Raw genomic sequence first — 72,089 nt, 5'->3', positions numbered from 1 at the left:
ATAAGGCCATGCAACTCTCTGATAGTATTTACAGGTAAAGACTGCCATATCTATCTTTTCCTAGCTTCTGTTCTCAAGGTTTATGCATGTCTTGACAGCTGATTTAGGGTTGTCGCAGTAGACCCACAGCCCTCCTCAGGCTTCCTGCTCCTTTTTTATTGCTCACGGCAAGCATTGTTCCCTATGACTGTATTAGATCTCAGATCCTTAGATTTCCACAGGTCAATTCATAATTAAAATCCTCCCCTGGCATCCCCAAAAATGACGCTTCCTCAAGTGCTGTCGATGGCATTTTGATATCTGCAGGGCCAACCTTTGGCAAGTATGCCCACAGGGGTTTGTGTATGAACAGAGGAGAATGTCCCTTGCAGCGGGAATGTCCTTTTCAACTCTCCATCTTCCACTATTTTATGGTGAAAGAAATCTCATCATATTGGGATGATACCTAGGCGATGAATATAAAAATCAAATGTCAAACAGTATCCAAGAATAACCCTACAGTTGCAAATTAACCATCCGGGGATTACTTCACAGTTTGCAAGAGACCTTTAAATGTGCTGTCAAAAACAATTAATCACTTGACTGTTTAGCAGCACCAAATGGCACAATGAGGAATAGGTAATGGTAAATGCAATGTGGACTGTGATTAGATCTCCAAGGTTTAGAATGATGCAAAGTGAGAAATAAAATGAACACCACCTACGAGCCAAATGGTAATAGATATTGGCCCTAGCTGGTGGTCTCTCAATGAACTGAATGCATAAATGTGTCACCCTAGAGTGTTTTAGGAGGTGTCTAAAAAAATGGCATTTACAAAGCACTGTTCTCTGGCAGAGCCAACCAAATTTTTTGACACATGGAGCAAAAGGACAAAATCTAACATTGGTTGTTGGCCATGTGCAATTAAATTGTCCTTTGACTGGTGTAAAATTTAATGGATAGGCACGATGCTGTGAGCTTTTATCCCATCATGGTGCTGGTCATTATGTATTGAAGTCATTAAGCCATCAAAAAAAATATGGGTGCCATATTAGGGTAGATCTCTGTGATCTCAAACAGCTTTAAGCTTTCAGTGTATGCTCGTACACTCTTATTTTGCATATTAACAAATGCCTTTTTAAATTTTTGGACATCTTTGTTAATGCAATGGAAATGTTGCCTATATATATTTCATGCTCTGACATACATGCATGCAATGGGTCCAGAATGAGTGTCTGTTTTAATTCTGCATATGAGCTGTTGTACTTGAGACCTATTAAACTCTGTTCCACTCGGATGCTAAACCAAATTAGCTGAGGTCTTGAACTTCACTCCATGTAATGTGTTACCATTTACTTGCTCGATTAGTATTCTGGTAGAATGTAGATGCAATAATCGGAAAGAGCAGGAGCATTAAGGGGGAGAATGAGCAAGAGATTCCATGAACGGGCAACAACTCAGTGTGTACAGAGAAAACTTGGAGGCAGTGTAATAGAGGCGAGAGACAAATCTCAGCAGAGGATCCTCTCCAATAATGCTTGCCCTCTCTCTGCCTTCCTTCTATAATGGAGCAATTCAATGAAATCCCACTGAGACATGGGATAAATCAATTTTCTAACACTGTATCCAACATATCTCTGCTCTTTTCTGTCACTTGCTTTTTATTGCTTTTAAGATTTTATTCTATTTTTTGTGTCTATATTGAGATTGAATTGACCTCATAATTAAAAGATGGCGGGGACATTTTCTAATAGTCTATAAATGAACATTTTCTGAGAAAATAGAGTTGCAGACTGAGTGGAAGTGTGAAATCAGTTGAGGACACAAAGTGTCTGCTGTTCCTGAATGTCCCCTTCCTTGTAGAAAACAACTTTTATCACTGTACTATTTTCCTGTCTGACTTTATTCCAAGAATACTTGCAGAATGTGATACAACAAAGGAAATGTATAGGAGGAAAATTATCACAAGAAACTGAAAAAAGCACAATCAGCCTTTTTGTGCCGTTTGATGTAATTTGGTTCTTATCATCAAACGGCAATACAGCAATTTTGTTTCCCAGGCTGTTGGTAGTCTGAGAACTACTGTGAATGGGTGAGTGGACCTGCCAAAAAGTCTTTGGTACCCTGTCAGTTACAGTGGCTGAGGCTGCCCAAAAAGCACACAGCCTGCCCAGTGCTTTTGATTAGACCTCCACATCCGGCCAGCAATTCACATGCTTGACAAAAGAGAACCACACAGGTTCTAATCAAATTGTCGGTTGGGGATAAACTTTAAAGAAAGGAAAATGTCATTTAAAAAAATTGCTTTGGCTATACGTCTTCAGCTCTTTTGAAATTAATTTATAATTAAAAACCTGACTTGCCAAAAGTTGATAATAGCAACCAGCAGGAGCTTCCATTTAAGTGCGGGAGAAGTCCTTTTTGAAGTCTCCATGGCAGACGGTTGAGTCAGGCTCCAGAAGCTGTACTTTCGATTGCAGGTTTGGGTTTCCTTGAACTCAGCGCGAAGGGTTCCTATTTTAAGACTGTGAGGTTGGGTTTTTTTTTTTTTTTTTTAAAGAGTTGAGTCAAAGTCAATGAAACAAGAAAAGTCAATGAAATGAAACAGCAATACTGATCTTTATAGATTACCGTCTCTTCATTGCATATCTGTAATTATAATGTAATATTCATACCTCAACTCTCTCCCTTGAGATCTATCAACAATCTTGTTTCATTTTCAGCAGTCAGACTTTACTGCAAGAATGAGTGTGCATTCCTTCTGATGACCTTAAATCTCATTTTCCAACCTCTGCTTGCTCACCTGTAAAATAATCCGCCGATGCCGAGGCCAAGACCTTAAAAATAACATTGATGAGGTATTGAATGAACATTTGCCTCCTTATATGGCACCATATTCGGATAACCTCTCCCACACTCAAGATCCCATAAAAGAAAATGGAGCATATTGTTGTTTTCTTTGTCCTTATCCTCACATTCTCCATCTCTGTAAGATGACACTCCCTTTTTTTAAATGTGTTCTCTCATCTGTTTGCCCTCAGTCAAGGCCCCCTTCTTCTCTTTCTCTCATACTCTCTCTCCTCTTTCACCCTTGTACACTCTTTCCCCCTGCCTTCTTTTCTCCGACTTCCCTAACATGTTGTCATCACCTTGCTGAGCCCTGCTGCCTCTTGCATGGCTTACATGAACAGGAAGGACAATACATGGCGCCGACTTGATGAAACGTATTGATCGTACCATTAAGGCCAGTCTATTGAACTGCTTTGATGACAGACTGAACAGTTGCATTCTTCCATCCTCCAACATGAGAGCGACAAGATGAAAATTGCATTCCAGATTTGATCGTGTGGGGGGAAAAAAAGAAAAACCTTTATTTTGAAGTATTGACAAAAAATCATTTTCCTTCTTTTGCAATGATTCCATTGCATGTTGCGTGAAAGTTTCTTTTGACATAAGTGCAGCAACATAAAGGGAGCAATTTCCTGTTGAAACTGAACAGCTCATGTGCTGTCCCTTGCCCTTGCCAAAGTCAGATTTATCTTAATTATCAATGATATGAAGGCTGCTACATCACCCTCTGTTACTCAGTGTGAGTCACTTGGCAAGAACACAGCATTATCACCACTAGACATCAGACTTCAATACCTGGTGAGGGTGAATATTGTGAATGTCCCATACAAGATCACACATGTGGCTGTGCAGGAACTAACACTGCATTTTCCATTTAGTAGTAGAAACTCAACTAAACAGTGTTTCAAGTAAAATATACCCCTTGGTAATTACCATTGATTAGAAAATCATTAACAATGTTGGAAACTCACATTTACACGTTTGAATTAAAAGCAACAAAAAGTAGAGTAAAACAATAATTGTTGCCCTTCAGCAAAAAGAAAAAATGAAATTGAGTTGAGAATTTAATTGTGTTTACACAGGGAACCTTTAAATTTTTTAACTAAACATATTCTTTGTAGGTGAAGTGGATCCTTCTGCAAAGACCGTTTTGTCTATATAGAGTATATACAGTTAACAGCTAAGTTTTTTTTAAAACAAATGCTTAATGATTCAAAATTTTACCATTTTACAATAATTTATTATTTTGTTGAAGTGTAGGGGATTAAATCTTATGTATAATTATCAAGACTAGGTCAAAACCTAGTGGCTGGAATGGCTGGACCACTTATGGTCAAACCCTTTATTTATCTTAACTCCAGAATGTAAAAGATTTTTATTCAAAGCAGTTCTTCAGATCTACTGGTTTCTTTAGCAGTTACTGATGACGTCCCTCTCTCACTCCCATTTTCCTGCTCTCTGTATAATGTAGGCGAGGTTCAGTGAACTGGAACTGTTCCTCTGCTTTCCTGCGGGTCGCAGCAACCAGAGCGGCTCGGTAGACTACCTGTAATAAGAGGTGTAGTCATGTACCAGGTTTATACCCAGTCTTGTTTGGAAAAAAAGTCTCCAAATCTAACAACAATGTGCTAAGCTAGGCCATCAGTAATTAAACACTGCAGGCTGTAAACGCCACCTCATGTCATTCAGTCAGTGAGCCGGGGACATTCCAGATGATAGGGCTGGCCCCGCTGTTGCAGTCCAGCCAAAAACAAACAGGGGCCTGTAATTTCAATGTAGTCTATCTGACCTAAGTGCAACTTCAATGCACTTAGGGGCCTGTAATTTCCTGCAATTACCTGTGACCACTGCAACTAAAATAAAGGTGCATAAACAAAATATTTAAAAAAGAAATAATAATTATTATAATAATAAAAGAATAGAATTCCACTGATGAAGGGTGGACTGACTTTTGTTGCAGCTTTCATTCTAGCTGAATTAGTCAAACATTTCTGTTTTTGAATTAATGGGTTTCATTCTTTGGAAGATTTATCTAATACACAAATACAATTCAGTTAAACGGACACTGTAAATCAGAGACTTCTATTTAACAAATCAGTATTCAGTAAAAGGGATATGAATTAAAAAAAAACTGTCAACACAATATGCTTTGGGCCTTTGCAGAAAGAATGGAATCAAATGCATGGATTGTAAAATGTCAAGGTGGCACTTGACATTGCTGTATGGACAATATAAATATCACACATCATGATACAGTAGTTTGCTCACTAAGTAGTTTGTTCAGACTGAGCTCTGACCTCTGTTAATATCATCTCCATGGTATTATCAAGACCTTTGCAGTATCAAACTGGCTTTTACTAGGCCAAAACAGCAACACTTCAGGACCTAGTTCAAGCGCTGAGTATAGTAGAATAGTTTGCTGCCTGAAAGTTTTAATGGGACAATTATCAGGTGCACAATCAGCAGAACAGAGAGGCAGAAAAGAGCAGCTCGTTGCTTAAATGTTGCTGGTTCTAATCACCTGATGAAAAGATTTGCATACAAAAAAGTATGATAAAGTGCACATCAGCAAGGCTGTTAACCTCTGTTTGGCTTTGTGAAACTCCTCATTGGCTAACAGTACATAGTCATTATGACTGAGAAACCCCTTGGTTTGGATTTGAGGAAAATTATGGGCGTATATAAGGCAGGGTGGTATGAAAAGGTGCATCGTGTCTCCAGGGAACGAAAGGTCAGAACACATGACTGGCAGCTGTCAGATGTGAGCTCTTCAAGTTATTTTGTCTTGTTTGCGGGTAATAAATAAGAATAAATTGAACCTAACTTCTGACATATTTGCAGTAGTTTATGTAAATTACAGCCAAACTATTACTGTTTTTATTCTGTGCCCCTGATGTTGCAGTTTATTTCCAATTTCAAAGTTGTGTCATTTACTGAGGCAAATGACAACATTCACGATGATGAAAGATCTTCCCAACATATAATTTCACTTGACAGTCTTTCCCCTGGCTACAGGAACTTATAAAGTATTAGTCACTTTGGAGTCGGCGCTGTCGTAGAGACAGTGTGTGGGAGAGAAATGAAAAAGAGGGGGCTGCATGGGTTTGCATGTGTGTTTCCACAACACCCAGGCATGATAACACCAAAGGAACATACCCTAATGTACACAGTATTTATTAAAATCACCCACACACAGATAAGATTTTAAAATCCTTGCCTGGCAGCCGGTGTATACAAATATTTATTCATTTTATCTTCCTTTTTTTTGATGCTGCCCTCTGTGGGCACAACTGATTTGATTCACATTCAGAAAATCACGCCACCACTAGACTAGAGTCACTGTCACTCAGTAAACTGGCAAGGTTTCTTTTGTTTTGACCTTCCCACTAATAATCCTGGATTTACTTCAGTGTGGCGGAAAATGTATCACCACACTTTACACCAACAAGCTGGCAGGGCTTTTTAGAAATGTGGCCACTTATGCTGAGTGGCAATCCTAGAGTCTGGGGGGCCTCAGGCAAAGAAGCCCATCAGGGGGGTTAGTGTAGCAGCAGTGCACTGTGCATTCTGTTTTTACAGGAGGTTTAAGTGGGTTAAATGTGGCACTATGAGGGGCCATCAGGGGTCAACTTTCCCAATGAAGGCCCCAAACATTTGCCTGGTTTGCCTCCGTTGACTTAACTCCTTCTGTTCCATCTCTTTACTGTTCCTTCTAGACCTGAATGTTGTATTGTAGGGATGTCAGTGTTGGTCTGTCTGTTGGTTGGTCCACCGCTTTGGATCAGACTGAAGTATCTCAACAGCTTCTGGATGAATTACCATGAAACTGTATACATACTATCAACCTTTCCAGGGGATAAACTGTACTGACTTTGGTGATCTATCTACTTTTCATTTTGTGGCACTAGGAGGTTGGATTTTTGGTTTATAACATCAGACTCATAGTAAACGCATAGTACAATTGAAACTGATATGTCTCAATTGTACTATGAATTTGATTCTAGTAGCAAATGCTGCTTGCATGTTAACATGTTAAACTAATTTGCTGAACATGGTAAACATTATACCTGTTTACATTGTCATTGTGAGCCCATTAGCTTCGTGATGTTAGCATTACCTTTAACCACTACTGTCTGTGTTGCGTCTGTAGTGCACGTCAAACCCTGCAGCAATTATCCTCCTAACGGTTATTACATTTGATTTGAAAGTCTGCTTTCTGAAGTCACTGAGAATAAACGTTATCTGAGCTTAGAAGCAGAGAAGCAAAATGACACCTCTCATCTGGAGAATTAGTTTGACGTATGTTGAGGTCTGTTTTGGACACTCAGGCTCTGTAATGCTTCCTGTGTTTGGGGCACACACAAAGTACACTATCTCCCCTCCCTTTAGAAAGCATGGCTCAATCGCCCTCCTGACAACTGCTGCCATCTCTCATTTGGACACCCGTGCTATCCAATTGGCACTGCTCACATTACTGGCCGGCCTCCGCCTTTTCTGGCTGCTTGATGCAAATCTGCTGACGCTGCACAATAGCAACTTTCTATGGGCTGCTGGACTCGTCTGCAGGGGGATTGTAGCTGAGGTCCCCTCTAATCGGGCTAATTCTGAATCGGCCGGGACCATTCCAAAGGGTGTGTTCATCGTGCCATATTAATCTTTTGGTGAACTGATGCTGAACTCTTTATCAGCAACAGGGAGGGTGTATAATTGCCTGTGAGAGAGGCTGGGGAGGAAAGAAGAGGCAAGGCGATCCCACCTCCCTCTTTCACTATCCCACTCATGCTCAACAAATATCCTGCTGCTGTTTGCCAGCATCTTTTTTACTTGGTGTGAAAAAAGAAAAGACAGCCACTTGTTATATTCATCAGCAGACGTCACCTGTCCTCGTTATGATTATCGTCATTACCACTGATATATCGACCTTTATGAAAGGCTCACCTCCAAATTTCTCGCTTTATTTTCCTTTTGGAAATCTCAGTACATTCTTGATGAACAGGATATCACACAATTCAAATATTTCTGAGGAATAGTGGTACAAAAAACGAACATCTCTTGCTTAAAACAGACATTTAGGGCAGATTTTATCACCTCCTGTGTCACTGTGAACATACTGCGCATTTAAGCTCTTTCAAATTTGTCTGCACCGCAGCCATGCATTTGTCCTTCAAACGAAACAGGGCTCAGCAAAATACTTTTGTCATCAGCTGCCGTGTTTGGTTTAGTTATGTGTCTCCTAAAAGCCTCACTTCGATGTAGAGTGAAGGGGGGAGTGAGGTGGGGGAGGTTCGGAGAGTTCTGTGGTAACCTAAATAATTACACGCCCTGTTCTCCCAGAGTGATTAATTATATCTGCGGAAAGGGATTTCTTATTTTAGAGCCCTCCACAGACAAGAGCTGGTGGGGAGAAAGACAAGAAAATAAAAGAAGACAAAATACAAGGGGCCCCTTATCAAACCTTTCTTGACAGATTTAGGCTGTATGCAAGACTTGCAGAGTAATATCTTTTGCTTGCTGGTCAGCTAGCAAAAGCTGTACTGAGGACATGAAGGATTTAAAGTGAATCAATGTTTCACAGTGGGCATAATTAACTGCATTTGAGGATCTTGACAGGATATTGGGAGAAAATTTATAGCGTTGCATATAGCATTTGGGAAGGATTAGTACTTCTAGCGCCCATTACTTCACATAATTTCTTCATTTTCCTTATCTGTGTGTACCAGAGTGGCCTATCAGGAAGGTTTGTGAACATACATGTCTCACTTGGCTGAGAGGGTATTCCCCTCTGGCTGACTGCATGCAGTCTGGTTTGCTATATTGGGAACCTGCATTTAAATTTGTTATGATGCAGCTTAACATGGAGTTGGGAGGGTGGGGTGGGAGGTCAAAGCAGGATGAGAGGCCCGGTGGAAATCTCTTAAGACTGAATCTCCATTGGCTTATTATGTTTCCCATATGGTAAACACAGATTTGGATTCAGCAAATGTCCAATATAACATCCTCTTATAGAGAGGAAGTGAATGTGAATGTAAAGGAAAAATGTTTTCCATAATGCAAAAGGGAAAATAAGATGTTTTAAAGCTCCCATATTGTATGAAGTGAGATTTCCATGTCTTTTTGGATTATAAAGCAGGTTAAGGTTCTAATTTAATACTGTGACAATATAAAAGCACCCACTCTATTGAGAAATGCACACAACCTGTATTTAGAAAGTGTGCCTTAAAATGCACCATCGGGACTTCTGTAAGTATGTGATGTCACAATTAAATCACCTGTGGTTGACTTGGTCATGCATCAGTCCTGTTGTTGCTAGGACTCCAAATAAAAGCCAGAGACAGGAGACGTAAAACAACATTGAGATTGTCTTTGGTATGTAAAACCACAAATAATAAAAATAAAAATAAATATGAATATAAATATATATATATATATATATATATATATATATATATATATATATATATATATATATATATATATATATATATATATATATATATATAAAAACCATGATGTCTGTCCAGGAGGGACAAAAATGAAGAGAATGACTCTGAGTTCTTTAATGGTGTTTTTTAGTCATGGTTAGAAGGTGAAAAGCAAAAACATTGTTGATCCAGATGGGAGTAACATTAATGAGAAAAATAAATAAATCACCTGACCCCCCCCCCTCCCCTTAGAGAATCTAATCCCTTCCAGAAATACACAAATCCAAGAAGCAACTGCTCACACTGGTTTTACTCATACTGCACAAAGCATACTGATTAATTATGTTTGCATAAATCAGTCTTTTATTTTGGACACTGTACATCTTGTTTTACCCCTTACTTTTAATCTATAGAATAGTGCAGTAATATAATCCAATACATTATGGAGAACTTTAATTCTCATTTATCAAGGCGAGGGGACCGGAGGTTAGGCCAGTGAGTGCAGATCACTGCTCAGTGCCACCGAGCATAGATCTCCACCCTCTGTCTCTGCACCGATCTGCCCGGCAAAGTCAAATTTGGCACCAGCCGTCAGCTTTCCGAAATGGCACATAATCTATGTGCTATGTGCTATGATATGCTCTTAACCTTTTCATGGCTGTGGGAGAGCTGGTGACACAGTCAACCTGCCCATTATGTTGTGAATCTGTCAGTGGGTCTATAACTTCCTCCACTCACCCACTCAGGTCTTATCCAGCATTGCAGCGTCTCTTCAGTATGCCAAACTGGCTCACAGTACAGAAACAATAGAAAGCTCCTCCTCCTGCCCAATGGGCCATTCTGGCTCACAGAAGGCTTACTTGACTCTTTTATGCATCTGCGCTGAGAGGGTGAAGGGGCTGCCCATGCTGAGTATGCAGCGAAACCCATAGGCCAATGTCTAGCTTAAAGTATCAAAGCATTAGAAAATGTTCAGCCCCTTTTACTTGACTGGAGTTATATCGATTTATAGCATGCTCTTCAAGGGAATACACATCTGCACCAGAAACCTGTGAAAATTGCCACCTCTGATAAAATGTCACACTAACTTCTGGAGGTGTCGTCTTTGTCCTTAAAGGCTAAATTATGGCACTTCCAAGCAGTTGCTCAATTGTGCCATAATTCCGACTCCAAGGAAGACACTTCCTCCTGTGCTGCTTTTTTTTTGAGGCACACAAAGTACCTCGGCAGAATCCTGACACCTCAGAGGTTGAAATGACATTTATATCAAATCTAGCAATTACTGTGGGGCTGAGGGGTTATTCATGTATATGTCAGAGAAATAGAAAAGAAGAATAAAATGTCTTCTCAATACATTTACCCACGTGATGTAACTGTTGCACAGGGGTGAGAAGTTGGATATCGGAGAGGGGAGGTGTGACTTAAAGCACCCATAGCATTGGGGATGAGTCAAGTGTGCACCTGCCACCACTTGTTTTTAGTCAATTGAAGATGAGTGCTATTCACTATTAAGAGTATCAGGTCATATAGAGTCGACATGTTGTTTATGCCAGTCATTTTTAGCAAAGCACCATCTTTTCTGCTTTTGATGGGAGAGAATATTTGTATATTCAGCTGTACTTTCAAATAAATGAAAAGTGCCTTTGATTATCTTGCCCTGGCCAAGAATGCTCCATCTGGTCTTTGTGTGAAAATTAGACAGTGAAGATGCAAAGTTGTATTAGGCCCTCTTATCTGCCAAGCAGCTCATGGCCTTTGCTAATAAAAAGCTGTCATGCTCGAACTTACTGCTGACAATTATATAGGCCTAGTACGAGCCAAATTTGAGATTGAGACGTTGTGAATACTTCCAATATTTGTTGCACTTTCAACTCGTTTCTTATTAAATTATAATGCAAAGCAATCAAGAATACAGTCAAAGCAATCTATTAAATCCAGAGTCCCATTCAAACTAAATCTTGTGAACAAGCTTTAGCATTCCCATTAAAAATGTCTGATCCAAACTCATGAGTTCATCTGCCTTTAACACAGTCGACCTGATAGTCTGAAGGCATGAAGAAAAACCAGATTTTTCAATGTATGTAATTTCTATGTGATAAATTTAAAATACCTGGATGACTAATCCAACGCCTGCAACCATTTGAATGATTAAAGAATAGTGAGTGAGAAACCCTCCCAGTCTATTTTCTATGCATGAGCACAGACCAGATAACGCTAATTATCTATGTGCTGGCCAGCAATTTGGGAAAAAAGTTCTCCCAGAAATAACTTCAACCAATCACTGAATGATGTCTTGTAATCTCATGAAAATATCTTCTTGCGATTTATATGTCAGAAGATTGGACATTCGTTCCATTTCATGGTGTCTATGATACCAAAAAAAAAAAAAAAAAAAGTAACATTTTGGGTAAATTATGCACTTTCATTTACTTTAATATAAGTGAACATTGCTCATCCTGGAAATGATAGACTAGTTACTCAGCAGGAAAGTGAAGGTAGAATGATATGAGACAGTTTCACAAAGATATCCAATCCCCTTTTTTTTAGAATGAAGGGTGATGGGGTTCAAGCAAAAGAGAAAAAGACTGAGATGGAGAGCGTATAAGAGAGATGGAAAGAAAGGCTTAGGGCTTGGCCAGGGCAATGGAAAGATAAGGAAATATGATAGAACATTTCAATGAAATGGAGCTTAACCAGCTGAGAATTCAGACTGAAGAAAAGCATTATGGGATAGCTTCTGAAGAGGTTCCAAAGTGCTTTAAGATCTGGCTGAAACTGGGCCTGGAAAAAAAAAAATAAAATAAATAAATAAATAAATAAATAAATAAATAAATAAAAAAAATATATATATATATATATATATATATATATATATATATCTATAAATTGACCTATCTCACAGTTTAAAACTAGTTTGAGAGTCAGTCCTGTAGGGCCTTACTTCTTACTCCACACTCCATGTCTTTGTGATGCAACACCTCAGTCAGCTCAATGGAAAACTCGGAGTGAGTCAGACATGTGTGCACACCGTGAACCAGACCCTGGAGAGTGTTGTGAAATAAGTGCGCCAGATAAAACACAGAATTGAAATTTTACAATAACCGAGGGTCAAGCAGGGCATGCTTTGTTGGCAGCACTGAAAAAGAAAGAATATCTGAATTTAAAAAAGAACTTCCTTTCATTTTGTCTCCCTCCTCCTCAGCTGATATGACTAAATGAAAACTGTCAGCAGCTCTTGGAACAAAACATGAAGCCATGCAGCTTTATCCATGACATGAATGCTTAATAATTTTAACTTATTTATTTATTTATTTATTTGCCCCATTTAAGCTCTCAAAGTGCATTTTACCCATAAACACTGGTGGCCTTGAGATGCCATTGCCGTTAACGTTTTGTTAATATCGTTCATCACTTCTGGCAAAAAAAAAAAAAAAAAAGAAAAAAAGAAAAAAACTGAATCTCAGCTTAGCTTGACAAGTGCACTCCATGGACTCTTCCTCTCTCACTTTCTCAAAGAAAAGGTTTTTTTATTTGCCTCCTGCCTTTGAATCCTCCACCAAGGCCTCAAATGCCAAAGGAACACTTTTAATTCATCAGCGAGGGGACACTGAAGGCTGTTCTGGATCATTGGACAGACAGCGTCTGAAGTCTGAAAGACACAGAGAGAGAGAGAGAGAGAGAGAGAGAGGGAGAGGAGTGAGAGGCGGAGAAAGGGAGTGACTGGGTAATTTAAAAAGTCTCCCTCATAGAATGAATAAAGGACTTTGCAAACAGTTGAGTAGAAAGACCTCCACCATTTAATTATCAAGTCCACAACAACAGAGACCTGAAAGCAGGAGACAAGGGAAGAGGGACGTCTCCATGAAAATGTAATTAGCTGAATATCATTTCTCCTCACTCTCAGCCACTGTAGGATTTAAGGGGACAAAGAAAGAAAAACACAGACCAGTTCCTTTTAAGATAAAACTAAACGTAGTGTCACAGTTTAGATGTTCAGTGACTTGGATCAATATGTAATTACCTCTGGGAGGGAGAAACACCTTCTCTCCTCATCTCCTTACTCTCTCTTTAACCCCTCTTTATTTCCAGAGAAAGAAACAGCCCGGCAGTGATAGAGACAGTCAGCATGTCCAAACCAGGCAACAATATCTTTCTGTTTTTTTTTTTTTTTTCTATTTCAATTAAGAATTCAAACAATTCATTCAGCATTTTTTTTCTGGTACTTAGCCCTGCCTGTGATAACTCTGGTGTATACCAGCAATTGCATGGGGGAAGGTTGAAAAATGTAGCTTGAGGATGGAGGATGGAGAGTGAGCTGAGGGGGTCACTAGTCATAGTTCAAACTGTTGGAACAGATAAAGGTGGAGGTGGACGGACATGAACCTTACTCACCTTCAGTAACAACAGTCGCTGCCCTGCAGCACATCATTTATCCTCAGACTGTGACCAACAGATCCCTTCCAAGGAAAACAACTGGTATGAGTGCAGGGGTAGAATCACTGCTGCAAGAAAAAGTAAACATTTTAAAAAGTGCATAATCAAAGTGAACTGCACATTAACTGTGCAAGAAAATCTACACGTTTTACAGGGCAATGCTTTATGATGCTGATTTATACATTAATAGTTTGCAGCAGCAAATATGCTCTGAGAAAAATGCAATGTTCATATTATGACAAAATAAGGAAACATTTTAATTAACATCTGCAGAGTCACATCCTGTATATAAATGCTCAGCGTTGACAAATTTAATTAGTTTGCTCTACAATGTCTGCTCATGGCAACCAAAGCAAATCAAAGCTGTTTCACTGCCCTGTCCAGCTGAAAGTTTCAAGTGTGAACCACACCCAACTGTGATGTCACAGTGAACTGAGACACCCTGCAGCAACATCAGAATCTAAAGCCGCTGGAGACAAAATCAGATTTTCAGATGGTGTTAAGTTGTCTTATTTTGAAAATACAGATAAAAAAATTAGAAGAATATATTGAATGATATTGAAAAAGTCAAACTTTAACACAACACAATGTGTTGACTTGTTCAAAACTGAACCAAATCCATGATTATCTCCAAACCTTGAAATTTCAGGCCTCTTTGCTCATTGTGTTTCAGCAAGAACCACAAAACATTTACCAGGGACGTTTTTAGTTCTGCTTGGTGGTAGCTCTCTTCTTCACTTGGCATGAATTTATGCTTCATTTTATATTAACAAGGCAAAAATTTGTACGTGAATCTTGAGTGTTTTGAGGCGTGGAGGGTAGAAGCATCATTCTAACCACTCACAATTGTTTAGTTTTGTACTGAATCAGTATTTCAGTTTCTGTTGGACACATTACATTGGTACTTTCTTCACTGTTCATTGAAGACAGGTTTACTGTCATATTATCAAACTCTTCATATGTTCAGGTTATTTTTGACTTTGCATCTCATCCTTTAGTTTCTGGTCTTTTGCACATTGGTCTGCCATAGCTTCCAGAGTCTGATCCAATACTAAACCCCCAGCGATCTGACCATACTCTCCACTCGGAAGTGCTTTTTGCATGATTTGCATGATCCTTTTTGCTGCCAAACAGCAGTCCAGGGGTCACTCTATTTTGCTGTCTCTTTGTCTGAACACACATTGTGTGCGACAGCAAATAGTCAAACCAGCTACTGGTCTTGGAACGTCATGACAGCCCCGTCCTCCACCTAGCTTCCAGAATAAACAGCTGCTCTGGCCTGATTGTGTCCTGTCATCGGGGACTGAAAGCTACATACTTCCTCTATAGTGTGTCCAAGATGACGCTGTCCCCAGTGGACATCCACTGTGTACTGACTACTACATTTCATTGTTGCTTTCTCTGAGAGAGCACAAAGAGAGAAGCTCTACCAGCTCAGTGATGTAAGAATGGATTTTGGGAGATCCGAAATAAACAATGAGAAAGACACTTCAGGAATTATCAAATTTGGCCCTGGAGGGAGGATGATGTTTGATGAATTGTGCAGATTGTAAACCATTAGATACTGTTGCAGCCACTCAAAAGTGTCTGTGAAAGATTGTGGACAGTTTCCTTCAGACCTAATACATTTGGGGCTCAACATATCCATTTTGCAACAGTAGTTATACTGATATAACTACTGGATATTTCAGAAATCATTCCTAAACCATTGGTGTCAATCTGCTGCTATGATGGTGTAACTCTATGTAACTGAACAAAACAAAAGTATGTCCAAAGGGCTGTCCACAGACTTTTGGCTATATAGTGTAAATGTCGCGCTTTTGTTTTTACTTCCATTTTCTTTTTTTAAGCACACACACACGTGCACACACACGCGCACACACTCACACACACTCACACACACTCACACACACACACTCACACACACACACACATATATATACTGTTGTCATGCCATTCATTGCAGCAGGATGTACATAATTCCTGGAAGCTTAAAACATCCCACTTCTTGCATGGCCTGTGTTGTCACTAGATATGTCACCCATGTTTAGGATGCTCTCCCGATATCCAGCAACTTTGCACAGTGAAGAGACGCAGTCCGAAAATTCCGCGGGCCACAATCAACAACCTGATCAATTCTGTATATATATCTGTATATATATAGCCCAAGTTATGTGAAGTAAATGGTGTTTTTTTTTCAAAATAAAACTGCACATTTTAATGTGGCCTTTCATTGTGACCAGCCCAGGTCACACCTGTGCAGTAATCGCGCTGTGTAATCAGCATCTTCATATGCCACACCTGTCGTGGCTTTTCTTGGCAATGGAGAGGTGCTCACTATCACAGATTTAAACACTTTGTGAACAACATTTGAGAGAAAGAAGCTCTTTTGTGCTTAGAAAACCCTCACAGAAAATCATAGCAAACACAAAAATATTGCATTTATATTGTTGTTCGGTATATTATGATACAGAACTTCTGCATCTTCATTCTCCACACAACTGATGTTCCTGTTTCCATTCTCTTCATTGAGGGAACATTATATTCTATTAAATGATAGCAATGAGCAATTTGTTTTTATCTTTCCAATGACTTGATATTATTTTTTGCTGGTGACCTTAACCCAGGGAACCTTTTAATATTTTACACACTTGCAAAAGAGGGGGGGAAAAAAAAAAAAAAAAAAAGCTTCCTTTGTAACACATTTCCGTTTGCATCAAATAAGGTTCCTGCTGCCTCACTGCTATAAATAATGCACAGGTTTTGTCAGCATTGTTTGGAAGTATCAGAGGGATCTCCCCCCAGTTTTCTCCCTCTCTCACACACGCTTGCTCCGTTTCCCCTCCCCATTGTCAAATAACATGACTTTCAAATGCTCAACATGAACCACAATCTCTCTTTAGATCTCCTGAGTGATTGAAGTTGACGTTGACTCATGAGGCGCGTTACTCACTTCTTTATATGACGAGTCACTCTGGAGAAGTGAGAGTGTGGAGGCATGAAAGGGAAGGAAAGTGTAATTTTATGCTAATGGACTCTCAGGGGGGGAAAACAGGTTTACGGTGACCTCACAATCACTTGGGAGGGAAAGGCAAAAGCATGACTCACGAAAAAACAAAGACACAACACTGTCTTCAACCACCCCTGCCACTGACAGTCTCAATATAAGACATTGTGTGCAGATCTGTATATATGGTGGGATTTTGACAAAGCTGCATTAATTATTCATCATATTTGTCAAATAAACTCTTGTTGCAGAACGAAGAAGCCAAATGATCAGGTTTTAAGATTCCTTTTTTTTTTTTTTTTTCCCAAAACGTTTTTATTTCTATATTTATATACAACTCTTATTATTCAGTGCCTTGTTTTTCAGAAAAATGCAGTGTAAAGTAAGAGTTCAACATTTTGGAAAAATCTCAAATTTGCGTTTGTGCTGAGAGGTCGTTAGGAAGTTCGATACCATTCTGTTCTCCTTATGCAAAAAATGAAGCTTCAGTTAGGAGGTGATTAGCTTAGCATAAGGATTGGAAACAGGGGGAAATGGCTAGCCTGGCTCTGTCCAAAGTTTTTAAAAAAATTTTAAATATATAAAATTACAACATTGTGGTTTGTGATATGCTGGAACTATTTCTGGAGGAGTCACAGTGACAACAACACTCCAGGAAGTCATTGTGCCATTAAAAACGGCCTCCAAAATAAAACAAAAACAAAGAAACAGCTGTGGCTCAGGACGTAGAGCTGGTGTTCTACTAATCACAGGGTTGGCAGTTTGATCACCAGCTCCTCCTATCCACATGTCAGTGTATCCTTTGTTTACTTTTTACGGCCAGGGGAGAAATTGTAAATGCATTTAAAGCTGAATGGATGTGACCAATTAAGGACCAATAATCAAAATAACTCTGCAGCAGTGATAGTAAGGATATCCAGATTCCAGGAAGCAGGATTTATCCACACAGCAAAACACTATGTGAAGTGCAAGGTGGGCAGATTTTTGACAGGGAGAAGAAAAACAGGTGATGCTCACTGAGCAAAAATGTTGGTCAGAAATAAAAAGTAGCCTATGTTGTTCTCAGGTTTACTGTCAATATAGCAGGGAAGACACGTGTCCTCTGTTCTACAGGACAGAATTACTTGTATTAATTTAATCTTGTCACTGTAGCACTGATTCTGTAAAATCTGTTTTTCTGGGCCATATTCGTCTTCAGCTTGTTCAGGCTCTCCATCTAGGCCATCAGGGAGTCCACCAGGGGCTAGACAAATCCTGATTCCAGATACATAGAGACACACACACACACACACACCCACACACGCACGCACGCACACACACACACACACACACACACACACACACACACACACACACACACACACACACACACACACACACACACACACACACACACACACACACACACACAAGCTTGGTTCCAGTATGAATCAAGTTGCTCTGTCAGTGCACCTAGGGGATAGCTTTAGCCACCAGCCACCAGCCCCCAAATCCACTGACTGATCCAGTGCCCAGACTGTCGCACCCTGTCCAGCCGCCACACAATCTTTCAACCTTCACTTGCTGCTGTAAAGCCTCCAGTACTTCACACTGTGTCTCTAAAAGCAGAGAAAGGTTGAATAAAAAAAGGGAGGAGGAAGGAGGATCATGCACACAGAACCTTTTAACCCTTATGTGATTTCTGTATCCTGAGGGATACAGTCATTTTTTCATGTTTATTATATTCATTCATTTTAGAAAATTGCCCTTTAAGCTTGATCTCACATGTTTTTGTTGAAAAATAATGAATTATATTTTCATAGTCTAGACAATCAGGCACTGAATGTCTGTATCCTGCTGTATCCTAATGGATACATTGCCTAGATAAGGGTATAAAACAGGGATAATCACTCTGAGATATACTCATGTATTATTGATTAATTCACCAGTGTACATATGTTCTCAGGGAATTTCTCTCAGCACTTTCTACAGCTAAAGAAAGGAAGAAGTAAAGTCAACTAGTTTTACTGCCCGATGATTCATCGGATTCACAGGAGGGAACTGGTGATGATGACGACTAAAATGCGCTCGCTGTATAAAGAGGGATAGCGTGAGGATGGCAAAAGCAACAGTGGCAATTTGAATGGTAGGAGGGAGCAAACCAGAATAAACAAGGGACGATTTATCCTGGAAGCTCCACTATCAAGATAACATGAGCTCTGACTCCAGTGAACATCGCCTGATGAAAATAAGGCTGCACCTGAGTAAGTGTGTGGAAAATGAGAGTAAGAACCAATTCTCACTTGATGAGATGATGGCTCCTTAAAAAATAGGCCAAAAGAAAAAAAGCTGGAAGTCTGTGGCTGTATCTACTTTGTGAGAGTTGGTGTGTCTGGCTTTGTGTATTACTTCATGGTTTTACACAAGGAAATCCACATTTGATGGTACAACTCAAACTCTTGACAAAGAGTTTGGGTTGGGCACAAGCCATCAGAAACCCCTCTGACTGCATTGTCTACTTTGACTTAAATGTTTTCACATCATTGAGTTTGAAAGGCGTTTATGGACATTAGAGGTCTGGGTACTGTTTGAAAGAACTGTGGATGGGTTGTAGATTGGAAGAGGATCAAGACCTCCCACTAAGAGGAAGAGGAAGCTTTGACTTTTGGGAAGTTTGCTGTGGTCAAATGAGCAAAACAGTCACCTTGGTGAGCTCCTGTGTTTCTATTAGCCCTGTTGACCAAGTGAGGAAGATAAGTTTGCCCTGTTCTGAGACTGTGTCTGAGTACAACACTCACATGGGAGGAGTGGATTAGGCTGATACAATCACTGCCCTCCATCACCGGTTGTACCTTTGCATGTTTTGGCAGATGGTTGACATTGCTGTCAGTAAGACATGGCTTCTCTGGCAGCACTGGGTCAGAATCAACAACGTTTGAAAGATTTTATGTTGGATGCTGCCAAAGGACTCATCTGCCCCGTAAAAGGAACTGAACACAATACAACACTAACAGAAATCAGGATTTGCCACCTTTAGCTCAAGAGATCTAAGCCAAAGGGAGAATAAGTGACAAAGCCAACTTTTGATAAAGTATCAAGCTGTTTAATCATCAAAGCGTGAGTAAACTCTTTCTGGCACTTGAAGCTTCTTCGGATTTGAACACAGAAATGTGCTTTTGTTGTTAGAGACTAGCTTTTTCATTAAAATACAGGAGCAACAAAACATTGCTAATTGTTAGGAGATACTGTTTTTTCATTGGTGTCAGAAGGATGCAGCCAACAGCTTCCTTTCCAATGTCTGCCTGTTAAAGGGACATGTCTGAAGTGTCAAGGGTGCTGACATGTTGAGGCAGACAGAGCTGGAAACCAAAAGATGTCTCTGTCTCATCTGACTTCTGATTCAAGACATATCAAAGAAGCCGGCTAGCTGAATTGATTTGTACATGCTGATATTCTCATCTGTATTTTTTGAATATACTGTAATTATCTTGACTATTTAAATAGAGGGCAAATGGCTCCTCTAGTGACTTGCAAATCTATTACTGCCTGCCTAATTGGCTTGGCAAGCCTCGCCCCCTCTTTCCCGTGCTTGTTCACTCAAAGATCAAAATCTTGCAGTGATTTTTAATTTTGAAATGGAGGAAAGTGCAGTCATAATGACTATCTTTATATATGTTTATATAAAAACTCTGAAATTCAAAAATAAACCTGACAAACAGAGGTCAAAAAAAGTCCTGGTCAGTGCATATTTAGATAAGTGGGAGGGAGAAAGAAAAAAGAGCTTGTCTGCTTGTATAGATTTGCATGTGACCTGACATCCACTTCTCTCACCTGCTGTTGTTTTCTCTCCTGAAGGGCTTCCATGAAGTGGCAGTGAGTGGAGCTGGTTTTAGATTTCGTGGAAGCTCTTTAGAATGGTGCGACACAAACCAAAAGTAGGGCTTTATACTTTGTGACTTTATTTATCCAATAGTGTGTGTGTGTGTGTGTGTGTGTGTGTGTGTGTGTGTGTGTGTGTGTGTTCCGTTTTGTTATGTTTTGCTTTCCTGGCAGGTTTACTGACAAGATTTTGAATGGATAAACCTTGATGCCGGTGTTTTAGTTTTTTGGTGTTTTTTTTTTGTTTGTTTGTTTGTTTTTTAAAGAAAGTGATATTTTGCATCTTTTGTGTTGTGTTGTTTTGTGTCTTACTCACTGCTCAAATCATTTATTTCCAGGCTTCTTGGACTTCCTGGACCAAGAAATAATTTCATTATGACACATGGGATTTCTTTGTTCTTGATCAGTTGCACCTTTCTGTAAGACTCTCTGGTGTGCATGACCTTTTGAAGATTTTGTTACCTGCTGATATCCTACCACGGATTAAAGCAGCCTCTTCTCCGACCATGTTACATAATGTCCCATATGAGAAAAGGAAAAGAAAATGTATGCAGAAGGGTTTAAACTTTGCAGGTAGGCACATTCAAAGAGATGTACCTATGTGCTGGAAACTAGTTTTCCAACAACTTTACAGAAGTAGTTTGAAAAGATAGATTCCCAGCCCTTTTTGAGTTTATGCACATGGATGATGCGGAACCCCCTGTCGAGCCACAATCTGAAAATATTTTCTACCCACATCAGAATTTCATTGCCATGTTGCCTTCCTAGCTTTATAGAGACTATTTCCTCTGCACGCCGTGATGTCCTTGCTTTGCTCTGATTCAAATTTCAGCTATATCGATGTACTTTGTGGCGATATTGTCCAGCTTGCTTTGTTTGTCACTGCAACTTACAAATGACCTGGTCCCAAGTAGTTTTTTTTAGACAGACCAGCAATGTATTGTCAGTGTTTTTAAGTGTTTAAAATGTATTTGGTAGACTGGAAATCCAAGCTAATTTATACACATCATGTTTTCCTTGTGTCCATCCTCTGATAGTGGATCTAAATAATCTTAAAAGCACTGACATAGCTTGAGCTTGCTCATGATTGATTTCTTGACAAAATGATTAACTGACAGACTGGTTAGTTAAACTTACAAAGGCATACTTTGTTGCCAGTGCATTTACGCCCTAAAGTGCACTCATAACCTTAAAAGCCTTCATGCTCACTGACTACAGTCAAATGAATGGGCTTGACTTGGTTATGGTTCGCTGCTTTTGTTCCCCTGTGCAGGCAGCTAATAAGTCAATCCTGATACTGTGAGGATGCACTTATCGCATTGTCAGCAGCTCGTTTCATTAAAGCCCCTGGTTAAGTTCACATGTTACCGATTCGACATTTTTAAATTACCTCGCTTGTGCCAGCTCGAGCCAAGTCACGGGGAAAAACAAAGGGAAGGGCTACCCCCCTCACCCTCCCAGCTTGCTTTGACCATCAATCATGGCTGTCAGAGCAGCTGTGCTCCCGTTCTTTTGTGGGAACTCACACCAGAGCTCTACATCATCTGGAGCTGTGATGAATGCACAGGCTTTAGCTCCGGTGCTTTTGATTAGAGGCCGTGCCATCAACAGGTAGCATCATGTCAAAAGTAAATGGCATGGATATCAATTGTCATGATGGCATTAATGCAAAAAAACTAAATAAAGTCATATGCAATCATATTGCTTTCTTATACAAGTAAATATATTTGACCAGAATAAAAAGGTCCTATAGGAAATGGTGTCTTCATCATTATTGGTTCAGGTTAGAGGTTTGCAAGGTTTAAGATTAACTATATCTGTGCAGAATCAGATATAAGACCAACAATATTATGTTTTATCTTTTGTTTTTCTGAATTTGGATTAGTCCTATTTTCTAAAATAAAAACATCTGTTAACAAAATGAATGTAACTGATGTGTCCAGATAATACAGATTCAATAACAGAACTTTGGCATTTAATTATTGTGAAGCTCAAAACAATTACAAAATATCTAACCCTTACTCTCTAATTATGGCTGATGTCTCAGTGAAGGAAACTTGTGGCTGGACTATTGATGTCCTGAATTCCTTTATTTCAAGCAGTGAAGGAGTCCGAGGTGAACAGCATCCTTACATTAAATTATGTATGTGTGTATATATATATATATATATATATATATATATATATATATATATATATATATATATATATATATATATATATATATATGAAAGGAATGCATTAAATATTAGGGTCAAAGGGGAACTCCAATGATTTTACACATCAAGGTCTTGGAGAATATTGCATATGTTAAAAAAGTTTCATAAAATGTGGAAAGAAGTATATGATATCTTTAGTTCTGCTGCATAGATTTTGATTCTTTTTTGTTAAACTGTCCATCGTAAGCCTGACAATGTAATAGAAGTGCAATGCTAAATCACTTTTAAGGAATAAACATAATATATATGACATTTTAATACCCTATGATCTACCACAGAACATCAGTTAAACCAAATTTAATGGTGATGTAGTAAAAGTTGGACAGATTAGGCTAATAAATAGCATTTTATTCTGCAGGGATCTGATAAATGTTCTTGTAACTTGCTGTATACACTTAGAGGGCTGCTGGAAACTGACCTGCTTGACTGCAGCTTGGTCATTTACAGTTTAAGGTAAGTGAAGCAAAATTAATATTAAACCAGTCCAGTTTTTCCAGAATTGTATTTTCATAAACAACCTTTCTATTGTCTGTTTTGCTGGAGTAACCTGACTTTCTAGTGGCGATACTCTTTGTTCACACATGGTGAGAGTTGGTGATGATGATATCTACTCACTTCCACTTCTATTTATCCCAGACAAACTGCTGTTTGGGATGTCTCACCTCCTATAAAACCAGAGCATGCAGCTTTCAAGAACTGCCGAAAGTTTGAGTAGGTTCAGTCACCATTATGTATTACTCTGCAGGGAGGCATTCTGCGGGTAAGTCACAGATTATTAGCGTTAATATTTATGTGTACATGCTAAATTTAGTTGTCAAAATGAAATACAGCTCATTAGTGTGTATTATATTTGCTTTTATGATAGTTGTATTAAATGTGGCACTGCAAGGACCGACTCAATTTAGAGGCGTGATTGGTGGAGTGACACCAGCACAGAGCAATAGAACGCTTTCACTTTCCCTTTGCGATCCATCCTTGGTTGTCTCATTAGCCTTCAGTCCATTACAGGGCCAAATAGGGCTTCCAGGGTTTAGTCATTGTTTATGTAGAGCAATTTCTCCCTGAGAAATTTCCTATAATTCTTCACTGCATCTTGTTATCAACACAGAAGAGGTGTCAGTTGGATTGTACTGTCAAGCTAAAATTGTTTTCTAATTCCATATTATAATCATTTTGAATGGATCCTGGCCCTGAAGACCTGTTGTAGACCTACTGGGTTATGACGGAAATTGCTAGCAGCACCAATTGGCCTCTGGACACACAAGCCAGATGAGACCTCACAAGTTAATCGTAGCACAATGCATGTCAAGCTCTCTGCTGACAAAAGAATTTGCCTTCTAATAAGGCAGTCAGAATTTTCAGCACACCTCCTGCATGGTGATAGGCTCAAGTTTTAAGATTTAGAAACAATATTAGGTAAAAATAAAAAAAGTAGAGGTAACTCAAGCCTTAAATTGTAGCTTTACTTAGTATTGTTATCATATACAGTGGCAAGAAAAGGTAAATGAATCTTTTGGAATTATTTCCATTTATATATTGATTATTTCTAAAATATAATCAAGTAACAATTATGGACAAATACAATCTATATTTTAACTAATAACATATGTTACAAAAAACTGTGGTTCAACCATCTAAGAAAGAGAGTCTTGTTGGCCAGAGGCTTGTAACTGCTCAGCCCCTACCCCTACACCAACCAATAACTGATTGAATCAATTATCTTGTATTTCACACAGTCTGCAACTCTAATGCCATTTGGGATTAAACAAACATAACTCATTAAAGACAGCACAGTTTCCCAGTTAAATAACTTAAATAAATCCCAAAACCTCACCACAATTTCATTTATTGGGTAACATAACCCATGACCCAGTTAAACATGGTATCGCCTGCCATCAGCACACCTGTGCAGGTTGTTGCTGCCTCTATATATGACAGCATTATGCAGCAGCTCTGTTTGAGACCCAGGGACGGTGAAGGAGAGGAACACCAGATTATGGTCACATGAGATGAGAATAGACTGACCTGAATTGACTGAACTGTGATGTAGTGTGATTTTTTTTTTTTTTTTTTTTTTTTTTTGCCTTCATACATATTACTGCAGTGGATGTCTGTAAAAACTTGTGTCTTCCTTACCATGTTCCGTCCATCAGTGAAGGCTCTTAATTAAAACATGCAGCCTGTACTGTTCTTTTACATATTGAAAATATCATTCAAACATTCAGTGTAGGCTAGGAAAAAGTGTGTGAATGCCTCAGCTACTAGCATTAGCAAAAGCACAATGGACAAAGCACATTTTGAATTTGTTATTCACAAGAACCCTCTGCTGACGTGAACCATGCCTCGCGAGTGAGCTTTCACCATCGAGAATAGTTGATTTGCATGAAGCTGGAAGGGTCACAAAGTCATCTCAAAGAGTTTCGATATTCATCTGTTCACAGTTACTATCTCCTTTTACTATCTGTAAAAGGAGATGATTTAGTTCTCTGGCTGCTCTCCCTAGAAGCGGGCACCCAGCTAAGATGACTGCCAAATGCAGAATGCTCAGTAACAACCCTACCGGGAAAATGTTTTGTTGACTGATGAAACTAAAGTGGAATTGTTTGAAAAGTATGTTGTTAAAAGGACATGAAAACATAATTTCAAAGGTGGCATGAGCATCATGATTTGGGGCTTTGCTGCCTTTGGGTCTGGACATCTCAACATCTTTAAGGGAAAAATGAATTCCCAACTTTAATGAGGTATCTTATAGTTTAATATCAGGGTGGCTGTCCACCTATGGAAGTTCAGTATAAGCTGGGTGATACAGCAGAGCAATAACCCCAAACTACAAAATGACCTTCTGGCGGGGCCCAGTCAGAGCTCAAACCTTAACCCAGTAGAGGTGCTATGAAATCACCTAAAGAAAGCAGCTCACACCAGATATCCTAAGAATGTGGCTGAGCTGAAACAGTTCTTAAGGGAGAATTGATAAAATTCCTCTTCATTGTGCAACTTCCGGAAGAGCTTGTTTGAGGTTATTGGTGCCAAAGGAGGTTCGATCAGTTATTAAATCCAAGGGTTCACTTACCTTTCCCACCACTGCTATGAATGTTTAATGGTTGTGTTCAATAAAGACACGAGAGATTGCAGTTGTTTGCATGATATTAGCTTAGGGACACTGTTTTTCTACATCATGTTCACATTTTATGACCAATCAATACAGGAAACCAGGTAATTCCAAAGGGCTCTTCTTACCAGATATTTTTCTTACCAGATATATTGTATATTGAAATGAATGAGAAAGTGGTCTCAGATTTACCCACATGATGGCAGTACCTATTGCTAAATCTTTGATAATCTGGCTCCAAATATAATAAGATTATATTGGTTTTGACTGGTTTGCTAGCTCATCAAGCTGATTTCATACATGGATAAAGGTCCAGCTTATTGAGTGCACATTTATCCACCTGGACTTACCGCAAGTTAGCACACTAACCCCCTCACTGAACTCCATTCATCAAGCAGAGCTATAAAATTAAACATATTTTCTGGAAGATTAATTCTAAATATACCATTGTCAAAAAAAAAATTACAGAAACAACCAATGGTGCAGTGTTGTTATTATATATCCCCACTGAGATGTTTTCCTTTAGACACTTTAATTATTTCCACTTCCCACTGCTTTTGGCTCATGGCCTGTCTACCAGAAGGCTTTTTCTTTGATATCACAGACAACTGAGTCTAAAAATCCCAATTTGGATAAGAACACCATCATAACTAATTTCACATCAGCATATTAAGACTGAAGTGCGCGAATTGTTGAAAAAAGTTCATGATCGTTGTGTGCTACTCTGCTTTGAGTGACTTTTCACATGGACTTGTCAGTGTCAAACAGGAACAAAAAGTTCATTCTTGATTCCTGGAAAGCATATTATGTGAAGATGGAGCTTACTTTAATTGCAGTACCTGGACAAAACCTTTGTTCTGATTCATAGTGCTTGTCTGGCACAGTCACATCAGCAGTTGCTGTGCCAACAGTACCAAACCAAGCCAATATGCCAGCAAACGTAAGCCAAATTAAACATAGAAATTAAAAAATAAGTGAATGGATTTCTACTTTTTGATCCTAGCTTAGGTACTTGTGGTAAACATTACCTTAATATCTATTATGTTCATGGTAAGGTTAAAAAATATTAAGTAGGATTCATGGAAACGATACATGTTAAACTCACCATAGCGTGAACTTTCATTTACATCTAATTACTTAAACATTTGTCCCAGACATGATTATAATATAATGTCTTTTATGCAGCTGATATATGATAATAGCTTTCATGTTTGAATGAACCTATTAGCCTTTGTGAAGGAGAGCTTCATGCTCGGGCACACACAGTCAAACATGCATTTGTGTGTACATGCAAGTATGTGGCGTCACATGGGAACATTCCCAGACACACACCAGTGTGAAGCAGAACTTAGAGACAACAAAGTTAGATCTGCTGAAACTTGCCCAAACACACCCCACCGTCATCATCATCCAGGCGCTGCTTTATCAAGGGTATCTACCTCTCCCATCAGCAATGTACAAAGTCATTTAAGGTAAAGAATGATTTAGGACAGCTACTCTCCTCTCTTTGATGCCACGATGCCTCTCAGGGGAACCAGCCACAGTTCCCTCCAGAGGGAGGGAGCAAACACCCTGCTACATTAGTTTCTCCATTGCTGTATTCCAGCCGGGGTGCCATAGATACTGATTTGTCCATCCCCACAGGATAGCCCACTGTTAATGCGATTACAGAGCTACAGACTTTAAGATAATTCAATGCAACTCCATGGCTAATTTCGGAAAGGCGGCACAGATGCCACATCCGCTTATTGTCGCTTCCTGCATGCTAAAGAGAGCATAAGAGTTGACTTATTACCACACAATACTGACTAAGTGGGAAATCTCTTTGGACATGGCGGCCCACCATATGCTAGATTTAATTCGATTTTCTGTTCAGGCTTTAGTTAAGTGCTTCTAAAGTTTCTTGTCCCACAGCAAGAGGGTAAGAGGGCAGCTGTGGCTTTGACTTGATTTGCTTTTTCAACAAGGGGCAAATAAGCCACGATCTGGTAAAATACAGAGCGCTTACAGCAACATGGCAGCATTAGTAGGCTAGAGTATTTGGTGCAAAACTGGATTAAGCCTAATCCTAGAGTAAATTCATTTCTTTCAAAGCAGATCTCTTGTAAATTTCTGTTTTCTGGGACTATAGGCTTAATCCATGCACTCAAGAGATATAAGGTGAAGGAATGAATGTTTGCTTGACCTTATCTGTCCTAATGCAACTTTAATACCCACTCTGCTAAGTTAGAAATAGGTTAAAGGTAATTCATATGAGTTATGATGATAAATGGATGATTGTTTTGAAAAGCACATTGTGAAAGATGGTATTCAAACAGCCAAGCATCACCCCACTGAGAGAGGGGATGTGAACAATGTGCTGCTAATAAGTAAATGTATTCCAGCAGTGCCTGGCTTTCTGCAATCATCTGAAGGCTGTCTGGAGGAATATCTTTCCAGAATGAATAATGAAGAGACATGATGAATCCAGGACGAGTGTCAGGCCAATACACATCTGCTTCCTACGTCTCTTCAAGGGAATCAAAGGCTCCTTGAGAAGAGCTGAAAGAATTATATCATCATTATAATAATAATAATAAAGGAAAAAGCTTGACGTGTCCAGTTGTGACTTTGAAAAGCGTGGAAATAAGATGGCCCATGCCTGGTGACAAATCAAATGGCTGCTGCTGCTGCGGCTGCTGAATTAAAAACACTGATTTACAAAGTGCAGCCTGAGAATGCAAGCCGGCCAAGATGCCTTTTTCATCATTGTGCTGCCCTCTGCGGGTCTTCTTCCAGCCTCCCTCCTCTCTCCCAGCCCCCCCTCCCTCCTCCTCTATCACTCTCTCCTCCCCACCCCACCTCCTCCACATTACCATACCCCCTTAAAGAGTATTGCACGCATTAAATTGCTTTTCATTCCCGCGTTGTGACAGTCCTGAGATTGAGGGATTTATGCGTTTTTACGAGTGATTCCGGGCTGTCATACCATGGTAATTGTTTCATAATACGTCCGTCGCTGTAGGGGGATGCACTGGTTTGCACCAACCAAGATCAAGTTCCACTAGTTGAAACGTTGGTGGGAAGATAAAGCTTGTGTACATAGGATATCTCATGACCTATGCGGGACTGGAGGAAAGGGGGGATCGGGTTCCTGCATCCCTACGCTGGAGGAACACATCCACTGATCTCCGGTCGATTTGAACGGTCTGCCAACTGAAATAAAGAGACCTTGGGCAGATCTATACATAAACTGGTACCAGCCGCACCACTGGCAGCAGACAAGGGGATTCGTGCCTCTCTCCTCCGCTTCCTCAGTGCGCATGGATGAAAGTCACAGTTAAAATGCATGCGGCAAGTCTCGCCTGATGTGGGATTACCGCGTTTTCATTCGCACCAATTTCTTTGCCATGTTCGAACTTTGGTTTTGGCTCTTTTTCCGAGATGACACTGCTAATTTCAGTCGCCGCTGGAAGAATACAGGAGCCCGTTTTGCCGCGCTGGCTGTCACGTTGTTGGCGTGAATGAGACTGTATGTGCTCTTCCATGCCTGGTTTATGGAGCTAAACACCGTGGAGACTTGACTCTAAGGATTCTTTTTTTTTTTTTTTTTTTTTTTTTTTTATTTATTTACAGCCGACCGAAAAGCGGACGGTGAAATCACGAAACCCATGTTTTCACAGAGGTTGGAGAAAAAAGAAGGGGCACAGCCGTGATTGTCGGGATGCTTTGGCGTTTACCGGGATCAGCACGGTAAGCGGACAATCATTTTTCCCTCTCTCTTTCTCTGTTGCTCGTCTGCGCTGAGGCGGTGCACGCTTTAACATTTTGGGGATCTGTCCATGGTGCTGAAATCTCCGCTTCCACCCCAGTTGCACTGGCGAAGTTGATCCGGATTTTAAGATGCTGTTAAGCAAGGTGTCTGCGGCTGCTATGGCAATAACAAGCATAGAGCCTGCATTTTTATGCTCACAGACATCATCACACTTTTATTCGTTCCAAATAACAGCCTGCTGCCTCTGCACAGGCACAGGCTTTCAAGTTATCCATATTACCACCAGAGGCTTCTTCTTGAGGTTATGATCATAAAGTCAAATGTGAGGAATATGAGGGATGAGATGGAAGTGGATGCACCACTCATACACAGCGAGCACACAGGGCGAGAATCTCCCCTGTATGTTGAAATGCGCATATTTGGGGAGACTTACTGGGTCGATGTGTAGGCTTTTTGTGTTCTTTTTGAAGAGGAGCGCACACAGACCAAATGTGTGTGTGTGTGCGTGTACGCGCGCTCACGCGTCTTTCACGGAGAGAGAGAGAGAGAGAGAGAGAGAGAGAGAGAGAGAGGGAGAGAAGGAGAGAAAGGGAGAGGGGGAGAGAGATCTGTAACCTTCTATATAGCAGATGCCATACAGTATACTTGATTATAGAATTATTTACTCCCAGTCAAAATGCAATTTCGATCAGAGATCCGCGATGAGATCAGCCGCACTTGCTCATTTGCCTTTGATCAACTCCTCTCGTTTCTTTTTTTCGCCCGTGGGCAGAAGAAGGGCTGCGACTGTCGCCTTGTAGGCTGATACTCACATTTTCTATCACAGGCCGGATTTAAAGATGGACATTGACTGCTTCTCGCAGCCGATTCGTTTATGAGAGTCGAATTCCTTTTTTTTTTTTTTTTTATTCTTTTTTCTTTTTTATATATTTTGCCCAGGATCGTTTTAATCATAGCAGGCGAATAAATCCCCCGTCCTCATGTTGTTTGGACGGAGCTGGAGAGAAGGGATCCGACAGTTTCCCCACTGTTGCCAAGTCGTCGGGTATGCGGGGTGAGTGGGAAATCTGTGTGGGTAGGAGTTAGGAGTTCATCTTCGAGATTTTAATGTTAGTTTGGGGGAAAGATTGAATCGTGAAGAAAAAAACAACAACAACAAAAAAAAAAAAAAAAACAAGATGCCACACGATCCATTAGACAAAGCGATGTGGGTTGAGATATCGTGACAGAAAGGTTTTTTGTGTGTGTGTGTGTCTAAATTCTCAGGGGATTGAATTAGTAAATGACCAGATCTATCAGTCTGGACGCGGTGGATGGCGAAGCCTTTTTTTCCCCCTCCCAAGATGGATTGGAATTCAGGCGAGCTATCAAAAATGCGCAGTGGCCATCCACCGCGGGTAGTTGTGTTATCAACTGGATTACATACATTTAAGTGTGCGGTTATTAAAGATTTATCTGGGTCGCTTGTTTTCTGACACCCTCAAAAAAAAAAAAAAAAAAAAAAAACCAAACAAAAAAAAAATACTGCCGACCTGACACATCTGCATAATGAACAAACATTAATAGGCCTACTTGTTTTTGCTTGTGAGTGTGTGTGTGTGTGTGTGTGTGTGTGTGTGTGTGTGTTTGTTATGATTGCCTAATATCTGTGCTTCAGGGAGTCGGCTCTTCTAGGGGTCCTTTACCATATATACAATTATATATTAACACATTTTTGTAAATACTTTACATGTTTTCACATATGTAATTTCCATGCCATGTAAAACAGAACCCGTCCTTTTCTTTTCCTCCTTAGATGACACCTCATACTGGTACCGCACTTGAGTGAGCTGGGGCATCCTCTCCCAGGAAAAATGCATATCTGGATCCTAAAAATAATCCTTCTGATTGCATCATCTCTGAGGCTGGTCGAGATGTATGACAATTATGGGGAGATCTGTCGAAATCTGTGCACATGCGAGGAGAAGGAAGGGATCCTGACGGTGAGCTGCGAGAACCGGGGGATCATCAGACTGACAGAGATCAGCCCCGTCCATTTCTCCATGTACCACCTCCTCTTGACAGGGAATCTCCTGAAGAAGCTGTCAGTCAATGATTTCATCAATTACACTGGGGTGACCATCCTGCACTTGGGGAACAATGATATCTCGGAGATAGAGTCTGGTGCCTTCAACGGACTCCAGGGATTAAAAAGGTTGCACCTGAATAACAACAAGATTGAAGTTCTGAGGGATGACACCTTTGCAGGACTGGAGAGTTTGGAATACCTACAGATTGATTATAATTACATCACCAATATAGAATCCAATGCCTTGAGCAAACTACACCAACTAACAGTGATGATTTTGAATGACAACCTACTCTCTGCCCTGCCTCCGAATATCTTCCGGAATGTTCCCCTTACGCACTTGGACCTGAGGGGGAACCGGTTAAAAATGTTCCCCTACATCGGCCTCCTGGAGCACATGGACAAAGTTGTGGAATTACAACTGGAGGAAAACCCGTGGAATTGCTCCTGTGAGCTCATTGCTCTGAAGGCTTGGCTGGAGAGTATAGCTTACACAGCTCTGGTGGGAGAAGTGGTGTGCGAGACACCGTTCAGGCTCCATGGAAGGGACCTGGATGAGGTGTCCAAGCAGGAACTCTGCCCAAGAAGACCCCCAGATGATACGGTCAGGCCTGCACCCCCTAGCAGCACCAATGGATATTACCAGACCACACCTGCTGCTGTCACAGCCTCTGCCACCTCCTCCGCTGTTTTTAGGTCCTCTTCTAGGCCTACCAAGGGCACACGGCAATTTAACAGAACTAGGTTAAAGCCCACCTCCCGAATACCAGGCGGTAACCCTTACAACTATGGCCCCATTATTGCTTTTCAGACCAAATCTCCCGTGCCTTTGGACTGCCCCACTGCCTGCACATGTAATCTGCAGATATCTGAAATTGGGCTAAATGTCAACTGCCAAGAGAGAAAGATTGAAAGCATTTCTGATCTAAAACCCAAGCCATACAACCCTAAAAAAATGTATCTCACTGGAAATTACATCCCTGTGGTACGGAGATCAGATTTTGTGGATGCCACTGGATTGGATTTGCTTCACCTGGGAAACAACAGGATAACGCTGATCCACGACCGGGCTTTTGGGGATTTAACCAACCTGCGTAGGCTGTATTTAAATGGTAATCTCATGGACAGGCTTACAGGAGAAATGTTTTTTGGTTTGCAGAACTTGCAGTATCTTTATTTAGAGTACAACAAAATCAAGGAGGTCGATGCGGGCACTTTCCGCTACCTCCCTAATCTCCAGCTGCTTTTCCTCAACAATAACCTGCTGAAAACTTTACCCGTGGGCATCTTTTCCAGCCTCTCCCTGTCTAGGCTTAATCTGCGCAACAACTATTTCCAAAACCTGCCTGTGAGTGGTGTTTTAGATCAGCTTAAGCTGCTGTTGCAGATAGATCTGTTTGAAAACCCCTGGGACTGCTCCTGTGACATAGTGGGGATGAAGATATGGCTGGAGCAACTAAGCGCAGGCACTGTAGTTAACGAGGTCGTATGTGAGACACCCAAACGCCACACAGGGATGGACGTACGCTCGATCCAGTCTGAGCAGCTTTGCCCAGATTACTCTGATGCTTATGTCTCTCCAACTCCCCCTACGGACGAGCCCATGGATGACCGGGTCGTCACTACAGCCGCTCCACAGAAGTTCAACACCCAAAGCAGCACTGTCCCCCTCTCTGTCCTCATCCTCAGCCTCCTGCTCGTTTTCATCATGTCTGTCTTTGTGGCCGCAGGGCTGTTTGTTGTAGTGATGAAAAAGCGCAAAAAGTCACAGAGTGACCGCACTAGCACCAACAATTCAGACGTCAGCTCTTTTAACTTGCAGTACAGCCTCTACAGCAACCGCTCTGGCCCTAAAGTTAAAGCCCCAGCTGGTCACGTCTATGAGTATATTCCCCATCCCATGGGTCATATGTGCAAAAACCCCATTTACAGGTCACGGGAAGGAAACACAGTGGAGGATTACCGTGACCTCCATGAGCTCAAGGTCACATACAGGAGTACCCCGGATGAGGAGAGGGATAGCAGTACGATGAGGAGCCCTACGTACAGTGTTAGCACCATCGAGCCACGTGAAAACCCCTCCCCTGTCCAGGATGCAGACCATTTCTTCCGAGGCATCCTTGAGCCTGATAAGCAGTCTCCCCATCAGTCCATCCCATCAATCCCAGCAGGTGCCAATTTAGAGTACAAGTACACAGGGCCTGTGTCGTATACATACAACCCAAATTTTGATGTCAGACGTCAGTTCTTGCACCCGGAGAGGATAAGAGAAACAGTGCTCTATGGCACAGCACCCAGTACTGTTTATGTTGAGCCCAACAGAAATGAGTATTTGGAGCTAAAAGCTAAACTGCAGTCTGAGCCCGATTACCTCGAAGTTCTTGAGAAACAGACCACCTTTAGCCAGTTCTGAGCAACAGAATCATTAATGTAATGAAGCATTTTCTCTCTTGACCCTCCTTGAAACAGTGGCTCAGTTCATAGGGTGCCTTGGCACGATACAAACAAGCAAAAGCGAAGGAGTTGAAATGGGGTGTGCCGAACAATCTTATTCTTATTTCTGAAACATGACATTACAGGAATGGATACAGCTTTCTGAAACATGGATGAACAAAATTGCTCTACTTAACTGATGATGCAAAATCTATTTTTCTATGGTGAAGATCGAATAACACACAAAATGTAAGTGTACAGGTAAATCTTACCCAACTTCATTTTCAGGAATATAACCATACATAAGGTATATTGTGAATCAGAAAAGAAATGTTTATAAAATCACTCCTGGACAAAAACACTGTACAGCAGATCATCAAAACTGTGTAGGACTATTTTCTGCTGTAGTCTGTAAGTAAGTATTTATTGATATAATCTGCCATGTCTTTTCAAAACTTTTGATTCTACATCAATATTACCTGTGTCATCATACTCCATGATCCTCTGGAAAGGCTTATGTTTGTAGTTTCATTTACTGTAGCTCTGCATTGTAAAAGTGGCTTTTTTTGAAAGTGGCACACCCCCAATGTTCAAAAAAGACTGCGTCATTTGAAGAAGATGAGAAAAAAAAAAAAAAGTGTCTTTGTATGCTTTCTGCACTTTTTGGAAATGGAAGGCGAGTTAGCCTTCAATGAGCTCTCATAAAGGAGATTATTATATTAAAAATGAATATGGGTATTCATTCTTAATATGTAGAATTGATATGTTATCAAAAACAAAATTCATAAATGATATTTGAAGTATTAATTATGTTGTGTAATACTGATATTTTAATCAATGTAACACCTATTTTTATACAAGCATTCGCAGATTCTCTATCCCTTATCAATTTTATTTGTTTTGATTGCTTTGCACTTATTGCACTATATTGACCAAACTATGTTATTGTCATCAAATAAACATGATGTCAGGTTCATATAATGTGCTTATGAGGAAACTAAGGCTGTTGGTGGTGATGTGAAGGAGGCAGTTTGGGTTTGGTCCAATATCTGAGTTTCACATTCAGACAGTGAATGAAATCATTCATCAAAACAGTGTGGAAAAGAGTGTTTTTCTGGGGTTGAAAATTATTTCATTTTGCAATTGAATGACAACACAGTGGCTGATCAGAATTGACAATGTTTTGGACTCAGTCAAAGCAAATCAAGATACAGTAAATATGCTTCTCTCAGAGGGGCAACTAATGTCTAACTGAGAATTAGAATCAATGGGTTTCAATCAATGAGCATTATCTGAGGCTGTCCCTTTGCAATTATACCATGACAACAGCATTCATGTTGCCGCCTGGCAAGTAATAAGTTGGTCATTTATATTAACATCATTGGAGCTGACTCGAAATGAAATGCTATTTTAGCATTCTGACAAAGCCAATGGGTGTAAACCTTGACACTGATTAAGACATACAGCTACTGGATTAAGAGCCTGTTGTCACAACCATTTCTTATTCTGTCTTTTCCTTTAATTGGTTTGTTTCATGTATGAACATCTCTTAGACATATTTCCTCATTTAGAAAATAGATATTAAGAAAATATGTTGAAAAAAAGCAGTTTGGTCTTTTGTTTTGATTTCTTTTTTTTAATATTTTTTTGGTCCTTTTTTGTTAACTTGCACTTCATTTGACCCACTTAACATCCAATATGCAAAGCAGGCCTATAAAAATGCAAAGGATGCACTGTGCCACCATTTTCAGTGTGCAGCGAGCATCACCGTTTAGGAATTCAATGTTCTTTTACAGAGACAGGCAGGGATCTCTCAGGAGAGGAGGCACAAAAGTCCATGTCAGAGACCTTAATCTATCCCTTTATTGTTTATTATGAATAATCATTACTGTGGGTTTCCTTTGTCAGCAAAAATCTGCCGTATAACTGCATTTTATTAATTCTCACTTCATTTTAGCGAACTGCCAGCCGCTTTTTCTCAATGACAAAAAAAGTGGAAAATCAAAATCATCCTGATCAGCGTCCTTCTTTTGTCGGTTCTTTTCATAGACGCCCAGAATGAGAACAGAAGGCACCATTTGGGAGATGAGGAGTTCTGGAACCGAGTGTAGCTGTGGATGTGTCATACATGTAGCAGGGGATGTGAATCATAGCCAAGAAGTGTGTGCAGTCGCCCAGCATTGGTGGCCTATGGGACTGCACACTGTTGACAGTCTCTGACATGGATTTTTTATTTATTTTTCCCATGCCAACATGGAAAAATCATTCATGGAGGTGCTGGAAGAAAGCATTTGAAACCTGTTCAGTGCAAAGACACGATGTTTCAAATGTGGCCCAGATGGTGATCTGTTCTTTTATTTAATTTCCTAGAATATTATATTTTTCAGGATGATTTGGCTAAGTTCACAGAACTCCAGAGGAAAAAAAACTGCTTGAGCACAATTACATAATCACTGAATCATGCATTCCAAATGCGCTTGTTATTACTGTGTGTGTGCGTGCGTGTGTGTGTGTGCATGTGTGCATCCCTCCCACCCAACTCCCAGTGTGGAGGTTTATCACTGTTTTGACCCAGCACCCTGTCCCAGAGTAATGAGTGCATGAAGCATTCTACTGCAGGAAGTGTGTGTGTGTGTGTGTGTGTGTGTGTGTGCGCGTGCAGAGAGAGAGAGGGAGGGGGAGACTCTTGCCAGTTGAAATAATGCTTTTAATCAGCCAATGGGTTCTTTAGATCGTAACACAAATGGAAGCAGCAAGGAAGGGCAAAGAGTTTATTATGACTTCCTGGATTTTTCCATTTATAGCTTTTCATATGGTTTGTGTTACCATGCAGCTTTCTTTCAGTACAGTCCCTCCCCAAAAAAGCAAACAGTGAGACTTCTGCAGTGGTCAACATCTGTATTCGGAGAGGGGAGAAGGTTTTAAGGTGAAATATCTCAGATTGTGTTGCCTCATGCTCCACAAGAGCACCCCTGATTTATAGCTAAATCTATTGTGCAGAATATGATGTGGGGCTGATGCAACATCAGGCGTGATGTAGGTGCAGATGTAGCTGTCACAGAAGTCTCACTCTTTGCTCTGCACATTGCAAGGAAAGTTCAGAAGACAGTGGTGATTTTTTTTTTTTTTTTTTTTTTTTTTTTTTCTTAACTCCGAGCTCAGAAAAAGCACAACACACATTCCAACATCTTTCAGATAAGGAGGTTGGGAGACAGTGGTGGGCAGAATTTCTTCCAATATTCTTTCACTTTCTGCTTTCACACCATTTGAGAGTTAATCAATGTGGAATGGTGAAGCGCATGAAACCCGCCCAAGCTGCATGGAGTGTTGGCTCAACACTCAGCTATTTTCAGTACACGGAGTTTTACTTGGAGGCAATTATTTTCTAACAGTGGACTGAAACTACCAGGCTAATTAAACATTTTCTGGGTTTGATTTAGCAGACTTTTGCTAAAAATTGTTCTTCATCACATATCAGATGGTGCTGGCAGACTTTTGTGTTTATGGTAAATAAAATCAGCTTGATGCGACACACGCATACTTTCAGTTTACACTGTGCTTTGGTGTTGCACATTACTGAAACAACTAATTTATGCTGTCAGTTAAGTAATTTCAAAACAATCTTCCAGGTTTTCACATACATCCAGTTTGACAAGAAAGTATGTACAGTTTTATTTTCAAGAAAAAGGGTTTGGTATGGAAAATGTACTAAATATAATATTTTAATTTTGTTTTTTGTTTTTTGTTTTTTTAATCACATTGCTACCAAGATGATGGATATGTACAGTAAATGGAATAGAATGACATTGGTGTAATGGACTGCTTTAACATTACAGTATAACATTTGATTGTCAAAAGAACTGAAACCGTTCGCTGATTTATCAGTTGGTCAATCAAAAGAAAATAAATTGTCAACCATTTTGATAATCAATTAAAAAAATTTCAGTTTCAGTTTCAATGTCAGTTGTATTTGTTGTTGACAGGAAACTGAGTCTTGTTTGAGATTTGGCAAAACAATAAAATAAAAAATAAAAAAATCATGATTGATCAAGAAAACAATCAGCATTTTAATCAATAATGTTAACAAGTTAGTTTAACACATTAAGCCACAATGGGCTGAATTCACATCCAAAGCTGCAACTGATGCTACCTGGACTCTCCTGACATTACAAATCTCAACTATCTGCTGCAAGTCTTGTTGTTTAACCTGTACACTTGCATTTGGGGGACACACCAACAATATGTGTAAATGATAATGAGGCTAATATGTGGCCTCCCTCTGTAGATTGAGACAGATAGAGGGGGTGGACATTTTCCATATGCTTGAATGTTGCCTCACCTGCCCCCCTGCCAGTGATGCCTCGTCCTCGGTGCAGCCTCGCTGCCTGCCTGCCACCCAGTCGCCATGATGATGTGAGCAATTGAGTTCAAGGAGATCTGGGTAATTGAGAGGGCAGGGATGGCATCTGACAGGCACCGATGGCTCCAATGATTACTTTAATCAGAGTGGTTAATGGAATTCCTTCAGGCATGTAGAAATGCTCAAATGTTCATCAGCACTCAACCGATTTTTACCACCAACACCTCTCCAACACCTCCCTCTCCTACCCGCCGTATCTGTAATAACTGATCAGTTTTATGCTCTGAGTCTCTGTGTGACACTCAGCATCTGGTAATGTGTTTGTGTGAATCATTATGTGAGGCCACTGGATTGTTTCATGCATTTCGTTTGAAGTGTTTTTATCATGAAATGTCATGGCAAACCTGTTGTGATGTAAAGGGACAGTCAAGGACTATATCATCCATAAAGTAAAGCATGTGCTCACAAACAGAAACACAGCTTTATATGTAATGCAGGTATTTTCAATCAAGAGCGAGACACAAAAAAAAAAAAAAAAAAAAAAAAAGATGTTTAGCTTCTATTCATCCAGGAGAAAGATTAATTATCATCTTCACGGTTATTAGCTTCTGCAGCCGTAATATCTCTTCCATCCAACTTTACTATCCATTATCAACTGTGCACTTTCTGGTCTAATCAGCCTCTCAGTTAACACTCCCACTGTCCAGCCTGTGCCGAATTAACTTCAAGAAATAATCCATTGCATTTAAAAGCGCAGCCTGGATCCAGACACGAATGCCATCTGCTGAATAAACACAGCCGACTGGCTGTTTTAAATTCTTTTTATTTAATTGGTCTGAGGACCCCCCCCTCCTCCTCTTGTGATGCACATGTTGACTGAATGTGAACACTGAAAATGATTTTGAATTGATTTGTGGCTTCTTCTTCGAATCTGGTAGTTGTGTGGTATAAACTGGGTGTTTGTGTGGATGTGTTCTGGTTGATGAAACACTGGTATCTTTGACTTTTTTTTTTTCATCATTTTGTTCATATTTCTCATTTTGCTTGGGTTGTTTTAATTTACAAATTGTGCATTTTCTTTGCTTGAAAGACACTGGTAACATATGAAAATTACCAAATTATCAGAAAGATAAAAATGTGTATTTAAAAATTTCATCTTTTTTAGCATTTTTATCTAAAGTACTCATACAAGAATCTTCTGTATTCAAATATGATCCCATTCATACCCCAATGTGTAACTACATGTAATTATGTGACAGAAGGAAGATTTCCCTTGATTTCCTCTTTAATTTAGCATCATAGATGGAACTAATGGAAATTTCAAGTACCTGTCATCTTAACTGAGATTTTTTTTTTCCTCTCCTGTTCCATCATGACTGAGAGATAATGAAGTTAATATGGAGATGGGAAGCCTTAATACAAACTGGATACCAATTACTCTGTAAGCAATGGATGTCATGTATACAATAACCTATTTACAGCGGCATGTGTTGTTTCCGTGCTGTGTAAGCTGACATGTGTGCATGTGGCTGGATATGTATGTGATCAAAGCTTTTAAAGAGGTGTCTATATGTCAGACTCGGTGGAGGAGGAGAGATAAGGAGATGCTACAGTACGGTGTTTGTTTTTATTTTTGTCAGGGTTTTGCTTCCACCTTCTTTGCCTCCTTTTCCGTTCCCACTGGGCAGCCTGGTTGTATTCATCAGGCCTCCCGTTTTGTTTGTTTGTTTATGGCGGCTGCACCCGTTGATCCAGAGCCGCGGTAACCCTGTTGTTTGATAAATGGCAACCATAGCATCACTGACTCCCCAGCCGAGCCTGGTGACGCCCAGCCAAAAAACACAACAGGTTGATGTATGGCTTCCTTCAGACTGTCAAGTCATTAAACTAGAGAGGCACAGCGCTCCTATGTACGTCTGTGTGTGCATGGAATCCTGCCCTGTCCTGGCTCGCCTCATGTGTGTCATGAGATTGCACACTGAGCCACACAAAATTATTAAATCAATGGTGGACAATGCATGAAAAATGCATGTTTTGCAGGTTAGTGTTAGGATTTTTTTTTTTTTTTTTTAATGCAAGTGCATGTGGCAGATGTGAGGCAAGGTCGAGTCACGACATATTTTTCCTCCACGTTTTTTCGTTTCAAGATGTTTCCGATATTAAAGGACCATTGCTACAGATTTAGCTTAGCATTTCCACAACACAGCGGTACTTGCAAAGCACAGATTTACACAAGAACGCTCAAAACTGAAGCAGAGATATCACAAATTTTGGCCCCTAGTTTTGGTCAGACTCCAAAAACACTGGAGCTTACACTTCCCATAATGCAATTTAAAAGGCATCTTTCCTTACAGAAGATAAGAAGATTGATCTGAGACTGATAGCATCTTTCCTTACAGAAGATCAGACAACAGGAAAGATGCTGTTAAATTGCATTATGGGAAGTGTAGGATGTGTAAAATCGGTAAGGTCAATTCAATTTTATTTATATATATATATTTATGTAACAAATCACAGCAGAAGTTATCTCAAGGCACTTTCCAAAAAGGAGGTTCAAACTTTCTCTTTATAGTATTTTTTACAGAGACTCAACAATTCCTACCGAGTGCAAGCACACTATGTCTTCTGTCATTTCTGCCATGTAGCCACCTTCCTTAAAGCTTTTTTGTTTTTTTCACAGTATACATGTTTCCCACCTGGGCAACTTGTTTACAAGAGGCTGTGTGAAAGGCTTCATGCTGTCCAATACTGTTTTAATGCACTGTATAGCATATTGTTTGGCCCACAGGTTCGCTCAATTCTCATCAAAAGGAAAATTAGTTTACTTAGTGCGAGTTTGCTTCGCAATTAGATGCTCTATTGTTATTGGCGAAATTGTTCTCTCTGGAGGTGCGTGCATATTTCTAAGACTGATGGTTTGAACGGGCGAGATAAGGCTTATACGTGGGTGGCATGCGTGCATCTTTGTGGGTCCGTCCCTGTGCATACGCCTGTGCATACACTGTAACAGGTTTCTGATTTACTGTAAAATTCCACTCGTTAGCTCCCTGTCTTTCCCCTCTCTCTCTCTCTCTCTCTCTCGCTCTCTCTCTCTGTACCTCCTGCTCTCTTTCTCTCCTGTCCCCATTTTGTTTCTATCTCTGTGCCTTTCAGCGTGCGACGAGGAGTCTGCAGAAACCGGGGCCTTGCTAAAGGAATTAGACTGTGCACTGGGAGATCGCTCAGATAATGAAATGGTGGGAGGTAGAAAAACTCATTTTCTCACTCGTGAGAGAGAGAGCGAGCCATACTAATGTGGCTGTTGAAAATAGCAATGACAAGGAAAGGAAAAAAAAAAAAAAAAAAAAGACAATTCCAAAATCCAACAGTGTGATTTGATTTGAGCTCATAAGATATGGGCTTGCTAAAAGAATGCAGTTTGGCACTGGGTTTAAACATCCAAAATGGACTCGTCATGATGGGAAAACCATTGTTTTCCAACTGTGCCCTCCTCCCAGAGCACAGTGAGTGACAGTTTGCTTGTGTTTGGACAATAGCAAGGCTGAAGTTGGCAGAGTGTGGGTGTGCTTGTTAAAAAATGGCTCCTGTGGAGGGGCTCTCAGAGCTCTTACAGCAGCACTGACGTCAACTACTTGTGATGTTCTCTGTGCTGTACCCGAGAGTCTCTCTGTGCTCGTTCGCGTGTGCATGTGTGTGTGTGTGTGTGTAGGCTACATGTACAAAGAGTAAAGAGTTAGAGTAGTGTAATAAAATTCACAGGGGTTGAATGGTGAGATTCAGACACAAACAGAGAATGAGGGATGATGCAATGCGCAGCCATTATTCATTTACAAGCACAAGCCAACTTCCATTTCAGTTATGAAAATTTGACAGCTGCTACGCAGGAAATGCTGTTCCTTTTAGACACATGCCTGCTTGTACATCAGGTTCATCCACCTTACATCACCACTGATCCACACCCTGCTGCAAGAGAGACCGTCATGAAGAGGACTACAAACACACGATGACTACACTCAGGCATTTTCTTTTTCTTCCTTGCGTGACCATTCAATGTTGAGACCTTCATTTTATATAACTTTGCTGACGCATCATAGCTTTTGATGTGCACTGCAAGAATGGAGTTTGTTAAGCTGAAAAACCACTTTGTGTAGAGATGATGGCATTTTGATTTGTCCCAATCCACTTGTCCTTGTCAGTTAAAAATTGTATTACACATTTCTTTTTCTGATGAATGAGTGATTTTTAACTCCACAGATTGATTTACTCAAATTTATTCAAACATATTTATTTCAAGGCTTTTATCAACAGGCACACTCTTTCAGCACTTCTCTGCTTCCTTTTCACACTTTTCAAACCATTCTCTACAATTACAGCGGTTAACTTTCTAGCTTTCAAAGCAAATCCAGATATTAAAACCAACAACTTCACTTTAACAAACGTGCCCTCACCTGTAATCCCATGTGCCCCCCTCCCCCACCCAATCTTTACACATCTGGTCCAAAGCAAGGCATGACACAAACCGTAGGAACAACCCAGCACTGTGTATTAGATCTCATTTGCCATGTTAAAGTGTGTTAACAGGAGAAATTAGCACCAAATTAAACCACCAGAGATTCCCAACTCATCTAACTGTCAAGACGTTATTATAGACTCCACATAAATGTGTAAGGTATCTTGGGAGAATGTGGTTATTGAATTATGCCAAAATTAAACCATTAGCAGCAAGGAATCAATCTAACCAAGTGGAAACAGCAACGTGACTCCGCTCAGTGAGTATGGTTTTATTTTGTCACAGGCACTTTCAAGGGCACTGTAAAGTCCATGCCTTTTTATGGTGCGTGACACTTTGCAACAGTATTATATGAAAAATGACCAGAAAAGCAATAGAAATTGGTTTACACAGTGACCTGTGGTAAAAATGCATTGCATGGGTGCAAACAATTCCCCCCTCTGTAGCTATAACCTCAGCAAGGACTTCTCCCACATAAAAAAAAAAAATCCTCTGTAGAAAATAAAGAGGGATTTAATTGGCCAGTGGTAAAAGGTCTGTCCATTCTTGCACTTGAGGCTGACATTCTCATTTTTATACTGCCTCTGCAGCTAGCAAATGTTAAAGGCTAAGAATCTGACTCTGTCAGCACCAGTGGCGTGGACACTTAAAACCAGAGATAAAGCCCACCATATGCATCCTGCATGATATGAGAGTGTCTGCTGGTTTTCCTGCTGTGTAAAACTGTCTTTAATTTCACAAATTAGCAGCTGCAGAGATCATTTAAACTTAAAAAAAAAAAAAAAAATCACAACATGACCTGCATGACTAAAGTAAACACAAATTACTCTCCTCCTTCCTGCTGACTGGGAGTTAAATGCTAATGGCTCCACAATCGGCCAGTTTACAGTTGGCCACTTTCTAATGTGATGATTAGAGCATGTGACCTTTGTGCTCTGAAAAGGATCCAACTTAAAATGCAGCGTGGGCGATATTTCAGTCAAAGTATACTTGAGCAAAAATAAAAACTGGGCAAATGTCAAACAGTCCATAAAAACATTAGCATCTGTCATGAAAGATTAGAAATGAATCATGAATCAGTTCCATATATTTTTACCAGGTGAAAATGGACACAGCTGTTCAAATACTTAAATGGATACTATTTTGAAACAATACAAATGTCAAACCATCCTCCTCCCACTGCAACAACATTAAATGTTTAATCTCCACTGTTGATATCAAAGTCTTGAACTGAAGTGACTGTATTTATTCAGTCACAGTGTGATGAAATTAATAATTCATTCAAGATAATTACATACTACCGCGCCTTAAACATCCATTTGTGTGTTTCAGAACCTGTTAATAGCTTTTAAATGAAAACTTGATTTCAAAAGAGGATAATGTTCAAATACTGTGGAAATTGGGGTCCCTGTAGGTTCCAACTTAATGTGAAAATTCAAATAATCAATTTGTGCCTCTGAGATTACTTATGTGGTAATAATTAAAGCCAGGAAGGCTATTATAAACACAAGACCCACGATTGCTGCAGTGTTATCTCGGAGACCTAGTTTTTGATTTCAGGTCTCAATACGTAGCACATTCTTTTTTTTCCCCCACCCTTATTATTATGAGATTTTCTTTCAGGTTGTTTTGAAGCCACAGCTCATCAATGAAACTCATCACTCTGTATCTCCTGGCGAAAAATGTTGATGATGAAAAAGGCTTTTCATTTGGAACAACAAAAGGGCTACTCGATGTCTGGACTGTCGGCTGGTGAGACTCAGCAGGATTGAAAAGAAGCATTCACATGTCTGTGGTGTTTGCAGCAGCTGATCATCTTCTCTTAGCTGGGAGTGAAACATTTACTCTTTATTTCATATGTTCGCCCAAATGAAAATGCATTTGGTTTTTGTGCAAAAACCTGCTCTGCATTCTTTAGTTTCCCACTTTAGCCACACTGCCAGTGCTGGGAACTGTCTTGCTCAAGGGCATCGCAGCAGTTGTTCGCATTCACTGCCAAGTATTGTCATGCCAGAGCCAATGAATCTATAACTGCCTCCTCCTCTCCAGTTTGTTTGCTGTACCTCTGCCCTTTTTGCAATTCTGCCCTGAATGTTTTGCAAAAGATGTGTCTTCTGACTCAAGTTACATTATCTAAGATCGACAACTCAATAACAAAACAAACACAGTACAAGATTTTCAGCTTTTGGTGAAATCCTTGTACTGAGGTTACCAGTAGGTGATATTTCATGCTGGTGCAGTGCTTTTATCATGTTGACATCTGACCAATTTCATGCACAAAATTACAAGCATTCATAGTTACCCCATGTTGCCAAGTCTTTTCTCCCAGCTGGTGTGAAAAAGCTTCTAAAACTGCATGCTTACTAAACCTCATGAATCCCACTCCAGAACTATTTCTAAGGTTTCCAGCTGCTTAAATCTTAGATACAGAGACCTACACTCCTGCATAAGTGGGTCAAAAAATGACCTGTGTTAATGATAAATCTATACGCTATCATCGTAAAATCATTTTGCATCATATTTTTAATGTTTGTCAAAACATTTCAACGATAAACAAACATCTTCAATAATAACTACACATACATAAAGTGTACTGCATTTTACACATTTATTTATTTTATTTTTTAACTATAAAATATTTAAATATAAAGTACCATGCTACTTCAGCTGCTAAGCTAAGTAGCTAAGCTACAAAGCTACTTTTTTATGTAAATACATATGTTACTTAGCTCTAATTGGGTCAATGTGACAAATAGCTGATACAATCTAATATCTAATATAATTACATTCAGTGTGTAGGCAGCGTGTGAAACTGTTAATAATATAGTTTTGTTTTTTACTCTAATGAAAAATATATATGGAGAGACAACATCATTTTGCCATATCAAATCACGTAGCTGAGTGACAATGTTGTATATACTTGATGAGCAATTATAAGGATGAAAGGGTCCTATAAATTGTTCCTATAAATGACCATAGAAAATGCATATGGCTCATTTTATGATCTACTTGTGGAAAATTTGATATAATATAAAAACTGAAAAGTAAAAGCAGTAAATAAAACATTTCTACTCAGGGATATTTTCAGGACTGCCCAGAATATGACACGCTAAAATATTTCAGTCACAAAAATAAAAACATTTTCGACCCATCAATATATCTGAAGTAAAGGTTGGGACAGGAAGTGTCACTAAAAACGGTCATTTATAAATTCACAAAATATTTGCTGTGGAATGCCATAAATGGAAAAAATCAAATGAGCAAAGCAGAATGGATCTCAGTGCATTATGGGCACTATTTTTAAACATAGTGGTGAAGACATAGGCTCATAACAACTGTAGATGAATTAACTGATCATTATCGGATTCTTACTCAAAGGTCAGTCTCGGCCAGATACTCCATATCAACTGTATAATCCTCGCAGGCCAACGCATTTACCACAGATACATGAACGTGCTCTGTGGATTTCATGACAATCTGCCTATTAACTTTGATCGATTTATCGCACAGTATATGTGGGCATTGTCGACAGAAAAAGTCAAGGGGGTCACAAAAGAGGATTAAACCTCAGAACAAATTCAGTGAACGACCAGTATCGCCAACTTATCACCACTTAGACATTTTAACTCTGGATGACTGGAAAAGCATTTACTAAATCATTAACCCTGCAACAAACCACAGTTTGCACATGTCATCATTTATTTATTTTGTTGCTGTTTTTTTTTTTTCTGGTGCCATCAAGCTTGTCATATCCCCATAATCAGCACAGCCCCCTCCCCATGCAACCATAAGATGCGTGTAACAAACAACATCCCAAATATGAATTAGTGACTAGAAAAATTAAGCCTGTCACCCAATAACATCTGGAAAAAACATTTGTAAAAAACACTCCCAACAAGATTTTTTTTTTTATTCTAGGAAGAAGTTAGTTACAGTAGGATAGTCAGACCTGGGTGAAAGAGTGTGTTTAAATCATTCATGGCAGTTGTTTTAACCTGCATACAGTACCAGATGGCTGGGATTTACCTCGTCAAGACAATTTAGATCATGTCAGGTACAGTGTCAATCAGGTAACATATATAAGAAGTTACTGCCAAATGCTTTCCTCTGACTTAAATATAGGACAGTCTGTGTGGCCATGTCTACACCTGGTTCTCTAAAACTGCTTTGTCACAGTGAAATGTAGATTTAATAAGGGGAATGGAAAGAAAAAATGACTTTTACCTTATTTAAATTCACCACTGTACTCAAACATGTCTGGAACGTTTTATACCTTCAGTTTATGATTTCATAAGTTTAATAGCACAGATTATAGAAAACTTTAAACACACTTTTCCTTCATTTGTGCTGCATCCTCAAGAAACTTTTCTTGAGGATGCAGCACAAATGAAGGAAAAGTGTGTTTAAAGTTAAAGCTAAAATGAAGAGAACAAAGGTCCTGGACTTCCATGATGGTATATCCATTCTTTTAGTCTAACCTGGTAGAAGAGTCTCCCTGGTCTTTGTGTCAACCATACAAGCTGATGGTCCTGCACTGGATGCCTCAACCTGTTTTTCCCATGAACAAACACTTGCTTGGCAAAGGGGATATTGATCCATTGTTCCTTTTTAAGGCTAATTATCCACTCCACCGCCAGTTCCTGTTATCGATGTCCTGCTCTTCATCCCTGCTCATCCCACTCTTAAAAAAAACACTTCTGATGGTCATCTGCCCAGAGGGAGGAGGGAAGCACTTTGGCCATCTTTGCACTGCAGCCACTGCTACTCCTTACTACTTAAATATAAAAAAATGTAATGCTAAAGATAGTGATGTGAAAATACAAACCAACAAATCTGGTGACTAATGAGCAGCCAGGCTTGCAGTTATCAAGTCTCTCTCTCAAAATGGGGGTTCTGACCTGCAATTAATGAAAAGAGAGCCTGTGGCTGTCACATTCATCATGATGTGAGCTTTCACATAATTCTTAAATGTATTCATATCCTGCAAAAATTAAAATAGGCCGCACATAATGCATCGTCATTGAGGAAAGACAAAGACATGATTGACTCTGGATGTTAAATATCCTCATAGCTATAAAGCCACATATGGTCAAAATGTCCTTGACACAACCTTTTAGCAATAAATTGGCAGGGCCTTTCATAACAAACAGCTGCATTATTTGCAGAAAAGGTGTGCTGTGCATTCCAACGTCACCCTGGCACCAGAAAGGACCGGACCCTGTTTATTGAAACGGTCCAGCCGTGATAATGAAGGAACATTCATCTATTCCAATGGTTTGATAAAGCATTGCCAGAGCTCGCCAGCCACGCTAATGGATTAGAATTTAATATGGGGCCTGTTTTTATTAAAACAAGTGTCCCTCAGGAAAATCCTTGGCAGAGGGCTGTTGTGGTAAACAACACCCGCGGACTGACGGGCTTTCTCTCATGTCACATCTCTACTTCCCTCTTGTCTCTCTCTTCTTGCCCCGTTCCCCTCCGCCCATCACTATGCAAGGGAAGTGATTGATTTGCTTTCTCTTGTGAGTGATGATAAGCTGCAAACTCATTAAGATGGCTGCCACTGCATCCTAAGAGCGTGTTGCGCAAGATCAAAATCATATAGACTCCAGCCTCTTTATGTGCAACTTCCTGAATTATTGAGGCGGTTTATTTACATGAACTGCTGGCCTAAAGATTGAATAGCACCCTCAAAGTGGAGGATTAGAAGTTTCATTCAAAGAGGATTCTGGCTGTTTTGTTACTTTTTCTACTCGAGAGACTATAGAGGATAGATTTAATCCTCAGGGGGAAATGATGAGCTGTATCTCTAGAGACTGAGGGAAAATAGATAGGGGAGGGATACAGACACTAGCATAATTACTGTTGTGAGTTTAACTGCTGAAGGTGCTGCAGTTGCAAAACTGAGGGACTTTTGTCAGTACTTTTGTTAGTATTATGCCTTTATGTCCAGATAAAATACACTCGGTTGCCAGTTTATTAGGTAGTCCTAGCTAACACTAACCCCACCTTCATGAAGGTGATAATTTCCTGAAGACACAATCTCAAATTGAAATTAGAGAGGATGTGCTGTGAGTACCATTATATAAAGCTTTCTGCATACAGCAGCATTATAGAGCATCTAATGGTTTTTGTTGGTGACCTATAAAGCTGTTCCAGCTTGCTTTTGTTTGCCAAAGCCAGGTTTGAACAGAACATTTCGATTAATCAAAACAAAGAATTATGGCATCAACACTTCTTTCATTTTAAACCTGATTGTGGGTGGGGACATCAGGAGAATCGGGACTTTTCCCGATGGGCCGCTTCACAAATTGGACTAAAGGCTGAATGTGAGAAAAAAACATCAGAGAGACAGAGAGGGGGTACGAAGGAGAGATCAGCCCTGCCCACTCTGGTTCTATGTGGCCGTCATCTCCCTCACGTCTGTCTCCCTCTCCAGTTAACTACATTCTGTTTAGTCACTCAGCTCCACCCACATGCTTACCATTTATGTGTTGGTGTCTTCATCATGGTTTAAACACTGAGCCACTACTGAATCGTTGTAAAAGTCAGGCTGAAAAGCTCAGAAAAAAGGCAGTTAAAACCAAGAAGATCCACAAAGTTTCAAATAGTTGTTTATGAAGCAGCAGTATCTCTGCAGACAACAGATTGGAGGAGCAGAGCAGCAGAGTGGGTTCAGGACCACAGCTCCCAGTACAGCTCCCAGTAAATCTAGTATAAACAACTAATAGACTGTGAGTGACATGCAATGACAAAATGCCCTCCAGACTACCATACCTGTTCTTTTTGGACAAATAAGGACACGGCAGAGTGATGTTTGGCAGAACTGTAAGTCTATCATACTTTCCATTAACATATGCAAATGTGATTAAGTCACATTTAATCACACAAGGTGTCACTCAACTCAGAACTCACTGCATCCACCGCCCAGTTGGCGTCAGACTACACAGGCAGAATCCCAAAGTCCAAGTGATTGAACAGAGATTTTCATTTGAGATGACAGGAATGTCAAAGGACTCGAGGCCCGCCCCCCTCCTGTTCCCCTGCCAACAGCACCTCTGCAGGTATATCTGGGGACCTCATGTCACCTCTTTTATGGAACAGACTATGACTCCTGGAGAGCTAGTTGAGAGAAATGGCTACAGGCAAAATACATCGAGTCAATTCTAACTTTCTTTGCCCATTTGCGAACAAGTCAAGCATGATCATTGAAATGGCATGGCAACTCACCAGAAAATGCTCTGTTTGGGCACGAAGATGCCAATATAGTCCACTTCTACAACTACCCTGTAGTATAAACTGTGTTTCAAAAGTACAGATCCATCTCAACTACATCTATCTCCTTTTTTAGTTACCAACGAATGAACAATAGCAAAGTTGAATGGCACGTTTGAGCAAAGATCAGTGTTTTTCTACCGATGCAACTAAATCTGTCACAGCCACTAATGTTAGCAAAATTGCCCGGCTGTGTAAGGGTTAATCATCCTTACACGTGTTTTGAGAAATTCATCCTCTCTTTTCCTTCTATCTCTGAATATAGCTTCCAGTAAAGTCTTGGCCCCAGCTAAGTGGGAGACAATGGATGGGTTCACTCACTCTTATATTTCCTTGGTGATGTACCCAGCAAAGATAACCAGTGCCAGATTATCAAATATCTTCTTAGAAGCATTGGTTGAATAGCCTCTATTGTCAGAGACAATCCTGTAGCCGTCAGTTGAGTAATTTCATGCAAATCCTTTGAGTTCAGGACGTCTGAATTCATGGCATTGAGGTAATTTACTGGGCGACACTCGACAATGACCTCATATTCAGTGTTATTAGCAAACAAGCTGAATACTGATCAAAACATGTAGTAGCTTCGGAGTGCTGTGCCGCTGAAGTGGCAAATGCATAGTAATTGTATATGCTGCAGGAAAATCTTGAGAATATATTGAGCCTGCTTTGAGTATTCTTGCTTCTTAATAGTGAACAGGAGAAGAATATTTTCACTAACACAACAGGAATAAGATATCTCCTGATATGCAGGTGGGTCATTTTGTTTGAGACCAGTCTTTTGACAATCTTTTCTCTAAATTGATGAAAGTTTTTGCAACCCTGTTGCTCTTCTGACTGATCCAGAATTCAAGTTTCACTTCAGGAGGCTTCTTATGATGTTTACTGGTTCTTAAAGGCTCACCCCCCCCCCAGAGTTAAACTGCCCATTGCATTGCATGTGTTCAAATCCAACCACACGCAGTATTTTGAATGAACTGCTTATTGCAAAAATAAATTGTCTACTCAACCTTCTCCATTGAAGTGTGTCGTATTACCAACGCAACATGACTGAGCCCTGTCGGTGCAGCTCAGCTTTACTGCAAACTGTTGAATTTGATTTTAAAAGTCCCTCAAAGGCAGGGAGAACAGTATTCTATAGAAATGCAATGATTGCTTTGAATTTCTGCTTTTCTGTGGTGCAATGCTAGTGATTAGCTAACAAATGTAGTTACATCTATAATGAGTGTGCACAGACTGTGTACTCTAAAACAAAAGTTTAGAGAAGCAAAGTCAAGCGGATATGTGGTCCAGTACACCAGATGAAACTGAGTCTGTAGTCAGTTTTCTCATGGCTGGAAATAGAGCTGTCTCTTGCGTCAACAAAGTGAAGCCCTAACTTCACCAAAAGCACCGCTCCTGTCTGAATCCCTCTCCCAAGCTTGTGCAAAGACACAAATCTCTTATCACACTTTGTGTAATTTAGGTAATTCAGAGCTCAAAGTCCCTTAAATACCCAGTGATTATGATTAAGTGTGATAGTTTCATGAATTTCCTCACCTACGTGTATCTTCTGGTGTGTCATGTGGGCTACACGTTGGGGGAAATAAGGTGGAGAGACAGGCAGGAAGATAGAGAGAGGCCTGCTTCTATGCATGTGAACACACTCCTGCAGTGTTGCTCACAGGATAACAAATTGATAACGAGTGACCTTTACCCTTTACATCTACCTCCCCTCTCCCTCACAGATTGTCTACGGATCAGTGCATACATGGGTGTGCGGTTCCAGATCATCTTATAAGTGCTGAGCTTTAGAAGTGAGAGGGTTGGCCAGTTTAATCTCACTCTAGTGGCCAGTGAACATTCGGCTAGGTTAATACGGTCATAGGTGTACATATGGCTTGACGCCCATGTAGCGCTGCACACCAATGAAGCACAGCTCTGCAGGGAAATCAGGCAGCCAGGGTTGCATAGAACGATTAGCATGACAACAAAACAAGGTTATTGTTATTCTCAGTGGACAACGGGGTCTCTCAGGAGGAAGAAAAACAAATGAACAATAAACACCACTGAAGCATAGTTTTTAAGGAAGGTTGTAACTTTATAAATGGTCAAAAAAATAATTCACTAATGTTTGCAGGTCATTAACTATGGGGAATATGAGTTGCCAGATATTGCCAGATCCTCCATCAGGTTAACATTAAAACGTATCGTAACATAGTGTAGTTACTAATTCACATTTATCATTGCAGATCTGATTGGTAATTACAATGAGAGAAACCCAAGAATTAGGCAATATATTGACATTTAAAGGTGCAGACTTTAGAAAGTAAGAAAACCATGACATTTAAGACTTTCAAACATAACTGCAGATTTCATTAGGTTCAGTCTTCACTACTATAATCCATTAGGTTTTCATCCATTAACCCTGAAAAATGTCCTCATAGATGGTTTAAGACTGACTTATTAAGCATCTTTCTGTCAACAAAGCATTTGTTACAATTTGAAAAGTTATTATAAAGAGATGCCGCTGCAGTTCCACCAGTTAATGACCACACACTGAAAGCATAGCTCTAGGGACAACAGGGGTCTGTTGGTCCACTACTGAAATATTGTAACGACCAGGCCATGAAACTTTCTACATACATTCATGGTCCCCAGATGATGAATCCTAATGAGTTTGGGGATCTCCTGGCTTTTCCTCTAGCGTCGTCATGATACAGTTTTGTTTTAAGGTGAGTAAACCTTTTTCACAGCAAACATTTTGGATGAAATGTTTCATGACCAATTGCTGTGTCTCAGCTCACGTACATCCATAGGCTGCTCACACTTTACTTCAATTTTGAGCGCACAAAGGTACTCATATTGACAAGTAAAGCAATATACAGTGCACTAGAAGTACCCAGAATGTTCACTCAAAATGGTCAAAAAATTGAGTGTAAAACAACAGTTGCCATCTTGGCTATGTAGCACAGGGGGATGGACAATCAATGTATTTTAAAAACTTGTGACCGAGGAAGGAAAACATATTGTCAGCACCAGTAGTGGTCTAATTTCTACATGAGGCCCCATATGACACTTGAGGTGCATAAAGGAAAGTAAAATGCTCAGTTTCAAGTCAAGTGAGCAAAGCAGCCAGCAGACGGGTAACAACCATGGTCACATGCTGCAACTGTCATTACCAGTGAGTGCACAAAGGTAGTGTGTGATTTAGGACACTACTACCCAGTGTTCGTATTAGGTCCTTTTTGTGGCCCTCATGTGTGTCTGCCGTCTGGTCTGTACGTGTGTGTTTGTGTAGCTGGGTGTGGCATCCAGTGCTGCTGTTTCCCACTAATTCTGCTTCTGCACCTGTTTGCAATCCAGTCATCAACTCCACCACCTGCCACAGCATATAAGAGGTTCAGCGCTCCCCTTATCACAAGATTGTTGTGTCACATTCAGTAGTATCACACTCGGTCAAGACCTTTTGTGATGCTTGTGTGGTTTTTTTGGAAACTTTGGTAACCAGTCTCCTCTGTGCGCTTCAGGTTTTGTCCTGTGTTTGCCTGCACTGCCTTGTTTGTTTGTCTGCCCGCCCAGGTCTGTTTTTACCTGCCTGCCTCCTGTGGATTTCCTGGATCCCCGCCAGAAAGTTCTCTGATCTACAGTCCCCTTTTATCAGACACCCACCCAACACACTGCCAAACGCTCCGGCTAGCTGCTACTCCAGTCCCCCTCCACCAGCCAGAGGCCAGGCATCTCCCTACATCTGCCAATAAAGAACTTTATTCTGCTTTTTGTGTCCACACCAAAGTTTTGACTAAAACCTCACACCCAGCACAGCACTCCTCAACAGCACCCTGGAACTACCTCACCCATATGGCTGCAATCATATGTAATATTATTGATTACCCTTATTAACCCTACTCATTACTCAGTACCCTTGTGCCTGCTATGACATGCCAAAATCTCTGCCATGTACTGCATGAAATGCCCTTAAATTTGGTAAAGCTGCTCTGAGTTATATTTAGTTCTGCTTCTGATTTTCTGTGTGTTCCTGATACATTTACATTTACATTGACTTCTCTTTGAATCATCAGATGATTGTGTCAAAGCAATAACATGTAAAGTGACAGGAAATGTTGCAGACAACATTCAACATCACGAACCCTGTTGCGACCTCCATATTTGTTGTCTCAAGTCACCACTGATCCTCAATGGATGCAACAATGATGGAGTCTGACAGGTGACACATGCCTGACAGGTGAGAAGATGGATGGTTGGATATGATGCTCAGACCTTGACGTAATAGGTTTAAGAAAAAGCTTCCTCCAGTGCCCACACACACACCCACACACATCATCGCCTTTGGTGCCAACTTGCTTCTACTCTGTGTATCTGAGTTCATCGCTCAACAATAGTGAGTGACAATTCTTAACAAATAGGACTGGCATTTGGAAATACTGATTTGAGACCTACATTCAGCAAAATCTATTCTGGTTAACTTTGATCAGATCAGTGCCAAACAGTGAGGACTGTCTCTCCTGGGAAGCAGGTTGAAATCTCTGGGGAGTCTTGCGACAAAGCCCAGACATCGTGTGTGTGTGTGTGTGTGTGTGTGTGTGTGTGTGTGTGTGTGTGTGTGTGTGTGTGTGTGTGTGTGTGTCCATGTATGTTTGATTATCTCATGCAGACATGTGTGTGCCATTTTTGCAAAGAGACATCTTGGTGTGTCCCATCCCAATAGGACTCAGCCCTACATATACATAAGCAGCTTCTCCTGCATCCGTCTTGTTGACTGACAGGGGAAGAATTAGGTTGGAGCAAACGACTGATGCCACAGTCCTCTATGGTGGCAGCCAAATCCAGCTTCATTTCTCCCTTTCGTCTCTGTTTGTTTGCTTGTTGGTCCAGATCCCTGTCAAACTGTTTGTCATTCTTACAAACACCTCTGAGCGTGCAGGACAGCAAACACTCCCAAGGAATTTCACCGAGAAACAGCATCTCCGAGGGTTTGTTTTTAGTTTTAATGATGCCCATATTAGAGAGCTTGGTGGGAGTTTACTCCCACTGTCTCCTCATGGCTGTGCCCCGGACTATTCCCTCGCATCAGACAGCCAGTGATGGATGGCTTAATTAAGGTGAGAGACAATGAGTGAGAGCTTTTCATTGTGTTTGGTCTCAGTGGTTTGTGACAAAAAAATGGATTACTCTTTTAGAATGGGTCTCCTTGGGGAAATGTCACATATATCATTTAAACACATCTATCTAGTTCCAGTGAAATAACTTACACACATGAACATTCCTGGCATTTAGATGGGTAAGTCAGATGTGTCACTCTGGAAAAAAAAAAAAAAGTGTGGTTGATCTACTTTATCTTTATATACAGCTTTTTTTGTTTGTTTGTTTTCTCAAAGGACATGAGACAAATGATTAATTTTGTCTTTTCTCAGTCTCCCTAAAATGCTTGGTGTCATTTTCACAAACATAATAAAGACTGCATCATTAAATGTCAACACCTTGTGCAAACACACACACCATCATTGTCTTTATCCAAGGAACACCTTACCCACACACAGCCAAGCACATGTTATGCCCACACAACCTTGCAGTGCCATTATCTTCTACCTTTATCCCCTCCCCACCCACTCACACACAACACACTTTTAACCCTTGTCTTACCACACGAGGAGATATTTTTTTTGAAAAGAAACCCACTTTCTTCAGATCTGGTGAACGAAAAATAATTTTAGATTTCATCATAGCATGCTCCCTGATGATGAACTGAAACCCAGGAGTGCTTCAATAGACATGAAACCACCCCAGCTCAACCATCTTTATCCTTGCATCAAGAGTTCAAGATACACCAGAGACACCATCACTTCTTTACACCTGTCTATCATTGCTGGGATTTACGACTAGTTAATGAGCGAATCTTCACCTCACGATGTGCATCCAGTGCCAACACTAAATGCCAGTGCAGGAAGTAGTGTGCCCTATATGTACTGAGGTACAGAGTAAGGGTGTGGAGCAATTCATGTTTTGTGTGTGTGTGTGTGTGTGTGTGTGTGTGTGTGTGTGTGTGTGTGTGTACACTTGTACTTGCTACATAGTAAGGACCAAAAAAAGTATTTTACTAACAGAGTGAGGACATTTTGGGAAAGTGAGGACATTTTGGCCGGTCCTCACTTTTTGAGACACCTTCAAATCGCATTTTGAGGGTTAAGACTTGGTTTTAGAGTTATGGTTAGAATAAGGTTTAGGTTAAGGTTAGGATTAGGGTTAGGCACTCAGTTGTGATGGTTAAGGTTAGGGTAAGGGGCTTGGGAATGCTTTATGTCAATGAGTGTCCTCACAAATTAGAAGTACGTGGTGTGTGTGTGTGTGTGTGTGTGTGTGTGTGTGTGTGTGTGTGTTGTAATGTAGTTTTATTCGTAGCCCAAAAAGGCAAATCTGTGTGTTGCCCTTGAAAGGAAAAAATTGTTCAACATTGTTAAATTTATCAAATTTGAGTGTTATGATCTTATCATACTGTCACTCATTAACATTGTCCAAATTAATGAATCTGAGTAAAGCTGTGATTAAAAACTAACAAAATCTGCGACTGAAGTTAAAGGTCAAGCTCACACACCAAATGTAACCAGATTTTCCTCGAACATCCCTGTGCGCCCTTGTTCCTTCTTGATGTTACAAACCTGACAGCTACACCCATACAGCAGTCCCTTAACAAACTATTTTGCAAGCCTAGAAATGCACCAAATATCTCTGAAAAAGTTCAGCCAAGGTCCAAGAAATACGCATGGATAAAGTACCATTGTGACTGGAGTTGCATAGCAAAGCTGTAAGAGTATATTGTTATTTACAGCTGTAGCCTGAGGGATAAGTTGCTGCAGGGGGGGAAGAAGCAGCTAACCCACCTGGGATCCGCCCAGCACAACCACAGCCTTGAGCTGCTGGACAGAGAGCAGCTCCAGAGTATCAAGTAGTGGTTCAGTGCCTTGCTTAGGGGCACTACCATGGTAATTAGCCTGCTCTGTGCTGTCCGACATTTTCCTCCTTTACTGTGCGCCCCCATCTTTCTGTTCAGCCACTTCTCACCAACAACTTCTTCTTGTCCCTCTCTTTATGCCTCATGTCTTTCCGTCTTCCTCTTCCTCACTTGCCCTTGCCCCCTTCTCTTTTCTCTCTTCCATTCTCCCTCTCCATCTGTTTTGTCCTTTAAATAATTCCTTCTGTATTGAGTCAGATTTCTGCCCCCCCCCCGATCTGAAGGCACAAGCCTTGAAGCAATAGTTCCTGGCAGCGCTTGTTTTGCGCCAGTGCTCCATCCCTCTCTTTGTTTTCTTCCTCTCCTCTGCTGTCATGAGATTCTGCGGCTTTCTCTTCTCGGTGACTCCTCGCGGGATTACAGTACTCCCACGTTTGATCTGCTGCCAAGAGACATGTGCCGTGTGTGTGTGTGTGTGTGCGTGTGTGTGTGTGTGTGTGTGTGTCTTTTTCGCACCATGTATCTGACCATTTGTATCCACCTCTGTCCCTGTCATGCTGCACGTCACGCTAACGCCTACTCCTCCAGTTTATCTTACATTTGTTATACAGTGGGTTTTTGTCTGAACATGCAAGCACAGGCTGATTTACTGTTCTGGAAACCACATGTACGACATGTGCTGATGTTGCGTGATCGTGAATGGACACACAACCAATGGATGCTGTGTTCACATGCAGGGCCACAAAGCTTTCAGCACTGGTAACACACCAAAACTCGGCCCATCATCCTCTCCTGTCAAGCTTTCCTCCAGTCAAAAGCACTGGTACCCTTACATGTCGTACCAATGCAGCAAGCTTCCTGAAAAATACTCCTCTGGTTTGTCACAGAACTAAACAGAGTTGTGAAAAAAGCTGAATTCTTTGCTTATTCTACAAAGATCTTCTAAAATAGCTTGGACAAAATTACTGGTACGCTTTAGAAATGATGATTAATCAGTGGGCTGTAGTGATATTTCCAGCAGATTATTGTCTTCAATTATTAATCACGCGTGTCTTCAAACTGAACATGGACAAGAGAAAGAAAAGCTGAGAGCTGCTTGAGGAGATGAGGAAGAAAATAACTGCCAAGCACGGGCAAGGTAAAGGCTATGAGATCATCTCTGAGTAGTTTGATGCTCCTGTGACCACAGCTGCTAACATTATTAAGAAGTCGAAGGTCCATGGGACCACAGCCAACCTCCCTGCACATGGCTGCAAGAGGAAAACTGGATGGTGGATAAAGAACAAAGATGCAAGCAGAATAAATAGAAGCTGACCTCCAGTGTCTGGTCGCACTATATGTCACTTTCTAAATGAAAAAAAGAAAGAAACTAAACTTGCACATTGACAAGTCAGAATGCTTATGTGAGAGTGTCCTTTGCAGAGATGAAACAAAATTTGCCTTTTTGGTCATACCAGTTCAGAGAGGAAAAATGAAGCCTTCACAGAAAAGAACAGCAGTTATATTATGGGGCTGCTTTGCTGCATCTGGCACAGGGATCCTTGAATCTGTGCAGGGCACAATGAAATGAGGAGATTATCAAGACACACTGCAGTGAAACATACTGCCCAGTGTCAGAATGCTCTGTCTCAGTCGCAGGTCGTGGATCCTCCAGCAGGATAATGACCTTAGGCATACATCTACAAGCAGCCAAGAAAGCGTCTGACCGTTCTGAGGTGGCCTGCTGATCCTAATCAAACTGAACATCGATGGATAAAGAGCAGGAACTCACAGTTGGGAGAAAGCACCCATCAAACCTGAGAGAACTGGAGGGTTCTGCACAGGAAGACTGGGCCAAACTACCAGCTCAGTCTCATGAAGAGCCACAAAAGCACTTGATTGCAGTGATTGCCTCAATGGGTGTGCTACAAAATCACGGTCCCAATATTTTTGTCCATGCCATTCTCATTTGTTGTTTGAAATATTGACCATAAAAATCTAAAACCAGGTTTCTGTTGAATTAAACATGGAATAGAGAAGAATGGAAGTCAGTTACTTTTGTCAATTTCAACTTATTTCAGAGGAAATTGTGGGTTTTCTTATTGTAGTGGTAAGGGCTCCAACAGTTTAGGCCATGTCTGCATATGCTCCAGAGTATTTGCTGTACATACATGTACTCCCATGTATAAGTTGCGAGGAGAAATGCAGCATCCTTCTTTGACCATATATGACCCATTTCTTTTATATTTTTTTTTTCCCCCAGCGAATCTCCAGGAACAACATTTTACTGTCACATGTGTAATAGGACTTTATAAAAAGTTCTGGCAGCACTGGCTGTGAACATTTTCTCTTCTCTTTGTATGACAAACCGGACTTTGACAGCGTGAAACAATAGTTGAGGTTAGACCAGTTTTACTATAGCTTTTCGTCTGTTGCACAGCATCGACATGGTGTGTTTCCTGCTACAAGAGGGCTCTGGTTATACAAGATTTTCATGTGCTGAGGAGAACAGAATAAAACTAGAATTACTGCCCTGCAGTTGTATGCCTCTGCCAACCGGCCAAGTTGCAGGAAATAAGGTCACAATCTCCCCTTCCTAAGTTACAGCACTAAATAATGGTATTATGCTGTCACAGTGAAGTTGACCTTTGACCATTTGGATATAAAATGTCATCATTTCATTTTATCCTATAGACATTTAAGTTAAATTTTGTCATTAGTGCATGAATGGCCAAAAACATGCTTTGTGAGGTCACAGTGACCTTTGACCTTTGACCACCATCAGTTCATCCTTGAATCCAAATGAATGCTTGTGCCAAATTTGAAGAAGTTCCCTCAAGGCGTTGCAAATGTCACATTTATTGTCAGATTTCCACCTACATTTTTTTTATCTTTACTATAATTACATCATTGTTCTAATTATTATTGTCTGATATTTAAAATGCATATAAATTCTATTTTTTTTAAATGAAAACTACCAACTTACTGACCTCCTGTGGTTGCTCATTATTGAAAACATCTTAATGATCCAGTTACCGAGCTAAAGGAGCTAAATGCTAACATGCATAAGATCTGGGAAGGCCTGTGTGAGTAATAGGTCCATGAGGTGACAGTAATATTTAGACATAAGATTTGACATTTTACATTTCAGAAAAGTTGTAAAAATATCACAACATTTGCCAGATAAACTTTGGTAATGTAGATAACATGGCTGACCAACATGTGTTCCTTGTTTAAGTAGTTTTTCCCTGTGTGACCCTGCAGAAACTCTGAAGGTGCTGTTTCAGGACTAATCCATCACTGTCACATAAACAATAACAAACACGTCGTCCTCCCACACTTTGAAAATGACCAGGCGACACTTCTCCATGTGTAGCACCTCACTCCTGTGTATGTCTTTTCTACCCTTCCATGATATGCCTCCGGCCCCCCCCCCCCCATCCCACCTCTCTCCCCTCGCTTCAACGTGACATAGGTGACACAGCTATGGGCGGTTAGCGTTTGAAAGAGTAAGACTGATGTGTGCCTCTGCCTTTGGCTCTCTCATGTTACTCTCCTTGCATCCCTGTTTGCTCTTCATTTCTGTCACATGTGTAATGCCTCTGTTCTGTCTGTGCTTTTATCTCCATGCACTCTGCCACAGCAGCATGACACGCGGCAGTATGTTGGTTTTCCAGCACTGTGACTCTTTTCGACATGCTGCTGGTCGTACTGTCCTTGCTCGTCAGAGCAGGCGCTGGATAACATGGCGTATAGCGGAGTGGCAGCAGGAAACCGAGCCACTCTTTGACTCTGTGGCTGTGATAGAAAGTGTGTGCATTTGATTTATTCCAGCGCATCTCCCTGCATGTTGTCATTCAGAATGGGGCATGACATGTCACCCTGTTGGCAAGGAAAATCTAAGAAATATAGTTGGAAATGGCAAATGATGTGTCACTTTAGGTGTGGGGTGAAACACGGAGAATCTTAGGTGTGAATTAAATTTTAAGGGAGCTAAATGGAGGCATAATGACTTTTATTTTGTCAGGAGGAAACTGCTAAATACTGAGTAACAAGGTTTTTATAGAAGTGTGAATATTCAGAACTTTAAATGGGAAAAGTTTTCTATGTATGACTTTTGAAAGAAGTTATTAAAACATGAAACCACAGCTTTTACCGTGAAAAACTCAGCGTCCACTTATTTGTGACTTTCGAGTACAGCTGATTCTGAGAGAAGGCTCGTGTAAAAAGCAGAAGCAGCTCAACCTGACTTTCTATTAATCTCTCGGCTCTGCAGATGAACTAAATCTTTTAATATTTCTGCAGAGAAAAGTCAATAACTGTGCCTAACAGTTCTCTCTTTTCTGTTTGAGTTTCTTCTTGGTTTACATTAGAAAAGTTTCAACCTCCTTTCCCTCACACACACACACACACACACACACACACACTTACTCTGTCTGCACACTGGCAACAGGAACAAACAGGCACTGGTGACATCCCAGCTTGTGGTGCCTCTCATGGCCAAAGCAACTGTGGCCTGATCCTTTGCATCATGTTGGTTTGTACCAGATCAGTTCCTTCAAGTAATCCAACACAAATATAGTTGTTTTACATATTTTGCAAGTGGTAGATAAGATTTTTTTTAGAAAAAGTTATTTTTAGTTGTTTTTTTAAAAAAAAAAAAAAAAAAAAAGTAATCTTGTGCCAGCTGGACTGGTGCAGAAATCAGAATGATTCTATTGAATGAAAAGGACACAATGTGCTCAAACAGGGACTTTTATTGTAAGATATTTGACAAATATGATCTGCTCCAAGAAATTCCTCCATCACACATTCTAGCACAGTGGCATGTAGGACCTTGGGCCACAAATTAGACTCCCCTTTTTAACTGCACAGCGACAAGGTGGCATGAAAGCAGGCCAATGTCCATTGTAATAGACCACCTAATGCAAACATGTTTCATATCACGGCAAGTTATACTGCACTGAAATGAACAGAAATGGCCATCAGTGAGGTTTATTGGAGGAGATGCAATTTAAAGCTGGGGTAGGTAGTCATTTTTTGTCATTAGTGGGCAGAAATTGCATAATCACCTTTCAGCATATTGTAATTCAAGTGGTCTGAGAGCAAAGTAGACGTCTGCACCTTTTCAGGCTTTAGAAAATCCAACCCATGACGGAAACTTTGGCCAATGACAAGTCTTTTCAGAAAGACAGAGAATGAGTGTTCCTATTGGTTGTTATACAAATACAGATGCGCGTGCACGTCCCTTCAGATGGACATGTGTCACTGTCGCTTTAAGCGCTCCAGAGATGGAGAGAACTTGATTTACTTCACCTGGACAGCCAACAGCTCACACGTCATTTACACATATCAAGTTTACGTATTCTCACTGCATTCACTACATACCACACTGTGTTGTAAAGGTAAGTCTGTAAACTGAGGTTAATCGTGTTTGAAGACATGGGTCATGTCTTCCTCATAGATGTTGATGAGAGTCTAGTTCCTGATGACAGTCCTCTCGCTCTGAAGAAAAGATCTGCTCGCTGAGGCAACTGATTCCATTGATCTGAGCTGTAGCTGAGCAGCACCAGCTGCAAACCTGGCTGCACTGTACCAGCAAAGGCAACACACCCTGCCGGGCCTTCCAGCCAATTAAATCTTGACTTCATTTAAAAAGGGACATAACAAGACAATGGAAATCTATAGTTTCGATGGAGATGGACACTTGCTCAATAACTCCTGCACTGGTTACAATGGGTTTCCAGTTGTCTCCTTTCAGATATTGCAAAATATTAAGAAGTTTTGTTATCTATTAACCCTGGATGTGATAGGCACCCTAAGTCGTGAATGTTCTATCTTCTATGCTCTTGCACTGTGTTGGGATCGCAAGCCATGAGTTCTGAGAAGAACAATGGAGAGGCCTACAAGCCACTCCAAGGCCTGAGTGTCAAACCATGCATCCTGAAGGGAACAATAGAGAGGCCTGCGTGCTTCTCCTGAAGCCTGACTCCAGCCATGCCTCGTGGGGAGAACAAAGGAGTGGACTACATTTCCCTCCAGGCTATGGGCCAAAACCACCCCCACAATTCACACCTAGGTGTAAAATTGGAGTTTGAAAGAAAACTCAGCAAAGGCATTGGCCGAGGCCAGGCATTCCCAGCAGGGGTCCCCGGTGACGTCACTCAGGTGATAACCCTCCTCCTGCGCTTCATTCCCGTGCACCAGGTACAGTAGAGAGCTCCTCCCGCTCTCTCCGCGACTCGGCTGCTGAAAGGGAGCAATCTGCCAACATCTGACCTTTTTCCAGAACTTCTTCAAGCCCAGGTCACAGTCTCCAACCCGCAGGCCGAGCACAGACTGCTGTGTTTCTCTTCTTTAGGATCCGACGTAGATCGCTGTGCAATCAGCTGATTTCACGTCCTGTGAGGACGAGCGCCGACTTTGTTAAAGACAAACAAAGTTCACCGTCCCTCACCTGTGATCTTCCCGCTGCCGCCAAGGAACTCATCACTGTCACCGCCAGGAGAGAGACACGACCCGCCGAGCTCCGGCCGAGGACCGAGCTCCGGCCGAGGACCGAGCTCCAGCCGAGGACCGAGCTGTGGAGACCCAGAGACTTTCTGTCCTGACTCCGGAGGACCGGAGCCGCTCACAGTAAGAGGCTGATGTCTGGCAGAGACACAGTTAGTGTAGCTGTTGTATTGTTGCTATTGACTGATAAGTGCTGCAGATCCTGTTGTTTAGATCGGTCACTGTGATCAGCTTAATAAGCCAAATATCTCTAGTTAAAGGACCAATATCCGACCAGACGAGCTCGGTTCTCTGGCTCTGTTATTGTGTAGTGATGTTGTGGTGATTATTAACTGTGGTGACGATCTCTTGTGGACTCTTTCCTCTCTTCACCTCTATTCTACCTCTTTCCTCCCAATCACGCACCTCATCTACATCTCTCTCACATTCAGGCCCGAGAGTGTGATCGCGTCATACACGTGAGGCTCAAGGCCCCTCCCACTGTTCTCGTGTTCACGCCACTCACACTCTGCGGCCAGCCGCCATCTTGGCTCTAGCGAGTACCTCACTCTGCCGCCATCTTGGTTCCTACTGACACGTCACTCACGTGACCTCGTCACATCCTCTCTCTCTCTCTCACACACACACACACACACACACACACACACACACACACACACACACACACACGGTTGTACATATGTGTTTTGCCTGTAATCATTTAGTTAGTAACCAATGTTTGTTTTAGTTATAGTTGAATTATAATCGGTTTAATATTAAGTGATGTTATTTTGAATAATTATTACTCTTATTAATAAATCCTGTTATAATTTAACTAGTCGTTGTCTGTGATTATTGTGATTATATTTATGATAACAGCTGGATTCACAACAGTCAGTGCTCGAATTTACCCTTCAACCAACCCTCTGAGACTGTATTCTGAGCCATCAATTTGGTCATTGGTCCCTGGTGACAGGGTGGTGCCCCGAGGTTACTACTTGTAGTAAACATTTATATATGTATTGGTGATTATCACTGATAATCATTAATATGATAAGCCAATAACCAAATTGCTCCTACCTGTGCCCCAACAACTGCTTGTTTACTCTGTCCACCAGGTCAAGTGGTTGCTGCACCACAGCACTGTATGTGCTGTGTTATGATGAAGGTTGTCTGCTCCATTGTCTCCAGAAAAGAAAAAAATACCTGCTCATTTACTGCACCAGGCGAGTGAAGTGTTTTCTGATTCTGTTCTCTGGTTTGTTGATTTTCCTTGTTATGAGCATAAGCTCCATGTGACATGTTGCACCTTAGGGAAACAGAGCTCGACGTTTGGCTCCGACTGCGAGACAAACCAAGTGTGTTTGTCTTTGCATTTCAGTGGGTCTCCTGTGTGTGCACAGATGACAGAGTGAGACACCAGTATGATGGCAGCACTTTGGCTTGCTAGTTGTGTTTTGTGAGTCTTTTTATTCCCCGCTTCTAAGACCTGGAATAATTTGCAGGGTGTCTGACTTTTAATCTTGCCGTCTCTTTCAGAGGAAACATGTGGGCTATTGCTGTTGCCGATACCCTCACACATTGTGACAAAGATGAAAAGTGACATTTTGAAAAGCGACAGCAAAGGAAAGTAATGTTTCTCAGCAGTGGCTTCGGAGCAGTTGCTTACTTTTTCGGGAGGAAACAAACTGTGATCAGTTATGGCCTCTTTTTGTCAACTGTCCACGTTGCAGTTGGGCAGAAGAAAAGAGCATTTGTTGTCCAGCTCCAGTACTTCCTCTCTGCGTGCGCAAAGTGTGACTTTGGATCGTCAAACTCAGCGAATGTTCCATGGGGGAGGAGTGTTTTTTCCTCTCGCTGCACAGCTGGTAGACTGTCAGCTCCAATTGTTTTGCTTCCACCATCTCTTCTCCATACCTGCACCTTTTTTTTTTTTCTTACATCACAGCCAATCAGTGTCTGCTTCCCACATGAGTGCAAAGGTAATCAAACGTTAGTCAAGGTACACACTAAAACCTGCTGCTTACACAAAACTGCTCTTTTTATTTATCCATCCACTATTCCTTCTTGCCAGGGACTCCAGCTAGACCCATCTGTGCTGGCCGATTTTTTAAAAACAAGGTGGAACTTTGAAGGTTTGTTTCTGTTACTCACCCTCATGGGTAAATTTGATTCCAACTTGTCTCTTAGAATCTCATTCTCTCAATGAGATCCCATGAGACAAAGCTAACAATATATTAAACAATAGTGATTTAAGATGGGTTTAGCTGAGCATGCATGATCTTTTGTTTAACACAATGCTGTTTCTCTATATTGTTTCCACAACAGAAATTTTGAGCGATGGCAGCTGTTTGACCAGCGAAGAGAAAACAATTATTTCTGAAATGAACAGCTGAGCTAGATTTCTTTTTTAAGAAGATGAACAGAGAGAAAACAAACACCTGAATGAAGCCCAGTATATGTAATGGTAGTGCAGGTCTGTGTGACTGTGAAGGCTTCTGAATATATCTGTAAAATGCTTCTTAGTTTTTACTTCTGAAGTGCATCTCAATTCAAAACATTAGGACTCTGCGTCAAACTAGATTTAATGTTTAAAATCTACTTCAATAGTCAGAAGGGTGAATTACTAATACCAGGTACTGGTACAGAGTCACTAGAACAGATGATAAAAAGACACGAACTGACCACAAAGAGATGCCAAAGGACCACATAGATGTGCAAAATGACCTCAGAGACACAAAATGACCAGAAAAAGACACATGGTGACTACAAAAAGAGGCAAAATGAGAACAAAGAGACACAGAGCTTACTAAGACACACAAAAGAACCACAAACAGATGTAAAACAACCACAAAGAGACTTGAAATGACTACAAAGAGAGGCAAGATACAAACTGACATGAAACAACTACAAAGACACAAATGTGTGTGTAGGGGGGCTCCTGGGTTACTGGTCCTATTGTCTCATAATCTGTCCTTAGCTAAGCAGCTAGCAGCTAAATAGCACCTATTTATTGATATTATTTCAAATTAGAAAGGTTTAAAGTACCCCCCCCCCCCCAGTGAAAATAATTAGTAACCCCACCTTGCTTATAGAAGCAGGTATGAGAATTAAAAACAGCTGAGAGGTGGATTTTGTTTATCTACTGTTCCCTTGTACCAGATCTTATCTGTCTATTGCAAGAATCGTTTTTTTCCCCCTTTACCTTTCATATACAAGTGGCAACAACGCTTTTATGTACACACACACACACACGTAAAAATACTGCTGCCATTGAAGTGGAAATCCAGGCTCTAATTGTTTTATAGATTTTTTTTCTCCCCCTCCCTCCTTCAGTCTCCTCTAACCATTTGAAATAGACGGCTCATACTCTTACTTGTGGCCTCAGGAGACTGAAGTAACAATCGCCACTCTGGTTCAAAACTGCCAAGACATGTCTGCGGCCTGACACCGAGGGCTGGCTTCATTATGACTGTGTTTGGAATAAAAGAGATATTGCTGCCTGTGTTTGTTGTGGACAGGGTGAGTGAAAGCACTGTACACAAAAGAAACAGGTTCAGACCTGTTTGCTTTAAGTTGAATAACTATAGACATGGAAAGAAGACTACATCTACATTTAAATATAAATGAAATGAAATGAAATGAAAATGTTATTTATTTATTTATTTTTGTAAGTAATAGCTTTCTGAAGTAGTGCAGATTTTTCCAATAAGCTGTGAAAAAAAAATCCAAACTGTAACATAACGACAGCATCTCCAACACATTTAAAGCAATGTTACCTTGAATAGTATGAATGAATTAAACTTTATTCTGGAGCCAAAACAAGACTAGTCTTTTATGACATTCATATCATTGGTGGATAAATGATCCATATCAACGACCTTCATTTGAAAACATCTGCAGTTATTCAAAAATGTATGAATGCACTATAAATTTATGTGGTTAAAATGAGAGGATTGAAGCAATGCAAACATTAAATTTTTTTTTTTTTTTTTTTTTTTTTTTACACTAAAGTTAGACAAAGCTGTGGTAAAGGTTTATAAAAACCCAAACATTTATTGCAAGTCTGTAACTGGAATGCAAACTTTGATCTTCCGCACTGAGTTAGGTGCAAAACACGTCCATCCACCCACCCTGACATCCACACCTTTGCCTCAACTCGCTACACTGACGGCACACCACATCCTTCATTGGCACCGAATGTAAATGGTCCAATATGAGCATAATTTCTCGGGATATTGGCCTGAGTTTAAAGACTCGTCTTACTCTGGATGGAGACGGTCTTCCCATTATTTATAGGTGACCTCTAGCTGGCCAAAGTTATTATGCAAAAGGGAAAGTCTGGTGATGTTATTATTACAAAGCGACAAAGTCTGTGTGGATGGATGGGTTGACAAAACAGATGCAGCTAAAATTAACCCAACCATTTCATGACCTTAACTTTATTTATTACTGTAACAATGGGTTGTGGGTTTCTTCCTACTCTTCCTCCCACAGTCCAAAGACACGCAGGTTAGGTTAACTGCCGACTTTAAACTGCCTGTAGGTGTAACTGTGAGCATGAAAGGTTGTTTGTCTCTGTGTGTCAGCCCTGTCAAGCCATAGCAGCCTGACCAGGGTAGATACCACCTCCTGCCCAGTGTCGACTGGAATTGCCACCACAACTCACCCCCCCTTCTTGTTTCTTTTCAAAATAAGACCGACTTTTAAGTTTCAGGGGACGACCAATGGCATTCGAAGGAGTGATAGGAAGTCAAAGTGACGGAACCAGACACATTTTACTGTGTAGTGTTATGACTGGGTGACTAACAGTGAATAGGGGCAGAAGGGAAAGGAGGGAGAGTGTGCCTCATGTGGTTTAAGAGGGTAAATCTGACGGGACCTCCTGGTATCTGAAAGGATACCAGGAGGTCCCGTCGACCAGGATTGGACGAAAAAAAAAAAAATGTAAAAAATGAAGTTCAGCTTTGAGTCTTTTGACAGTGCCTATGGTGCCCACACACATAATCAGGGTTAAACTGTGACCATGGTAACACCAACTGCATGACAGGGTAACACAAACTGAGTGCTTCAGCTTACACTAACTGTGTCGAGTCCAGACAAGAAATGAAGAATACCGATAGTGTCCACGTCGCCTTGGTTACTTTTCTCTCACACTCGGATCAGGCTTGGACAGAAATATGTGGCCCAAGCAGCACTCTACCAGGGTTACACACCCTTGGATCTCGCTCACTGAAGGCCTTTGATTCGCTCCTTTGATCCTTGACTTTTAGAGTGGACAGTCTCATAAATACAGAAGAAGAAAACAGCAGGTGTGAATGCATAACTTACGGCCTCAGCTTCACCTCAATCATCTTTACCTCCATCATTTTTTTCTACACCTCCTGCCGACACACACTGTCTCACTCGGATTCCTCTCCCCCTCCTCCTCCCCCTCACCTCTTTCTCTTCGTCTTCCAGCCATCAGCCTCTGACGCAATCCTGTTGCCATGTCGTTGTCATTCAGCATGGCAGAATTAGCTCCCGCTTTGTGTGTGTGTGCGTGTGTGTGTTGCCTGTGCCCATGAGTATTTTTATGTGAGCGCATCCAAGTGTGGTGCTGACACCTCCCGCGCACACACACTTTTGTGTTTGAATATGTGATTTGTAGTCGCTGCTGATGTGCGTTTCAGGTGTCAACCTCACTCACCATAAGTCTCTGTCAAGGTTGTTTGACATTGGTGCTCACCTCAGTCTTAGAGAGCTGGAGAGAGCCCGGCTGCTGAGTCAGGCTCTCTTCAGTGAAGAGACTTCAGAGTGGGTGGGAGAGAGTAAGACATATAGAGACTGAGAAGAAAAAAAGGAGCACAGCAAAACAAGAGGGTGGGCCTCGACTATCAGTCGGTGTTTTGATTTCATCACCTTTTTTTTTCTCAGCAAGGGAGACAGCCCTTCTAGCCCTCTTGCTAATGAATTACACCCTGCCGCACACCAGGTAGCAGAGATCTAGACAATGACTGACTGTGTGTGGTGAAGGGAGACAGGAGGGAGGGGTGGAGATGGAAAGACGGAGAGATAGAAAGGAGAGGATACAGTGAAAGGGAGCAAGCCGGAGTCTCATTACTCACTACTCCTGTGATCTCTTCCCGTCAAGGATGCTGAGTAGGGCTTTGTTGAGTCAGACAGAAAGAGAGGGAAGAGGGTAGAGTAAGGAAATGATTTTATAAAAGAAAAAAATCAAAAACAGACAGTAGCAGCAGCAGCAGCAGCAGCAGCAGCAGCCCAGGATACAAAGAGCAACAGAGCCACAGTCAAACGAATAATTTACCACCTAGTCCTCATCTTTTCTCTTTTCCACCCCCCGCCCGCCCTCACCTTCCCTCCCACCGCCTTTGCTGAGGGAGAAATCGGAAGATAATCCATTGCCCTGGCTTTGAGGATTGGCTTTGAAGGATAAGACAGACAGCCCTGCGCCAGAATAGGAGAAGCTAAAATGTTTTGGGCGTTTGATGGCTCAGTAGGAGAAGCCTTCAAAAAGGCGCGACAAGGCAGAGCAGCTCCTTAGCTTTGCTGGTATTTGCAGTATACAGGCTTACATGTGCATCACAAGGAAGTCAGCCACTTTATGTCAAATCATTCTTATGCTTTTGCTTCGTTTGATTGTACACGGGGGATTATACGTGGAGATAAAAATCGATTTTCTTCATGAGTGCGTGTTCAGTATGGACAAGGTAGCATGACCTGTGATTGTGTGTCCTCAGCAGCTTGTCACTGTAAAGAAAGAGACAGACTCAACACACTGGAGCCTTCAAAGCTTACAGTAGTTGGCAGGGGTTGACTCTGCTTTCCCAGACAGTTCCAGAGCGCGCCTTTCACATCAGTTTGTTAGCTGGCGCCGTGGCAGCCCACTGTTTGGCCCACTCACGAGCTTGCAGCCCATCTGGGCTACCTCCGCTTCTCCTTACAAATGGCTTTCCTGTCAGCACCTTTCGATTGAGGTCCCGGACGCCCTCGGCTCGTCTGACAAGAGGCCTTGTTCTTGCTTGTCAAGCTGGGTGCTGCGCAGAGGTAGCGGCGCATCAGTCTCCCCATCCGCGATGAGATGCGGGAGGTTGGCGGTGGGAGCCTACCAGTCAGAGGGGCAAAAAAGGAAAATGGCGGGACGGTAACAAAGGAGCAGTGTTAACAGCTCTGCCACAGTTTCGGGGCAGGCATGAATACACTTATTGTCAGATTTCTTTTATGCCGCTTTCAGACACCTCCGGGAGTTACAGTCTGTAGATAAACACGGTTGGGAGACTGGGAAGCTGGAGTTACAAAATCATGATGCAAGATCACCTCTTATCATCCACTCTGCTGAGAAGGTGATTGGCTGCAATCTTCCGTCCCTCCAGGACCTGTACGCCTCAAGGACTCTGAGGCGTGCAGGGAAGATTGTAGCTGACTCCTCCCACCCTGGACACAAACTCTTTGAGACACTCCCCTCTGGCAGGAGGCTGCGGTCCTTCAGGACCAAAACCTCTCGCCACAAAAATAGCTTCTTCCCATCTGCTATTAGCCTCATCAACAAGGCTAGAGAGCCCCACTGTTGCTGATTAATTGCACCAATCACCAGGAAAAATTCCTTGTATGTGAAAACATACTTGGCAATAAAACTGATTCTGATTCTGATTCTGATTCTGATTCTGATTCTTATGACCACTGTCGCAACTTTGTGTTGCTCGGTTAAACAACTACAGGGGCAGATTAAACAATATGGCTGGTCTTTCCTATTGCTTTTGGTTATAGATTTCCTTTAAATAAACCTTGATTGTGTTAATTATGGCATCTGAAAACAATGTAACACAGATTTAGAAGTTATGGTTAAGGGAGGAAAGTGGGGAAAAAATGGCAAAAATAAGAAGATGTAAAAAAACACTACAGATTGATGGTGTTTACCAATATTTCATGAATGTTCCATGCTCACATTAACACTAAGCCCCTATCTCCCCTCTCTTTGGTATCCTGAGGAATATCTACTATATACCGGCTGGTTGGTAAACATAAAAGTACTGTGTACTGCGTATTGATGTCTTATGCTTTATGATTTTGAGGTAATACATTTTTAACAGCTTTCAGACAGCTACCGCTCAATACCATTTGGGGTGTGTGCAAAGTGGCCTCTAGCAGCTTTATAACTGAAAAAAATATTTGTGAAAGAGGTCAACCAAGCTCCCAAATACCCTCTAAGCTACTTTCCAAGAGCATTTCAGGTCTAAATCATTTGACCAGAACGGCTTCAGTCAATTTATGTCAACAGAAGTAGACAACACAACCTGTAGAAGGACTCTCTTTATCCACTGGGGTACAGGACTGTCCACTCAGCACATCAATCTGGTCATGATCAAAACAGTGGCTGCTTGATGGAGAGCTGAA

General features: G+C 40.9%; 1 protein-coding gene across 2 annotated transcripts; it reads left to right on the top strand.

The window, feature by feature from the left end:
* The first annotated feature begins 28,744 nt into the window (after window positions 1-28,744).
* LOC139609828 (SLIT and NTRK-like protein 5) lies at window positions 28,745-39,496 on the top strand. 2 transcript variants are annotated; one of them, XM_071464821.1, is made up of 2 exons: window positions 28,745-29,610; window positions 31,428-39,496. In XM_071464821.1, exon 2 carries the CDS (start codon window positions 31,486-31,488, stop codon window positions 34,111-34,113), a length of 2,628 nt encoding a protein of 875 aa, XP_071320922.1. In that variant the 5' UTR covers window positions 28,745-29,610; window positions 31,428-31,485; the 3' UTR covers window positions 34,114-39,496. The 2 variants fall into 2 exon arrangements, with proteins under 2 accessions (XP_071320922.1, XP_071320923.1); XM_071464822.1 differs by having other exon boundaries at window positions 28,745-30,686.
* Window positions 39,497-72,089: the final 32,593 nt, after the last annotated feature.

The sequence above is a fragment of the Trachinotus anak genome, unplaced genomic scaffold (genome assembly GCF_046630095.1).
Source record: "Trachinotus anak isolate AG129_WGS33_773 ecotype Australia unplaced genomic scaffold, CSIRO_AGI_Tana_v1 ptg000026l, whole genome shotgun sequence".
Classification (NCBI taxonomy): Eukaryota; Metazoa; Chordata; class Actinopteri; order Carangiformes; family Carangidae; genus Trachinotus; species Trachinotus anak.
The sequence above is the reverse complement of the archived record's forward strand: the minus strand, read 5'-3'. Positions and strand labels throughout refer to the sequence as shown.

Coding starts and splice junctions, on each gene's coding strand:
- LOC139609828 (XM_071464821.1), top strand. CDS start 31,486: ATGCATATCTGGATCCTAAAAATAATCCTTCTGATTGCATCATCTCTG.